Source organism: Dryas octopetala, chromosome 6 (assembly GCF_963921425.1).
Source record: "Dryas octopetala chromosome 6, drDryOcto1.1, whole genome shotgun sequence".
NCBI classification, from domain to species: domain Eukaryota; kingdom Viridiplantae; phylum Streptophyta; class Magnoliopsida; order Rosales; family Rosaceae; genus Dryas; species Dryas octopetala.
The window spans coordinates 14,779,494-14,851,068 of NC_141371.1; the positions used below are offsets into that span (position 1 = coordinate 14,779,494).

The window sequence follows — 71,575 nt, forward strand, 5'->3', positions numbered from 1 at the left end:
ATTTAATCTGGAGGGCGATGCTCAACTATGGTTTCAATTGATGAAGGAGGAAACTCCCATTATCACGTGGGAGGCATTCAAGCAAGGGCTTCATGACAGATATGGCCCAACTCAATTTCAAGACTTTTTTGGCGACCTGACAAAGCTACAACAAACTGGTACGGTGAGAGATTACCAAACCCAGTTTGAGAAATTATTAATTAGAGCAGGAAGACTGACTCCAGATCAACAAGTTGGTTGCTTTGTGAGCGGTCTGAAGGAGAATATTAAAACAGATGTGCAAGCTTGCAAGCCACAAACACTTTCTGCCGCCATCGGTTTGGCTCGACTATATGAGTCCCGCAATCAATCCAATCGTCGAGCAGTTATTTCGGAGGTGAAGAGGCCCCTACCCAATGGGCTTATGAAGTTTGAACGGCGCCGTAATTTCATGCTAGTCAAGCAGATGTCCCCAGCTGAACTGAAGGAAAGAAGAGAGAAATGACTTTGCTTTAGTTGTGATGAGAAATTTAGTCCGGGGCACAGGTGCAAGAAATTATTTCTTATTGAAGGTTGCTGGTCAGATGAAGAAAATGAAGAAGTTGGAGAAGCTACATCAGAAGATAACATAGATGAAGAAGGATTGCCTGAAGTCTCTCTCCATGCCATCTATGGGGCTCGGACTCCTCAAACAATGCGGGTGAACGGTAAAGTGGGTAAGCACCATATGATAATTTTGGTGGACTCTGGAAGTACACATAATTTTTTAAGTAATAGAGCTGCTAAAAAGATTGGCATTAACCCCACTGGTTTTGGAAAGTTTGAAGTGTCAGTTGCAAATGGCGAAAAGCTTACAAGTGCAGGGCTTTGTAAAGGTATGTGCATGCTGATCCAAGGTGTTCCAATTACAGTTGATATGTACCTACTGCCATTGGACGGATGTGATGCTGTTTTAGGAACCCAATGGTTGAGCACGTTGGGACCTATTATTTGGGACTTCTCCAAATTGCAAATGAAATTTCAAGTTGAGGGGAAAGAAGTGGTTTTAAAAGTAGGAACACAATCCCACGACTCTTAGCGTAACACCCCACTCTGCAACAGCAAGTGGACCAACATAACTCCTACTAACTCTCAACTAACCATATGCTGACTCCTACAATTACTCAACAACTAAAACATGAATTAAACTAGCTATTTGACTCATTCAACTACTCATCTACAGCAACTCCTTTGTTGGAAATCACATGCCCCAAATACTTCACTTCTTTCTGCCCAAATGCACATTTTTCTTTTTTTACAAACAACTGGTTAGCTCTCAAAATTGACAGTACAATTTTTAGATGCTCCAAATGTTGGTCCCATGTTGTACTGTAAATTAAAATATCATCAAAAAATACCAATATAAACTTACGGAGGTATTCTTTGAAGACTTCATTCATGAGTGACTGGAAAGTGGAGGGTGCATTGGTGAGGCCGAATGGCATTACCAAAAACTCATAATGCCCTTGGTGTGTTCGAAAGGCTGTCTTGGATATATCACCAGGATGCATCCGGATTTGATGATAGCCGGAACGAAGATCCAATTTGGTAAAATATTTTGCACCATGAAGCTCATCTAGCAATTCGTCAATGACACAGATTTTCAATTCATAGCAGAGGTTGGGACGTTTAGAGAATGACGTGAGTTCCCTGGCTACTGGCCAAGAGAAAATTCTTAAGGAGATGCAAGAAATGTTCTCAGCTATGAATGCCCGCTTCGATCAAATTTCTCGTACTGGTGACAGCTCTCATAGTACAAATCAAAACGGAAATGGTCGACCAAACGGAAATGGAGGGACTTCAAACACCACTGGCTCTTACCTCCCTAAGTTGGTGAAGCTGGACTTTCCTCACTTTAATGGGACAGAAGATCCCACAAGCTGGATCTGCCGAGCTGAACAATTTTTTGAAATTCACCAAACTCAAGATGGAGAGAGAGTGCCACTAGCTTCATTTAATCTGGAGGGCGATGCTCAACTATGGTTTCAATTGATGAAGGAGGAAACTCCCATTATCACGTGGGAGGCATTCAAGCAAGGGCTTCATGACAGATATGGCCCAACTCAATTTCAAGACTTTTTTGGCGACCTGACAAAGCTACAACAAACTGGTACGGTGAGAGATTACCAAACCCAGTTTGAGAAATTATTAATTAGAGCAGGAAGACTGACTCCAGATCAACAAGTTGGTTGCTTTGTGAGCGGTCTGAAGGAGAATATTAAAACAGATGTGCAAGCTTGCAAGCTACAAACACTTTCTGCCGCCATCGGTTTGGCTCGACTATATGAGTCCCGCAATCAATCCAATCGTCGAGCAGTTATTTCGGAGGTGAAGAGGCCCCTACCCAATGGGCTTATGAAGTTTGAACGGCGCCGTAATTTCATGCCAGTCAAGCAGATGTCCCCAGCTGAACTGAAGGAAAGAAGAGAGAAAGGACTTTGCTTTAATTGTGATGAGAAATTTAGTCCGGGGCACAGGTGCAAGAAATTATTTCTTATTGAAGGTTGCTGGTCAGATGAAGAAAATGAAGAAGTTGGAGAAGCTACATCAGAAGATAACATAGATGAAGAAGGATTGCCTGAAGTCTCTCTCCATGCCATCTATGGGGCTCGGACTCCTCAAACAATGCGGGTGAACGGTAAAGTGGGTAAGCACCATATGATAATTTTGGTGGACTCTGGAAGTACACATAATTTTTTAAGTAATAGAGCTGCTAAAAAGATTGGCATTAACCCCACTGGTTTTGGAAAGTTTGAAGTGTCAGTTGCAAATGGCGAAAAGCTTACAAGTGCAGGGCTTTGTAAAGGTATGTGCATGCTGATCCAAGGTGTTCCAATTACAGTTGATATGTACCTACTGCCATTGGACGGATGTGATGCTGTTTTAGGAACCCAATGGTTGAGCACGTTGGGACCTATTATTTGGGACTTCTCCAAATTGCAAATGAAATTTCAAGTTGAGGGGAAAGAAGTGGTTTTAAAAGGAGGGACACCACCAGAGGATAAAATTGTGGGTGAGCAAGAATTTTGCAAAGAGTTAAAGAAAAAGAAAGATGGAGCTCTCTTACAAATATGCTCTCTTACTATGCATGACCCTCAAGGTACAACTTGTTCCACACTTCATTTGGTTACCATTAATTCACAGCTTGAGCATGTATTGCAGCTTTTTGAAGGTGTCTTTGAAGATCCACAAAGATTACCACCTCCCAGGTCACATGACCATAAGATACCATTGAAGGAAGGAAGTGGTCCTGTTAGTGTGAGGCCTTATAGGTACCCACACTTCCAAAAGAATGAAATTGAGAAGTTAGTGGCAGAGATGTTGAAGTCGGGCACAATTCGACCTAGCCAAAGTCCATATTCCTCTCCAGTCTTACTAGTAAAGAAGCACGATGGATCTTGGAGGCTTTGCATAGACTACAGGGCCTTGAATAGGAATACTATCAAAGATAAGTTTCCAATCCCTGTCATTGACGAATTGCTAGATGAGCTTCATGGTGCAAAATATTTTACCAAATTGGATCTTCGTTCCGGCTATCATCAAATCCGGATGCATCCTGGTGATATATCCAAGACAGCCTTTCGAACACACCAAGGGCATTATGAGTTTTTGGTAATGCCATTCGGCCTCACCAATGCACCCTCCACTTTCCAGTCACTCATGAATGAAGTCTTCAAAGAATACCTCCGTAAGTTTATATTGGTATTTTTTGATGATATTTTAATTTACAGTACAACATGGGACCAACATTTGGAGCATCTAAAAATTGTACTGTCAATTTTGAGAGCTAACCAGTTGTTTGTAAAAAAAGAAAAATGTGCATTTGGGCAGAAAGAAGTGAAGTATTTGGGGCATGTGATTTCCAACAAAGGAGTTGCTGTAGACCCAGAAAAAATTGCTGCTATGTTGGAATGGCCTAAACCAACCACTGTCAAAGCACTGCGTGGATTCTTGGGATTAACAGGGTACTACAGAAAATTCATTCAAGACTATGGCAAGATTGCTAGACCCTTGACAGAATTGCTTAAAAAGGGAAGCTTCAAATGGAGTCCCCAGGCTGAAGAATCATTTGAGAGGCTCAAGAAAGTGATGACGCAAGCTCCTGTTCTTGCCTTGCCAGACTTTAACAAGCCATTTATTGTTGAATGTGATGCATCTGGATCCGGAGTTGGTGGAGTTCTCATGCAAGAAAAGCGCCCAATAGCATTTTTCAGTCATGGATTGCAAGGTAAAAACTTGTTTTTATCTACTTATGAAAAAGAGATGCTGGCTTTGGTGCTTGCAGTGAAAAAATGGAGACCATACTTACTTGGGCGAAAGTTTGTTGTGCGAACTGATCAAAGAAGCTTGAAGCATTTGTGGGACCAGAAAATAATAACAACAGCTCAAGAAAAATGGCTTGTCAAATTGATGGGATATGACTTTGTCATCGAGTATAAAAGGGGTGCAGAAAATTTGGTAGCTGATGCTCTTTCAAGAAGAAGTGAAAATGGTGAAGTTGTAGCCATCTCAATCCCTGTACCAAATTGGTTGGAACCAATTAAAGATGAGGTACGCAGCCAACCAATCTTGCAACAGATTGTAGAGAATATCCAACAAGGTGAAGAAGTGGGCCCCTGGGCATTAAAAGATGGTATACTCTACTTTAAAAATAAAATTTATTTGTTGCCAGATTCATCTTTAGTACCTACTATTGTAAAGGAGATGCATTCCAGCACACATGAAGGCTACCACAAGACCATGCAGAGAGTTGGGTCAGTTTTTTATTGGAAGGGCATGAAAAAAACCATTAGGGAGTTCATCAAGCAGTGTGATACATGTCAAAGGAATAAAGGAGAAAATACTAAGCCAGCAGGACTCCTTCAACCTCTCCCTGTTCCTTTGCAGGTATGGACTGATATCTCAATGGACTTCATTGATGGGCTTCCTAGATCCAATGGGAAGACAAGTATTTTTGTGGTAGTTGACAGACTCTCCAAATATGCCCATTTTATTCCCATCTCCCATCCATATACTGCTGCAACTATCGCTCAAATATTTTTTGAGAACATTTTCAAATTATATGGCATGCCAAAAAGTGTTGTTTGTGATAGAGATCCTACTTTTACAAGTATTTTTTGGAAGGAGTTATTCAGATTGCAGGGAACAAGCTTCAATTTTAGTTCCTCTTATCACCCCCAAACTGATGGCCAAACAGAGGTGGTAAACAAGACTGTTGAAATGTATCTCAGATGTTTTACAAGCCATAGACAAAAAGAATGGGTGCGGTGGATTCCTTGGGCTGAATATTGCTACAACACCAGTGTACACTCTTCCACCAAGACAACTCCATATGAGGTAGTATACGGGAAGCCACCTCCTACATTACTGTCCTATGTTCCAGGAACAACTCAAGTGGAAGCTGTTGATTTGGAGTTACGGAGCCGTGACCAAGTCCTTAAAGAGTTGAGAGAGCAATTAATGGCAGCGCAGGAACGTATGAAAAAATTTTATGATGCCAAGCGAACAGACAAGAGTTTTGAGGTTGGAGATTTTGTTTATCTGAAGTTGCAACCTTATCGGCAGGTATCTGTATCATTAAGGAAAAATCTGAAACTATCACCACGTTTCTATGGTCCTTATGAAATCATTCAAAAGGTTGGACAGGTGGCATACAAGTTAAGACTTCCTGAGAGCTCCAAAATTCATCCAGTATTTCATGTCTCTCGGCTTAAGAAGACGATAGGCACGAACGTGGCAGTCCAAGACTTTTTACCAGGAATTTCAAATGAGGAGGGAACCATTATTCCCATTCCACAAGCCATCCTAGATCATCGCAAACGGAAGCATCAGGAAGAAGTTTTAGTCCATTGGCAAGGCTTATCTCCAGAAGATGCAACTTGGGAAACCTTAAGCGACTTGAAACTGAGGTTTTCAATTGACACCCTTGAGGACAAGGGTCTTCTGTAGGGGGAAGGAATGTTACGTGCTGGGTCGTGATGAGTAGTTGAATGAGTCAAATAGCTAGTTTAATTCATGTTTTAGTTGTTGAGTAATTGTAGGAGTCAGCATATGGTTAGTTGAGAGTTAGTAGGAGTTATGTTGGTCCACTTGCTGTTGCAGAGTGGGGTGTTACGCTAAGAGTCGTGGGATTGTGTTCCTACTTTTATGCTTTCCATTATCAAGTCTTGCTTGTATAAATTTCATTGTTGAATAGAATGAAGCACGACCTTTTTATCTCAATTTGTTAGCTTTGTCTAACTTGGAGGTCTTGGGTTCCCTCGAAGCAATCCAATCCATTCTATTTATCCTTGTCGTTATATTTTCAACTACAACAATAGGAAGACGTAAGAAGAAAACACCAGTGAAAGACCCACCTCCATTGCAAGATCGCCCAGTTACTCGGGCTGTGACTTTGGCACGTAACACCATCTGGATTTTCAATTCTTCCCCTAATGGCCAAAACACCAGACACATGACTACCTGCTTGAGCTTTCCTTCGTCTTTGGAAATAAGTGTCATCTTCACATCGTCCAAAACTAACTTCTGCATGCTTACTGTACAACATATAGTTGTCAACTTGTCACCAAGTGATCAGCTCGTAAGAATAGATCTAATAAGAACTAAAATCTTGTGTTCATCGGCATGTTTTGGAAGTGCTTTTGTAGGAAGTTCTTTTACTCACTAGGCCTTTTGCATGTAATACTTTTGTTAGAAACACATGCTTGAGTTTTACTTAATTTGTGGTTTAAAAATAAACTCGTGGCTAAAAAAAAATAGAAAAAAAAAAAGGTATGATTTTATTGCTCAAATGCTCAAAGGGTTTGATGTTTGGGCCTATTACTAAAAGCCCCTTTAATATTAAGAATTACTGAATTAGGTTATTGTAGTTAGCTTTTCATTAGAAATCAAGTCTCTTGCTAAAGAATTGGTCAATTAGTTAGATTGGGAGCTCACACATGACACAACCCTTTGCCTGACATTAATTCAAGGGTAAAATGGTGCTTGTAGTTTTTATTTTTCTTCAATCGGATCCCTATTAGCAATCAAATATTTGAATTGGCATTGTGTGCGATGGTCACGTGACATCTCCATCTAAATAATTGATAAATTCTTTGGCTAGGGATTTAATTCTATATAGACTTAGGGTCAGTTTAATATTAATGTGAAAAAATAACTGTGAAGTAAAACAGCTGTAAAGTAAAGTAATTGAATATTTGGTAAACTATGTTTTCAAAAGTATTGTGAGTGCAAAAAATAGTATCAAAGTGTTTGGTAAATATTAATGTGAAGTAAAACAGCTGTAAAGTAAAGTAGTTGAATATTTGGTAAACTATGTTTTCAAAAGTATTGTGAATGCAAAAAATAGTATCAAAGTGTTTGGTAAATATTAATGTAAAAATGTTTTGGCTATGTATAATTACTAAAAATGGTTGGCTGTGATTCACTGCAGTTTTAAAAAACATGTAGAAATCTGAGTTCTGTTTTTGCTATGAGAAATTGAGAATTGTGGAGAAAAACAGTTTTTTATTTTTTTTACCAAACACCAAAACTGCTATAGGTGATAAAATTGTCATCCATAGTCATTTTTAAGTCCTCTACCGCAATTCTAAACGAGACCTTAATTATATATATATATATATATATATATAGACTTGATTGAAAAAAATTAAAACTATAATAACCAATTGAAAAAAGCACGTCAAACTATAGGCACCAATTGTTTCAATTTTCATTTCCCTTTTTTCTGTGAATTATGTTTCATGGTTTACTTTCAACAAGTGGACATTGGGTTGGCAAAGGAGAATAAAATCAAAACTACATGGGGCCTGCCTCATTAATCATTCTAGACAAAGAAATTAAGATGATGGAATGGCCTCAGATAAATTCAATCCTAGTCTACTTCAGATATGATTAAAATTCAGCACAGTACATAAAATACAAAAAGAAAAAATCGTATCCCTTTTTCAGGGGATGTTCCCTCGCAAGTTTTTAATATTCTCCTAATTAGAACAGAAAAACAATTAAAAATTCTAAAAGGATAAAAACGTGCGGATTGTTCAGCGTTTTATGCAAATTGGTCTCAACATTATGTAGATCAATTCGCCCGATCCGCAAAGTAACTATCACTACGCTTTTATAATGCACTTGCACTTGTACTGATATATTTCTAATAAAAAAATTTAAATTTTACAGTTTTTTTTATCTAGGACAAAATAAAAAAGATTCTTAAGCCCAAAATTAGCTGACACAAAAGTTAATCTTCAAACTAAAATTTAAAAAGTTAGTTATTGTTCATAGTGCGTTCTGTTCACCGTGTAATTTTTTTTTTTTTTTGTTTTAGAAGAAAGCTTCAAACAACATCAAGAAACATCATATGCATATATGCATGTAGTAATAATTTTTTTTTAAAAAAATTCAAACAATATTAAGAAGCATCATTCCAAATGCATATGATGCTTGTTAATTTATTTTGAATCATCTTGTAGATGCATCTGCAAGATGATGATGCATATGCAAGCATAGCAGATGATGTATCTGCAAGAAGAGCAAAAGAGTACCACATCCATGAACAGAAATTGAAAATCACCGAAAGCAAGAAACCGATCAGTATAGAAATGGTTCAAAGAGAAATTGCTTCCACTTATAGATCTAATCACCGTACTAAAAATCGAATGTGATATGAAACTTTAAATCAAACACGATTTTCAGGACAAATTGAATTGAAAAAACGAAAAAATCAAATCAAATATGGAATTCTAAATGAACTCGATCTGCATCAGAATCGCTGCATCGGTGGCGCATATCGACGGAGGAGAATTGAAAAGTGTCGAGAGAGTGAGAGAGAGACAGACAGAGAGTTACAGAGAAAAGAAGGAGAGAGCGAGGAGAAAGTGATGAGAGAGAGAAAAGAAGGAGATAGCGATGAGAGAGAGAGAGAGCGTGTGAGAGAATAGAGAAAAGGAGTCACATTCGTAGGGGTGGTATCGATTCGGTAACCAAAATGGCACAACCAACCACCGGCGGTATGGCTAGCTTAGCTTCCGACATAGATGCTGACAAGGTCGGTTGCGGTCGGTATGGGTTCAGTGAGGTCGGCATCGGTGACTGGGATTTCACCCTCTTCTCTCTGCAAATCCAACTCCAGCCAGCACCTCCAGTCAGTTTACATAAGCTGCAAGTACTCCTCCAACTCTGTATGGCACCGGTCCGACCACCACCTGCGACTCACCACCGCGCGCAACTAACCTCCAATCACCGTCGCACCCACTCTCCGGAGCTTCGCCACTGCCAAGCCCGAGCTCATCGTCCAGTCATCCACCTTCGGGGAAGAAGAAGAAGAAGAAGACGAAGCATGCCAGTCGGTATCGGTGTGCCCAAGGTTTGGAATTTCCAACTGCCACCGACATGGGTCGGTTCGGTTCGGTCGGCATCGGTGGCTGAGTTGCCATATAGTATCCAAGTCTGACAAGTCTGTTGACTCGTGTGCCCATTTGAGAAATGAGTGTGTCTGATCCTAACACCACGTGGTATTATCTATCTACTTAAATTATAATAAGTGTATAATAATTAATTTTTAAAACTATAAATTTTTAAAAATATTTTTAAAATTATACACGTGTTATAATATAAGTAAATTAGTAATACCACGTCATTATATCACGTGATATTTATAATCATATCAAATAATTTTTCCACATAAGAAAGCCCCTAAATACTATAGCTAAACTTTTCCCTTTCGGAGAATTTGTCCTTAAAATTACAAATGCACTCCACTAATTCTTTTTCTCGTACGGTCTTGGCAAAAAAGGATATACTCTTTTTGATTGGATAAAGGCATGCTATGGCATGCTACATGCCACACCGGCCTATCCAACGTATGGTGCACTCATATTGAAGTCTTTCCAAACGAGCACACAGACTTTAGTATAAATAATAAATTTAAATAAAAAAGAAAAGAAAAAGAAACAAGCACACAGACTATTAGTAATTTTTAATTTTTGAAAAGATCACACTACAAGAGTGAGAGAGATATATACATTCATGAATATTTATATGTCCTCTTATATGTATATATTCACAAATATACTAATAGTGTGTCAATATTAATTTATTTGTTAGAAATATACGAAGTGCAAATGAATTTAAAGTTGAATAAATAAAACACTGTCACATTATATAATTGCACAAAATTTGATAAATATAAAATATTGAGAAACAAAATGATTTCAAAGGAGAATAATATGTATTAAAGCTCATCGGAAAACAACTCCCATCTTTAATTTACAACAAGAATAACTACTGCATAGAATAACTCTACCAACCAAGAGGTAAAGGCTTAAAAGCAGACCAATATTTCATAACACCAACAACCCCATTAATGGCATTAATGTTCATATAATAATTATCTGAAAAATATTTCTTCCAATATATTTTTAAACAAAAATAAGTATAATTTCTCAACAAAATCTCATAGGTAAACCTCCATATACATCTGTAAGATTACTTGAAACATTCCTGTGGACAGTTTAGCATAGCCTCATGCATAAAAAATGCCCAAAAAAGGAAGAAAATAAAATCAAAAGATTAAGGAAATGAAATAAGTAGGGAGGGAGATATAGAAAGAAAAATTTCAAGGATTGAAGGATACAGACAAAGCTAGATGGGTCTTTATCTATCTACTAACTTATCTATTGTGCAGAGGATTTGGGCCAGTGTAGACCTTCCTCTTATCAGCACCAAAAATATCATCACCATCTTTACCTGCATTTCTTTTAAAGCCAGCTTGAGGCTTAAAGGGATTAATTTCAGAACCAGCAGGCACACCTTTGGATCTACTGAACTTTTCATATCCAGCTGCAAAGCTTGGGGTCTCCAACTGTAGTAGCATCAAGAGAAGTAGAGACAAGCAAGCCAACTCTATTTTCAGACCCATCTGCTTCCTGCTGATCTTAACCCAATTCATGGGATGAAATACTCTCACTACTTGTGTTTCTTTTTTGCTTTTTCTCTCTGCTTGAAAAACTGAAGATATATTAATTGGTGGTGTTTTTGAGGCAGAGATGTAGAGAGATGACTGAGGGCTATTAAGGAACTTTTTGGTTTTGTTTTTCTTAGGAGGAGACCTTGGAGTTTGGTTTTGTGGGGGGTGAGAGTCAAAATGCATAGGATTTGCTGCTGCCTGGTTTCTATAAATATATGGTGCAAGAGGGTGTCTTTGGAAACTTCTCTTGCAAGTTGCAACTGATTTAGAGCCTAATTTTTTCTGGGGAAACCTCTACACTGGAGAGAGAGAGAGAGAGGAGGGCTTCAAATTCCAATTTCCTAAACTGAAAGCTGCATAAGGTCCTTGCTCATCTTTTTATTGATCTTGGGTAATGTGAGGTTAATCATTTGTTTGGGTGTTTTACTTTCTTTTGCTAAAGAAAGGTTTGACTTCTCAGATAGTGGTCTAGGGTGGTCCTAGTGTATTGGGAATTTCTACCCTGATGTGTGTGAGCATATATAACATCTATTGTGTTTGTGACTGTGAAAGTGAGAGTGGTTAAATTGGCCTGTAGCATAATATGAAGATATGCCCTGCAGCAAATGATATATTTTTCCTAGACCACTATACATGCATTTAATTAGTAAATTTATTCATTTTCTCAAGGTTACAACTTATTAAGGTGCAGTACACACCACACTCATTTATGAATTTAGGCACACATCAAATATGTTGATATTTCAATTAATTTAAATACAATAGATTGTCAAATGGGTATGAAGTTTTACTAAAAGGTCTCAGTATTGTATGTGTGTTCTAATTCTTTATATATTAATTGATGACTCTTTTTTATTAAGAACGAGAGATCTTTCCTTCTTTGATTTTTTGGACAAAGTTCATTATTTTGCTGAAAAGTTGGCTCTTGTAGACAGTCCTTGTGGTTATAATTAAAATGACGATTATTTATTTATGCTTAGCTTATGTGACCCTCTCATCACTTATGATGTTAATTTGTAGAGATTTCTTGAATGGAAAATCTAAAAGGGATAATCAAATGGTTAAATGTGTCACACTTTAATTATTTTTTAATATAGATAATTCTTGAATGGAGAACCTAAACAATGGACAATCTGTATCATTTGGGCACATTGGGGTTGACCCCAACCATGAAGTTCCTTTGTCTTCTTTAAAAGAGTATCTCTATTTATAAAAAAAAAAATAATAATAAAAAAAGGAATTCTTTAGAGCGGTTTAAAGGTTTAAGATTTATATATATAGATATAACATTTGAATATTTTTTTCTTAAGTTAATTTTGATCCGGAGCTGACATGAATTATTAATTTAGGGCATAAAAATATTCTTTTAGGAATGAGGGATTAGAAGCAAAATTTTAAATTCTAAACCTTAAATCAAGCTGTTTTGTAATCTGTAAGGCATTTTACATATATAAATATGTTTATTTATATAAAAATGGCATCATTTAGTTGATGCAACAATTAAACCAACAGCAGCAAAATTTGACGAAGTTGGGAGCCAAATGGGCGTGTACATAGAAGTATCTCAACATGATTATCCAATGCAATGGTCCAAATTGATTATTAGCTCATCAGTATGGTTTTGATGAAGGATGATGATGAACAATAGTCAATAGTTAATAGTCTTCAGTATATAACCATATTGTTGTAATTAAAATAATGATGAGAAGGTGGCAATAATCTTCTTGTGTGGATCTTTGATAGATTTCATTCAAAGTTAATGTCTGTTTGTTTGTTTGTTTGTTTTTTTTTTTTTTTTTTTTTTTTTTTTTTTTTTTTTGGAGTTGGGGGAGAAGGGGAACGAACTTAAATGTAAAGTGGGCAATTTCATGGCCCTTCCAACTGGGCTATCTGACAACTGCTCATTCAAAGTTATCATTCAGAGTTATGTTTAAAACCTGTAACACCTACTTGATTCTATTTAATCTTCTTAGCATAAAAATGGGATTTGTAATTTACTTAGGTGATAATTAAAACACTTTAGGAGAATTTGTTCAAAGTTTATTGAGACATAGGAGCTGGAGTGGGCCATAGAGAGGTAGGACGTGAATATCAGAATTAATGTATATAGCGGTGTCACTTTCTTAGAGGAAATGATGATGTTTTTGGTCACTTTATATTTTTTGAAGAAAAGATCGGTGTGTGAAAGTCATGGATACTTGATGATTTTAGCACCCACAAAAAGGTAACCCAAATTTTCATACCATACTCTCAACTATATAATTCCTTTTTTTTTTTTTTTTATTAAAGAATTATATAATTTTTTGTTTTTCTAAAATATTATTTTTCAAGGCTTATTAAATTGTTATCATAGAAGTACTCTTAAGTTAACTGATAAGTAACCTTGCTACTTAATTCTCTTGTTCTTGTGGAGTACTCGGCAATTGAGGGGAACTAATAGAAGATGAAAGAGCTGTTATTTCAGTTGCATATTTGTCGAGTAGCGTATTGTCCTCAGGAAGGGAATCAGGTAGCACATGAGCTTGCTTGGTTTGCTCTCCGTAGGAGTGGTGTCATGATGTGGTTAGAGGAAGGTCTAACTTGGTTAATGGACTTAGTGTATGATGATCTTTCGAGCCAACATCATAATAGGGAAAAATTTTCAAACAGGACACTTAGTTTGGGGTCAATCTTAGTTTAGGACACCAGTTTGAGTTTGTGCTAGTTTAGGACACATATTTAGGATTTATATTAATGTGGGACAATCCGTCAACTCCGTTAAAATCTCCGTTAAAATGAGGGATAATTTGGACATTTTATATTTTAAAACAAAAAACAAATAAAAAAACAAATTTTACCACTAAAAAGATCAAGACTTTTTTTTTTAGGAAAAAAAATCATTAAAAAGTTTAAAACTAAAAACCCACAAAAACATAAAATTACATAACAACAAAAAAACAGAAAATGAAAAAAAAAATTACCCAAAGCCAAATCTGGCTGGGCTTGCTACTGGAAGGGGATCGGGGTGGGGAGGAAGGGGGGAAGAGAGGAGAGTGGGTTTTGGGTTCTGGGTTTTGGGTGGGATTTGTGGGTTCTGAGTGTTTGAGCGTAGATGATTTGAAGCTAAATCCAACATCAAAACCATGAGCAGGTGGTGGGCTGGAGCTATCGACACTGCCAAGGAAATAATCACAATAACTCCATAATTTTACTCAAAAAATTTATGCATACTCATTTATTAGTGATCTGTACGTGCCTTTTGTGTTTCTTTCCCAGCTAACATTTTAATTAAGGATGAATATATAATTTGGCAGAAAAAATCAGAAGAAGAAGAAGCAACTCGAAGTCCCTAGAGCATAGGACTGGGCTGGGCCTGTTGCTGGGAGGGGATTCGGTGGGGAGGAAGGGGGGAAGAGAGGAGAATGAGTTTTGGGTTCTGGGTTTCGGGTGGGTATGTTGATTCTGGGTTTCGGGGGTTTTGGGTTATGAGTTTCAGTGGTGCTGGTGGCAGAGGGTGAGTGGAGAGGGGATCGAGGTGGGGAGGAAATGGAGAAGAGAGGAGAGTGGGTTTTGGGTTCTGGGTTTCGGGTGGGTTTGTGGGTTCTGGGTTATGGGTTTCAATGGTGCTGGTGGCAGAGGTTGAATGGAGAGGGGAGGGGAGAGAGAGTGAGGCAGAGAAAGAAAGTGAGGGGGTGGGTTTCGGTGGGAAGCAGGGGGAGGGTCGGCGACGGGGAGGAGATGGGAAGGGGGCACCTGCTGGAGAGAAAGGGAGGGAGAAGAGAAGGAAAGAGAAATGGGCTCAGGGTGGGGGGGAAGAAGAAGAAGAAGAAAAAGAAGGGAAAAGGTGAGGGTGCGGGAAGAATCAGAAGAAAAAGAAGAGCGGAGGGGGTGTGTGTACAGGGATGGTGATGGAGCTGGGAGAGAGATCGAGAGAGAGACGGTGAGTTCTGGGTTGGGTGGAGATGAGATTGAGAGATCGAGAGAGGTGAGAGATGAGAATTTTCACAAATCATAAAATTAGTTTTAAATATTTTAATTTATTTTTAGTATTAATGGTTTTAGTTTTTTAGTGGTAACCGTTTTGTTTTTTTTTTTCTGTTTTTAAAATATAAAATGTCCAAATTATCCCTCATTTTAACGGAGATTTTAACGGAGTTGACGGATTGTCCCACATTAATACAAATCCTAAATATGTGTCCTAAACTACCACAAACCCAAACTGGTGTTCTAAACTAAGATTGACCCCAAACTAGGTGTCCTGTTTGAAAATTTTTCCCCATCATAATATATAAACTGACATTTCTTTTCTTTAAAAAAAAAAAAATAACCGGTAAACAAGTTAATACGAAGTTAATTATTCTTTTAGACCAATTACATAATTAATTTCATAATTTGAACGTCTATTTTAGACGCCATTTTAAAAATCATCTGCAAAAAATCAACCACATCAAAAATTATTTAATTATTTAACTGTGATCAGATAAATACACGAACAATTTTTTCAATAAAAACATATAAATAGTTGTTATTATAACCAAATGGCTAAATGAATTCTGATTTTAGAGATTTTTTTACAAATTTTTTTTTTTGAAGTGTGGCATAACAAATGAACGGTTCGGATTATGCGATTAGATTATGTAGTGAGCTCAAAAGAGTTGTTACTTTCGTATTAACTTACTAATCAGTTAACTTTAAAACATTTTTTATTGTTATCATTGAATATATAAGATCTAATCTTCATAAAATTTGAGTATTGAATTGAATTTTAACCAAGTATATTTGTAATGAATATATACGTAGACAGAAATACTCTAAAGTTAACTTGTTAGAAAGTTGATATGAAGCTAACCACTTTTTTGGGCCTACTACATGATGTAATCTCATAATCCAAATCATTCATATTTTATACCTCACTTCAAATCATCTTTGTAAAAAATCTCCAACATCAGAAGCCATTTAGCCATTTGATTATAATAACAACTACTTACATGTTTTTATCGAAAATAATACTCGTCTATTTATTTGGTCATAGTTAGATGACTAAATTATTTTTGGATTTGGTTGATTTTTGCAATGATGATCTTTGAAGTGTAGTCTAAACAATGCTGATATTTGCAATAATATTAGTTATGTGGTGGGCTCAAAAAAGTTGTTAACTTCGTATTAACTTGTTAACCGACCAGTTAGCTAGTTTTAGAATGCTCCTCTATACGTAGATACATAATTATTTGTAGGCTAATATTGGCAACTTTCTTTGAAGTGCGTCTCATCCGAACCATCGGCTCTTATACAACTTGTTGAGAAACGAACTAGTGTGAGCTCACTACTAATATAGCTCCTAAAGCGATATTGTCCCCAACTTAATTAATCACATAGGTCTATCGTCTGGGTTAAATTAGGTCTAATGGACCTATCCATGTGTGGGGTTTTATCTCAAAAGGTCTCAGTGCTATTTCCCAACTTATATATTGTTGATTATTTATTCACTTTTTGATGTGGGATTGTTCGTATGACTAATCATCTCGGCATAACGACAAGTCACACAAGGCCCAACACCATGCTGTTTGGGCCTAGACCCAAAAGACTAAGCCCTTCCTGGGCTCCTAGCCCATGATCCACTAGGCTCCGGCCTCATGGGCTCCGGCCCCCTGGGCCCCGGCCTCTTAGGCTCCGGGCTCCCAAGCTCAAGCCTCCCGGGCCCCCGGCCCGTGTCAACTAACTCGGATCCTCGAGACCGGTGCCACGTGGCGCTCCTACAGTGCAAGTCACCACAAAGGACACGTGTCGTCACCGGATTGGTTGACACTCTTCCAAAGGTACTATAAAAGAGGTACCTTCTTGTCACAAAAGGAGAACTGAAATCATTATTATACTATTCACTCACTCTGCTCTCAGATCTCTCTGAACACTGACTTGAGCGTCGGAGGACCTTTGGCCGGCACCACACCGGTGCCCTTCCCGCTCACTTTTGTGTACCTGTGCAGGGTGCTCTGGATATCATTCTCTCTCATTCCTCACCAGTCGGACCCCAGCTATCCGTTCCTGCCCCACTTCGACGTGTCATCCGCTCAGTGGTGGGTCAACGGGCCTACGTGGTTCGACTCGACGTTGACTGCTCTACCATTTTTGGGCATCAACAGTTTGGCGCCGTCTGTGGGAAAGTTACAACTTTTCCCCATTGAATTCTCTACCCTCAGTTGAGGTGCAAAAACCTTCCGAGCTTCCGAGCTTCCGAGCTCCCTAGCTTCCGACCCTCACCATGTCTGACGGAGGTCCTATCCTCGACCAAGTCGACAACACCCCGCTGGTTGACAAGCGAGGCAAGAAGACTGCCGAGTCTGATCAGGAAGAGTACATCCAGCGTTTGGAGGCTCAGCTCCAACGAACCCAGGAACAGCTCGACCTCCAGAAAGGTGCAACACAGCTTTATGAGCGACTCCTCCGTGACAGGGAAGGACATACCACTCCCCGGAGTGGTGAGAGGAGGAACCCCCATGACAGGGACGAACACACCACTCTCCGGAGTGGTGAGATGAGGGATCCCCCACGAAGGGACCAAAATGTTCCCCGCCAATTGGATGTAGGGCAAGGTAGCCATCCGCCCCCAGGTTTCCAAAAGAGACTTGTCCACCCGGTCAGCCGGGCTCGATCTGGCGAGCATCCTACCCGCTCTAAGGAGTTCCACATTTACCGGGACTGTCGTCATCTGCTCGACGACAACCGCTCTCGGCGAGAAGAGCAGCGGACGAACCGGGGCGAATCCAACCCGCGTCCCCGAGACTTGGAGGAGGAGCAGGGGCGATCCAACCCGCGCCCCCGAGACTTGGAGGAAGAGCAGGCCCCCCGTCCCAAGCGACGACGGGGAGAAGAGCAGGTCCTCTCGGCTGGGCGCCGCGCAGAAAGTAACACTTATATAAGTGAACAAGTCGCTGACTCCGGTAACAGCGGCTCTCTTCCACCAGACCAGCTCCAGCAACTTCTCATGGACATCAGTGAGCGCCTGAAAAGAGTGGAAGGAGGAAGTCGGGGTGGGCACCCATCTTTAGAAACAAGGGAGCTGCCTGGACCTTTCACAACTCGCATCCTATCCGCTCCTCCGGTTGGCGACGTCCGACCTCCCAAAATCACTCCATACACAGGGAAGGAAGACCCATATGATCACCTCATGAGTTTCAGATCCGCTCTGGAATCTAAAGGTGCTGATGACATTACGAAGTGTCGAATCTTCCCTTCCACCCTCTCTGGCAGTGCAAGGGACTGGTTCTACCAACTTCCTCCGGGCTCGGTTGATTGCTTCAACGAGCTCCGAGAGCTCTTCCTAGGTCAGTATATCATCCAGACCGATAGAATCTACACCACGGATGACCTGACTCGAGTCCGACAGGGCAGCAGGGAATCCCTCCGGGAATACATTACTCGATTTCAGCTAGAGCGATCTCGGTGTCGCGACTGTGATGAGAAGGTAGCCTTCGCCGCCTTCAAGGGTGGTCTCCTGGAGGGGGACTTCTTGTTCGAACTCAACCGCCGCAATCCACGCACCTACAAAGAACTTATGCAAGAGGCCATTGCCTATGCTACTGCGGAATTCAAAACATATGGGAAGAAGCCGCCCACCATGGATCGCCCAAGTACCGACCAGGCCATCATAGCGCCACCCCAGCCCAAGCCCTACTCAGGTAGCCAGCATGGGGGGTCCGGGAAAAAGTTCAGTAAATTCACCAAGAAGCAATTTGGTGATGGTAGAGGTGGAGGACAACGAAGGGAGGAAACCTATCAGACATCCTACGCCTCCAGGTTCAAAGTCTATACAATTCTCAATGTTACTTATACAGAATTGTATCCTCAGATCAAGGACATCCTTCCCAAGCTCCCACCCCGCCCACCACAAACACGGTACCGGGCCAACAAGAACTTCTTTTGCCTTTATCATAATGACCATGGCCATGACACCGAGGCATGCAGAGCCTTTAAAGAGGCAATAGAAACTTTGGTACAGGAAGGAAAATTGGATGGCTTCATAGACAAGGAGGCCACCGAGAAGGCCAAGGCCGAAGGACAACGACGGGGGCGGGTCAATACCATCTGTGGGGGCCCGACCCTCGCTGGCAACTCCAACAGGGCTAGGAAGGAATACGCCCGAAGTGCTCAGCAATGCTCCGGCGTTATGGCTGTAGACCTCCACCGTGGAAAAAAGACTCCTAAGCTCGGGTGGTCGCCCATTTCCTTTGCTGAGGAAGAAGAACGTGACTTGATCTTCCCACACGATGACCCCCTGGTCATTGAAGCCACCATAGCTAATTTTGATGTGGCTCGGATCCTTGTCGATTGTGGGAGCTCCGTCAACATCCTCTTCGCCTCCGCCTTCACAGCTCTTGGGATTGACCAAGAGAGGCTTGACCGGTCGGTCGCTCCTTTACTTAGCTTTTCGGGCGATATGGTCACCCCTCTTGGCGGGATCTACCTTCCACTCACCCTTGGGAGGTATCCTTCGTCCGCTACCACAACCACTCAGTTTTTGGTGGTCGACTGCCCCACAGCGTACAACGTCATCCTGGGACGACCAGCCCTTAACCAACTGAAGGTTATGATTTCCACTCACTTGCTTTTGATCAAGTTCCCGACCCCATGTGGCACGGGGGTAGTCAAAGGCAACCAAGTGTCAGCCAGGTCCTGCTATACGACTTCCGTCAAGAAGAAGAAAGAGGCCATGCCCTCTATGGCTGTTTCTGTCTCCCCCACTTGCCCTACCCCGGATCTTCCCGAAGATCCTCGTGATTCATCTTTCAGAGCCATCGCCCAACCAGATGACAGTCATGTGGAGGAGGTGCTCATCTCACCTGCCTACCCGGACCGCAAGGTACGGGTCGGAACTCAACTCAGTATTGCCCTCCGAGACGACCTCATCAACTTCCTTCGTGCCAATGCTGAAGTCTTTGCCTGGTCCTATGATGACATGCCTGGGATCTCTCCGGAGGTGATCTCCCATCGCCTAAGTCTTAATCCGCGGCACCGCCCCGTCCGCCAAAAACGCAGGCAGTACAAGCCCGAAATCTATGCTGCTATGAAAGAAGAAGTCGACAAGTTACAGAAAATTGGTTTCATCCGCGAGGTTTCCTACCCGGATTGGCTGGCCAATGTTGTGATGGTCAAAAAATCAAATGGCAAGTGGCGGATGTGCGTCGACTTCACTGACCTCAACAAGGCCTGCCCCAAGGATAGCTTTCCTCTTCCACGAATTGACCAACTGGTTGATGCCACAGCAGGCCATGCACTCCTTAGTTTCATGGACGCCTACTCCGGCTATAACCAAATCCTTATGCACAACTCCGACCAGACTCTTGTTCACACTTGTTCCTGCTTAAGCTACTGTTTAGAAGTCCCCCAAGCTTTCCTGCAGTACAGCTTTTCTTGCTAAGGAACTTGGGGGACTTCTAAACAGTAGCTTAAGCAGGAACAAGTGTGAACAAGTGCGTGGTTACTTGTCGTTCTGCTCGGACTCTTTTGTGTACAAAGTTCCCAACCAAGAAGTATCTTTTGCTCGGAAACTTGGGGGACTTCTGTTCGTATGACTAATCATCTCGGCATAACGACAAGTCACACAAGGCCCAACACCATGCTGTTTGGGCCTAGACCCAAAAGACTAAGCCCTTCCTGGGCTCCTAGCCCATGATCCACTAGGCTCCGGCCTCATGGGCTCCGGCCCCCTGGGCCCCGGCCTCTTAGGCTCCGGCCTCCCAAGCTCAAGCCTCCCGGGCCCCCGGCCCGTGTCAACTAACTCGGATCCTCGAGACCGGTGCCACGTGGCGCTCCTACAGTGCAAGTCACCACAAAGGACACGTGTCGTCACCGGATTGGTTGACACTCTTCCAAAGGTACTATAAAAGAGGTACCTTCTTGTCACAAAAGGAGAACTGAAATCATTATTATACTATTCACTCACTCTGCTCTCAGATCTCTCTGAACACTGACTTGAGCGTCGGAGGACCTTTGGCCGGCACCACACCGGTGCCCTTCCCGCTCACTTTTGTGTACCTGTGCAGGGTGCTCTGGATATCATTCTCTCTCATTCCTCACCAGTCGGACCCCAGCTATCCGTTCCTGCCCCACTTCGACGTGTCATCCGCTCAGTGGTGGGTCAACGGGCCTACGTGGTTCGACTCGACGTTGACTGCTCTACCATTTTTGGGCATCAACAGGGATTAATCCACACTCATGACATGTATCGAGCTACACAACTCCAACAAGAATAGAATAAGAAGTTTGGTAAACAAAAAATAGAGTATTGAGAGATTTCATATTTGTGTCTCAAATTTAGATCTCATATAATGTGACAATGTACGTGTTCGTATTTTGTTGATTGCAAATAAATAAGCTCTAAAATAGACTTATATATGAATTTATGAAATAATGTCACATCAGAATTTTAAGTCGACCTTGTATAATAGGTTTGTAAGTACTTGGACCTCTTCACGTTCAAATTCCCTACGTTATTAACTTTTAACATAAATGGTACATCAGAAATATTTTGAGCTATGGGATGGGGTTGTATGTATAATGTTATTCGGCTTGAGGTTTGGATTGCTATAAGCAAGGGGATGAAATCCTTTGATGGGCAATGTTGGTATGAGCAGTGAGCACAGGAGGCCGGCAAAGTGGCATGATTAAGACAAAGAATTCTTTGCTCTGCAAGCAATTAATAGTGTTTCTCCTTTTATCATTCTGCCTTTTCTTTTTCTCCCTTAGCCTTTTTCCAAGCCCTCAGTCAAAGGCTCGGTCGTATCATCATTGGGACATAACTGCTACATGAAATTTCTAATCATGGGTTTCAAATGGCCATCCTTGTTAATGACTAATCATGTTTACAGAGCCCATCTGACTCCCTTTCAAAATAAAATAAAAACAAAATCTGATGAATTAGCTGGTATATATTTCTCATCTGCTCTAGACTACATATGCCTAGGTGAAAATTGAAACATTGAAAATAAAATGAAATGAAGAGTGGCATAACTTGTAAATTAATTGCAGGATCAATGCTAATTTGTATTACATATGTAATAATGGCATTGTGAAGTTACAACTTAAAAACTTGGCTCGTGAGGAGCAAGATTTGGTGTGAACTTGAATGTTGTCTATGCCGATATGATGTCAAATGTTAATTAATTTACACTGTTACTATATACAGGCATGCCTCCACTTTACTAGTAAAAAGAATGTCTCCTTTCAGATTGTCCATGTTTATGTTCTCAAAGGATATGAGTCAAATGCATACATTTATTGGCCACAATTCAATGTATATATACTAGCTTAAATTTGCATTACTTTTTTTTTTTTGGCACACATGACACACCATATATATAATTGCTTACATAAATCAAGAGTGATCTCTTGGATGATACCATGATCTAGAATTAATGGTCGAATGTTTTCCTTTTTCTTTCTTTCTTCCTTTCTTGTTTTTTTTTTTTTTGGTAAGAAATTGTCATAATGCTATTGCGATATAAAACTAACGTAGTTAGGTTTAAGCTGGTCTTGACCAAAAAAAAAAAGGTTTAAGCTGGTCAAATAGTCATAATTGGCAAGCTGTCTGATCATTATTGCACTTGCTTTCCTTTTAGATCCATCAAACTTCTCTTTAGTCTTCTAGATAATTAAACTTCTAGATATGTAGAACTCTAAATATTACTGATCACATATATTTAAAAAGAAACTCAGGGTGTCTACTACTTTTTCTTTTTCTTTTTTGTGCTTGCATCACTATGACAAAACACTCAAATCACACCAATAAAAATATGTAAAAGAAAAAAAAAGTTGTTGATCTGCTATATCAAATAAATCTATGCAACTGTTTGCTATTTTGCAGCCTAATAGGTCATGCTCAAAATTTAAGTCCTTTTCTTTGAATTACTAAAGTATGCCACCACGTGATTGTAATTCAGCATATGAAGAAATGTAGGTACTTGAGTTATTGCGCCTTAGATCTGATTGCACTCAAAGAAACCTCTTATTGTCCTGAGTTCTTTCTTATTTTTGGAAACAAATATTGTGATTTTTAATATGAGCTTGAGTCAGAATCAAGCGCAGTGTGGCTTGCAAAACGTTAGTTTGTGATTTATGAAGTTGGTCTCCTTCCAAGGTCTTAGGTGTTTATAGAGGGAACACTGCCCAATTAGGTCGGAAACGATTTGGCATGACATTACATCTATTAGCAGGTTTACATCCTTTGCCTATATAAACTCACTTATATGCACAAAGAAGAACACACAGAATTTGCTCACAAAAGTCCACCCAAATACACACAACTAGCTGAGAATATCCCAGAAGATCTTGCATTGTTCTTCCATATTCTCCCAAGTTCATCATTTGTTCTTCCTTGTTTTTACTCAAACACCTTCAAGTATACTTCACTGATTTCATCATCGGAGCGTATTTGGCTAGTATCATACCAGTTATTCTCCTTTGATCTTGTGTTCGTGCAAGAAGATCTCATCAGCTTCAACCAGCAATTCAACAAATCTTGATAATCTCAAATCAACATCCATCCAACTCATCATCTAACAAGGCTTCCAATCAGCCAGATCATCCACCTTAAGTTGCTGCATCTCTCTTACAAATTTTTGCATCAACACCATATATCTGTATTACTATATATATTGATAACTAGTAATGAAAAAGAAACAAATTAAAGTTGGATATATTAATCATGAACGAAATGTTCCCTTGCTTTAATTACTATAAAAATTAAAGTTGGATATATTAATTTATTCTCTACTTTGTTGTATTTCACGATTCATTAATTCTTTTTCTGTTACATTTTCTTCTTTTCTACTGATTAAAGTAGTCTCAAGTTCCTCAAAAAAATAAAGTTGGAATTTCCCTCCTCCTTTGTGCTTACTCTTTCCTCTCCTTCCCGTCCTCAAAGGCAACATATTAGAGTGAATGAAATCAATTTCTTATTGTGATGGTGATGGTGTAGATGTTGGGAATATAGAATTGTTGGGTATAGTTCAAGTTAATTATATTTTAAAATTTAAAATTAAATGTTTGTCCTCAACAGTTAATTTACATTATGATAAAATTAGAAATTAACATATTATTAAATTGTTGAGGCTACTGATAAAAATATTGAGTCTGAATAGCGACACTCAATCTTCTTTGGTGTTTAGAGTGAACTTCTAGGATGCTATTGGTTGACTTCATAAGGCCTTCTTCAACAATAAAAGCCAAACTCAAATCCAAAAACCCATTTTGGCCATCAAATAGTGTCCAAAATTTGGATTTGGGTGTCAACAAAATGGTGCTGATGCCCAAAGTGGGTTTCATTATTTCTCTTCTGCTTGTCTCTCATTTCTCTTATTTCTTTGACCTTTTGACCTCTTTGCGAAAAAGTTTTTTTTTATATATTTGATCAATTATTAAATCTAAATATCTAATTACCCCTCATTTGATGGTGGTCGAATACTTATTGTAATCGAGGAGAAGAACTTGCCTGCCCCCGTGTTAGGGGGACAGGTGGTGTCACAAGAGAGAAAAAAAACAGAAAGAGAGAGAAAGAGAGAGAGAGGAGAGAGATAGAGAGAGAGGGATGCCAGTGGTGAAACAGGGTGCAGGCAAGTTTTATTCGTAATCGAGACTATAATTGAGATGACAGTCGAGACTATAATTGAGATGACAGTCGAGACATGGCAGAGATGGTTTTGATTACATCTCAACCTCCTTGACTACCTTCTCGACTTCCATCATAGGAGGGGTAATTTGGTCTACAAGTATCCAAAAGTCAAAATTTAAAACTTTTGGTAGAAAGGTAAGACATGTCACATTACTATGGTCTATGGGTGATTGTGATTTGACAAGAATTCCCTTATCAATTCACAATATTATAATAGTTGTATAGACCCATTACACGTTTACGACCCGAAGACCCATTTACTTAGGACGGGCAAATGGGTATGCTAGTTATTGCCATCCCTCTCCAGCATTCGACAGCCTGAAGAGAAGCAGAAGAGAAAAGAGGTTAGAATTCTTTCTGGGTTTTCATTTTCATATTAAATTCTTCAACTTTTTTCTTTCAGTTTTCCGTAGAATATGAAAAGTAAGTTAATTCTCTGCAATCTGAATCTCTCATAAACCTCATATAAGTATAATTTAATTTTGGTTCTTGAAATTTCAGCTTTCTCATATCCATGTTGCTCAAAAGTTGGAGTCTTTTTGTTACTTACTCTGTGTTTTTTTGTTTTATCAAGGAAAAATGGTATCTGAGTTAATAAATGCGAATCCGGTCGTCTACGAAAAGAAAGAGCGTCGGGTTCGGAGCACTCCAAGTGCTGGAGATGAATGTGCTGTTGAACCCATTGACCAACTAGAAGTTTTTGATATCCTTTTCTGTATATGTATGCATATAACTGTATATTTACATGAAACATATATGTATATTCTAATGCTTTATGAATGAATATTAAGCTCTTAAGCTCTTTATCAACTTAATCAGTAAGTTAGGTTTCAAAGCAGTTTTATATTTTGCTGTATGCCGTGAGGAACTTTGTCTTTCTTAACGGTTCTTAAATCATATTAGAGATATAAAAGACCCGGAACACCCCTACTCGTTGGAAGAGCTCAAAGTAATTACAGAAGATGCAATTGAAGTAGACGATGGTCGTGGTTATGTTAGGTAGACAAAATATTATTATTATTATTTTTTTCTGCTCATTGTAAACATTTTATCCCGTAATTAATGTTGGATTTTAAACTCTGTTGAATAAAAAATGGATTGTTATTTGTTTTCTTCAGGGTCACGTTTACTCCTACCGTTGAACATTGTAGTATGGCAACAGTTATTGGTCTTTGCTTGCGTGTTAAACTCTTAAGGAGCCTGCCTTCTCGTTACAAGGTATTAGCTTTATTCACTTGTGATTGAATTTGTTTTACAACCTTCCTTATGTATGATTGGTATTTAGGGGAAACTGAGAGTGAATATTAGGATTGGGTCAAATATTTTCATTCGGAACTCTGACCGTAGTGTGTTACTGTTCTTACGCTGTTGATTGAAAAGCACATTAGTTTAATATATGGGATTTGGATTAAAATGAGGGGTTGTTTGAAAATTGAGAGCCATATTGTTATGCCTTATGTGGTGCACATGGAGGGAGCAGAATTCCAGAACATTTTAAGACATAGACAATTAAGTACCTATTTTGGGATTGATTTTTGCTAGTACTTTGTTTTCCTTGATGTTTTCTTTGAATTTCTTTCCGTTATTGTCTTTTGTAAATTTCCAAGATTTTATCTCCAGAATATGTTTCTCTTTATACTTCTTGTGTACAGTGTACTACTGTTGTGCTTCCCAACAAGTTTAATTGTCCCATCAAAGTAAATGGCATTTGGAGCAGTCATAATCTCATAGGGAACAACTAAATGTGATGGTGGAAAGACTTGTTACAAAATTTTTGCATTACTTGATAAGAATTAATTGCTTGAACATGTCTGCAACAGAGTCATGCACTGTTTTTTAAGTCGTGTGAGTTATTTAATGTGGAAGGAATTGCTTTCATTTGATTCTATTTTTCTGAGTTTGGCTGGCAGGGAAGCAGGCTAGACATTGCTTATTTGCTTAAGATATGCTGCTCTACAATAGTTTAATGTTTTGATGAATCTTTCTTGTATTGTTTTGTTTATCAGCTTCTTTAATGCTTCAGCGGTTAACTTACCTCATAGGTAGGATTGACATGTATCCCGTAGAAATAAAAATGTTAGCAAAATTTATTGGAGATAGAGACTCTGGATATGTAGGATTGACCTCATTAGCAGTATACAACAGGGCAAAGTGTGTTTTAATGGTTATGGTGGATTGACCTCAATGACTGTGTAACAGGGCAAAGTGTGCTTTAATTAGTGCATAGAAGTTGGCAAAACTTTGTTGGCCCTCAATTTTTGCGGAAAGTCATCAACATACAATTATGTCTTGCCTTTTGAGTGTGCTTTTCTGTTCAATTATCTTATTTACTATTTTGATAAAATAATTAAAGACATTCTGAAGTTTGTGAAGACCTTGTAAAAGCATAAGTCATATAGGTGTTTACTAAGTGAGCCTATAAGTGCATCTTGGGGTTAGCTCTATTGTCTTCCACCTGTGATTCCTGATCACTTAATGATTTCATGTTACCCGATGCTGTGATGGCAATCAGGTGCACATCAAAGTTTATAAGAAGACTAAGAAGAAGATTAATACACAGCCCAATACTCTGAATCTGGTGGGACTATGGTAAAGGCAGGCCCAAGTTAGGAGATAGTATAATACACATCCCCAAAAAGAATAAATAAATGCTGCAGGAGATTTTCAAAAGAATAGATAACAAATGGAAATTTCTTGCACTTCCTAACCCACTGATAGAGATTAGTTGTCATGCTTATCTTCCTTCCCTTGTGTGTTTATCACTTTCATGATTTGGACATCTTTCATTTATGTTTATCTAGACAATTTTGGTATTTATCTTAGGGTGCATTTTTGTAATTATCACATAGCTTTGGCCTCTATAGATTGGGCCATTGTGTCAAGACTTGATGATTGAATTAAATCTTCACATTTCTCCCTTTCTTCTTAAATTATTCTTGTCCATTCTTCCTATTTTTTTCATCTGTCTTCTTCCTCCCCCTTTTTTCTCTCCTCTTTTTTTAGTCTATTTCTCTGTTGAATCCTACTCATACTACATGTAGAGACTAGTGATTAGGCTGAGTGTTTTATAATCCTTTACCCTCAAAAGCTGAAACTTTATGTGTTTGGAATCAAACAGATGTAGGTAGAATTGGTACATGCATTCACTGTGCCCTTATCAAAGAACTCCTGAAACACACGCATCAATTCTCCCTTCACCTTCCAGCAATCTTGAAACAAAGTCTTGGAGAAGCCTTCCAGACTCGTTGACTTGTCTTTACCACAATAAAAAACAGCCAACCTTACCTCTTCTCCCTCAAATGTCTCTCAATCCACCTAGCAAAATCTTCACTGATTTGGCACCAATTGAGACCCTCCAACCTAAATCCCAACCCCGCGTCTTTTGTGTAAAGTTTCTTAAAAAGTTCTACAATCTCATTCACCATTGTCTCCTCGCTTTCAACTAAAATACCCTCTGCATCCACCACTTTTTTTATTCATCTTTCTTCCACTTGCAATTCTATGAAACAGCTATTAATTACTGTCCCAATCTCTTAACCATTTCACCTTTGGTTTAATGCAAAAGTTTACATTTACAAATATTCATGCAGATCTGCAGGACCATGCTTTGAGATGCTTAAGCTATTATGGGGATATACCACCTACCTTCTTTTAACCTTTCACATATTCTCACTACAGACAATGGCACTTTATAGGATTTATCCTTTTGTATATAATAATAAACCTTGTCAGCACCCAACTTTTAGCTTCCCTAATTCCTTTGTGTTTTATGAACCTGATGTTTTAGACTGTGTAGTCCTGCTGTCATTGGCATATCTATATTTTTTTTCTGTAATTTTTATCAGGATATTTTTTACATTTTCAGCTGTAGTTTACACTGTTGCACTTCTTTTTATTATTATTATTATTATTATTTTTAATTTATGGACCTCCCATATGAATGTGAAAACTGGACTCAATTTATTATAAAACTTTGTAATTAGTTAGTTACCTGGAACATTATCAGTTGAAAATTCTTATGTCTGTAGTATGCTACCTTGTGGATCCACACTAATTTTTTGTTGGATTTTTGAACAAATACAGTTTGCACATGCCATATTGGATGTGTTCACGTCTATTGAGAAACATGAATAATAAAACCAGACTTATTTTAATATTCACCAAATGAACACTAGAAATTGTATCAACTATGTAACTTCATACTTCCTGCAAATCATATTTCTGTTGGCTGATTGGTGAACCATCATTCCCCTTTTAAATCGATCTCACATGTTTTGGAAGGCTAAGGTTCCTAGCAAGGTTCAAGTAATTGTTTGGACAAGGTTCAAGTACTTGTTTGGAACTTTGGATAATTGGTCATGGAAGGAGGGTTAATACTTGAGTGATAGAATTCAACGTAGGAGGTCAACCATGTGTGTTTCACCCTCTTGGTGTATTATGTGTAAGAGTAGAATGGAAAACATTGGTCAATTATTTCTCCATTGACCTATTGCTCTTACGTTGTGGCATAAGCTTTTCTGAGAAGCAAGTAGCTGGGTGTTTTCAGCTTCTTGTGTATCATTGTTGATTTATTTCATCACAGCTTCTGTATGGCTTAGTTGCATTTAGTTGCACATACACTCTGATGTCAAGTTAATGATTGATAACAACAAAGTTAATCCTTTGATGTTTGATAATCGCATTTCATAATGAGGCAGTCACCATTTTGCAATTACTTGCTTTTGTTTGTCTAATATGGGAGTCCCACCTGCTTCTTTTCTAATTTTTATTTTCCTGTATGGTTAGGTGGATATTAGGGTGGCGCCTGGATCTCATGCAACTGAAGCTGCTGGTACTCTCTCTCTCTCTCTCTCTCTCTCTCTCTCTCTCTCTCTCTCTCTCTCTCTCTCTCTCTCTCTCTCTCTCTCTCTCTCTCTCTCTCTCTCTGTGTTGGGGGTTCCTGACATGTGGGGCTTTGAAAATTTTCATGGCTGATGATTTGATAATATGATTCTCAAAGAAATCCACAATGTGGATATCTAAACTTAGTCATTTGGCGATGAATTAATTTCCTGTACACAAACTCTGTGGACGTTCCAAACCATTTTTTGGATTATGGCGCCTTCACGTGTTGCAAAAACGTGACCTGGGCTTGTTGTTAGTATATGCTCAGTAAAATGCTCATAAATTCTGGTCTAACATTCTTGCTTTTCTTTGTTTTTTCCTACTGTGTGCAGTTAATAAGCAACTGAATGATAAAGAACGGGTGGCAGCAGCGTTGGAAAACCCAAACCTCCTGGAAATGGTTGATGAATGCCTTTCTCCTTCGTATGATTGAATGAGTCGCATGTATATGCATGGAGTTAGTTTAGTAAATTCCATGAGCAATTTCTGGACGCTGCTCCAGTCATCATTATACAATTTTCCCCCCATGTTATTTGTGCATTTTTTTGCCACTTATGTTTGTATAATTTGAGTGGCCGGTTAGATAGGAATATAAGGATTAGAAGAAATGCTTCCATTTGTTTAAAAAGTAATATTAGAAGGGGCAGATTTTCTGACTACATTAATTGAACACATGTATGGGAGTTGATATATTAATTCATAGTTGACCATACTAATTGATGTGATTACTATATATCAACTGTTATATTATTTGGGTTGAGCGGCTCTTCATTTTTGTTTCATTTTAATATCCCTTTTTTCTGTTTTTTTCTTATGTTCAAGAATTTTGTTTGGAGTTCAGGGTTTTATGTTTTAGGTTATAAGGTAGGTAATGTTAGTGCCTTAAACCCAAACTCTGTACCACATTCTACACTAGCTGTGACAATTTTCACATAATATGATGACATGATAGCATAACTCATATCACGCAAAATTAGTGAGCTTGAGTTGATCATTACTTGGTCTAAGGTTTCTTGGTATTTCGATCTCGTCATCTTAGCTAGGGTTTAGGGTTTGAATATGCCAAGGAACCCGATGAATTGTAAAAGTCAGCTTTGATCAAGATGAACTCTCAGCTAGCCATATCCTAAGCTACTTCTTGGCTAAACCCATATCGGGTTCCTTGGCATATTCAAACACTAAGTCGAAGAAGTACTGCTTGTTTTTGGAGAAGGAAATGACGTTCAAAGTCTCATATTTAGACTTACATACTGCCCAAATGTATGCTTAGCTCTCCTTGCTTTGCTGCTGCTATATGCTTCCTCTTTTGAATTAATGTTAGTCCTAAACCTTTTCCCTTGTACAGAACCCCAAGGTTGACCATCGAGTATTGGTAAATTAATTTTTAGTAAAAGGAAATAGAAATAAATTAAAACATAAGAAACTTGAAGTCATCAGTCATTGAAAAGAACAGCAATTTTAAGGAAAAAGCTCCATTATATATACAGCATATATGTATGCACATGTACATTCAGTTCAAGTCCCACACAAGACTTCAGTATCAGTAATCACAAAGGATGGAGTAAGTACCGTTGGGCTGCATGTGTGGTTGATGGAAAGTAGAATGAATGGAGCTGCAGCTGCTACTGCTAATGTAGTTGAGTAAAGCTTTCATGATGATGTATGAAATGACTTTGAGCAAGAAGATCAACAAAGTTGAATGATTTTCTAGAATTAAAATTTCTGATTTACTATTGGTATTGGTATTGCTATTATTGTGTTGATAGATGGAGATGAATGGGAGTGGGCTTCCTATTTATATTTATTGGGTAGGCTCGTAAGAGACAATCCATTTTTGGGATTTTCCTTGTGTAGTGATTTTCGATGCACAACAATATGGTTAGTTATATTGGAATAGATGTTTATAATATAGTTGCTTTGTGGTAGTTGTAAAAATTCCGTTATTTGCTTAGTGGAGAAAATTCCAATGAAAATTTGGCAACCGACACATCTTGAATACTTGAAATTAATTATGTCTTATTGTATAACAACGATCTAATCCGTTGGCTACAAGGTCACAAGAGATCCTTTCAGTTAGTTACTAGGAAGTACAAAAGAGATCTCATTAGTTGGTTACTAGAAATCTTAAGTTCCAATGTTTACTATGGCACATTCTCATTGTGTTGATCTTCTTGGGTTTTTTTTTTTTGGCCAAGGATCTTCTTGGTTATATATGGTATATATATATCTGTGTTTCCCACAAAATACCACTGGATAAAAGAAAATTATAAAATAATACATAATTAATTACTCTTTGACCCCCTCTCCAAGATACAATAGTCCAATTAAAATGTTGCATATATGGCTCATACCAACCTACACTATTGGATGAATCCAAAGCTCCCATATGAGAACATGCACCGATCGATGCACGTACCTATTTGTAAGAGATTCAATTTGCCAATGATTTTATAGATATAATTGGCATTCTTTATACAAGTACAAATAAAAAGTTTGAATATCTTACAAATAACAATACAACTAAGTAGTCCAATATAATTGAGAATTAAAAATCATTTAGCATTAGGTTTTCACTTTCTTTGAGAGAAGCTTGAGAGTGAAAATATTGAAAAAGAAATGACAAGTATATATATAAGAAACCCCACCCCCTCCGAAGAGGAATCATCATTATGCATGAAGGTGAGACTCTACATTGAAATTTCGTTAGTGTAACTGTTGAGAAAAAGTGATTCGATTAGAGCATTGATACAATTCTACATTGAAAAAAATGAATAGTCATCAATTGGTGTATAAGCAACTAGACCACAAATACTAAAGTCAAGACCTTTTGGTAAAACATCATACCCGTTTGGTGCCACAGGTGGCTAAATTAGGAGAAATATTGGCACGTGTACGTGTGTGTCTGGTTCGCGGAGGTGGGACTCATCAACTGGCTTTGGGATTTGGAGTCTCTTGTGGTCAATTAAGAGGATTTAAAGAGCTACAAGGTGGAAATTTTTGGAGAAAAGATCAATTAGAGTTTTGGCACAATCCCTCTTCCAAAAGTAAAAGTCTTCGATTAATATATAATTAAGGAATTAGACCACACACACTAACTCCAAGACCACGTACCTCTTGGTAAAACTCTATACTGTTTGGTATTGTGGGAGGATAAATTGTGATGAATATTGACATGTGTAACAATTTCTTTTCTAAAGTTATTATAAGTGATCTCAAAGTTCTTGAACTACAACCTCATAAGAGAAATTAAGAATTGTTCACATCAAATTTAGTAGGAATTAAGAATTACTACTCACACATATTTCATAGGAGCTACACATTTTATAAAGAGTTTAAACCTCCAAAGCGTTACAAGATATATATGTACTTATGCCAATTGCCTTGCTTAAGCCAACAAGCAAACCTTTATTAAGAGTTTAAACCTCCAGCACTAGCAAACCCGGGGCATCTAACATGATTTTTACTCCTTGTTTCAGTCATCTTACGCTGTGAGACCGGTCTGGATTGGTTTATCTTCACTAGACGGATTGTGTCATTCCATCAATTTTCCCAAACACTTATTTTATACGGTGAATTAAATGTGAAAATAACCAGAGCTCGATCATGCTGTAATTTTTTCTTAAGTTTCCGGCCAAATCTGGCAACTTCCCACGCCGTCTGTTGCTACGGGACGCGGTGCCTCTGAACCCACAAGATTAGACTGGCAGCGACTAGCTGGTGGGTGTAGTGGGCACGACACGTACAAGAGGTTTCAATATTGAGTAGGCACGACTAGTTTTCATTCTCCAAATAAATAAAAAATGAGTTAATTATAATAATATATTTCAATTATACATTATTTTTCAATATGGTACTTTATGTTAAAAAAATTTCATTCGGGTACATCTACTTTAATATTTCATCAACTGAGTACCTCTATTCCTTTGACCGTTAACTTCTTATGTGGCTCTGATGTTGCATGCATGGATCCCACCACTAAATGTTGATTAAGTATTTAAAAATAGCCACATGGATAAAAAAATAAAAAACTAATAAACCAGAGTAACGGAGATAGTCTGTTGACGAAATATTGAAGTTGATGTACCCAAATAAAAGTTTTGGCATAAATTCAATTTAGACACATAACTATATAAGCTATTTCAACGGGGTCCATGAATTTTAAAATATTTCAAATATACACCCGATCTATTATCTAAATTGAAAAATGAATTTCTGTTCATTGATTCGTTGAGAGATCAGTTAAATGACAGCTTGGCTTTTGCTGACCGGGATTACTTGACGACGTGGCGCTATCTCAGCAAATATTTCCCACCAAATGAGCGACACAGGTCCACAATTTAATAATAATAGAGAGAGTGAGAGTTAGGTGGACCCGTGTCGCTCATTTTTCGCCAAATGAGCGACACAGGTCCACCTAACCCGTCCACAAACTCATCATTTCTTTCTTGCTCGTTGAACACAAGTGAGAGATTTATATTCGAATTTGAGGAAAAATGTGATGTTTTTTGGAGACTAAATGGTTAGGAGAGCGTTCGACGAGCAGGAAGGAGGTAATGAGTGTGTGGGCCCGTGTCAAGTGGACATGTGTTGCTCATTTGGCGGGAAATGTATGCTGAGTTGGTGCCACGTCGCCAATTAATCCCCGTTAGCAAAAGTTAAACTGACATTTAACTGATCTCTCAATAAATTGATGGACGAAATTTAATTTTTCAATTTACATAATAAATCAGGTGTATATTTGAAATATTTGAAAGTTTATGAACCCCATTGAAATAGCATATATAGTTATGTATCTAAATTGAATTTAGGCTTATTATCAATTTTGCCCCCTGAACTATGATTTCATTCCTAATGTGCCCCTTTACTTTTTAATTCTATCAATTTACCACCTAACAGTTACAATGTTATTCTAATGTACCCCTTCGGCTCAATTCCGTCATAACTTCCGTTAACTTTACTGACGTGGCAAGGCATATTGATCATTTTGACCTCTCTAGACCACTCAGCACCACTCATTTTGCCACATGGAACCAAAAGTGGAACCCACCCCTCAAGTTCTTCTTCTCCCTTATTTCTTCTTTTTCTTCTGCAATTCCCACCCCACCCCAACCTAGCCCCTTCGGCCCCGTCGCACCTCCCCCCCAACCCAATCTCCCAGCCTCGTCACACCCCCCCTCCTACCCAACCCCGTCGCACCCACCTACCCAGCCCCACTGTCGCACCCACCCACCAACTCTCTCGTCCACCACCACAACTTCACCGTCACCCCAACCTAGCCCCTCTCGGCCCAGTCGCACCTCCCCCCCCAACCCAATCTCCCAGCCTCGTCACACCCCCCTCCCACCCAACCCCGTCGCACCCACCCACCCAGCCCCACTGTCGCACCCACCCACCAACTCTCTCGTCCACCACCACAACTTCACCGTCACCTTCATCATCCCCTCCGACGGCCACCCACCAATTTGCAGATCTAGAGAGGGGAAAATAGAGAGAGAGAGAGAGAGAGAGAGAGAGAGAGAGAGAGAGAGAGAGAGAGAGAGAGAGAGGGTCATTGGCCAGGAATGGTGGTGGGGCCGGTGCAGGTGGGTGATCGGGAGGAGAGGGTGGTGGGGTGAGTTTCTGATCGGGAGGGTTTAGGGAGGTGGGGATGGCCTGGGCACGGGTTGGGGAGGGGAGGGGATGGTGGGTTTGGTTTTTTATTTTTTTTTCTTTCTAAATATTAGAGTTTAAAATATTTTTTTTTGTTTTAAATTTTAAGTTTTGAATTAAATTAAAGGGGTGGGTCCCACTTTTTATGTTTATGTAGCCAAGTAGGCGCCACGTCAACAAAATTAACGGAAATTATGACGGAAGGGGTACATTAGAATAACGTTGTAATTGTGAGGTGGTAAGTTGATAAAATTAAAAAGTAAGGGGGCATATTAGGAATGAAATCATAGTTCATGGAGCAAAATTGATAATAAGCCTTGAATTTATGCCAAAAGTTTTTGAACCTAAAGTACTAAGTTAAAAACTGGTGTATAATTGAAATATATAATTATAATTAACTTATAAAAATTAATTTATATATTCAATGAAAAGATAATAAAAAAAAAAAAAAAAAGCTTTTTTGAAAGGGGTTGGAGCAAGGAGGAGATGAAGCCAAGTATTATTCTCATTCATGGGTATTAATTTTCTCTTTGATTTTTTGTTTTGACTTTTCAACACGTACTTGATCTATTCTTAAAATTCAAAATATATTTTTGACCGGTTTGGAATTTTGGAACTATATTATGAATTTCTAACCAATAAAAAATCACCCTCTTCCTTATTTGATATTCCTATTCTCGTTACATTAATTTCACATGCGTGATTTATCCAACTGATCCTTTTGAAAGACCGAAGTCACCGAACCCATCTATCTTGCTAAATTAATTAATTAATTAAGTAAAAGAAATAGAAATTAATTAGAGTATAAGAACTAAAGGGGAATATCTTAATGCTTAAATGAATAATCGGAAAGACAAGGCTGTAAGGAAAAGGCCTTTTCTCCATCAATTAATTTATATGTAGTACTATACAAAAACAAGGGTATGTGAGAGAGTTCATTTACATAAATATAAGCAAGTATATATGATATATTGCTGATCGATCATCAGTTACCACAAAGGATGGAGTAACTGTTGGGCTGCATAAGTGGTTCATGGAAAGTAGAATGAATGGAGCTGCAGCTACGACTGCTAATAATGTAGTCGAGTAAAACTTTCTCCAAATCTATGGTCGACATTCCTCGTTGGACAAAAGAGAGTATGTAAGTCATGCAGAGTGAATCACATGGCAATATAATTGGTCCACTGCTTGATAGTCCAAACTCTTCTTCAGACATCTTGAAAAGCTCTTGAAAAATGAAGTTGGACAGATAAGAAATGGGCAGCACAAAACGCCTCTTGTCTATGGTGTACATAACAAAACTGCCTTTATCTCCATTTGCACCCTTCAACTTGTTACCAACAACTCTTGATGGATATGAAATTCTTTTCCTTCCCAGAGCAGCTCTCTTCTCCCACTTCTTTGCCATTTTAATGAGCTTCTTGGGGCTGATCATAAATGTGTCCATGAAGATAAAATTAATGAACTTGGTCGAGAAAGAAGATCAGCAAAGTTGAATGATTTTTCTAGAATTAATATTGCTGAATTGGTAATGGTATTGCTATTGCTCTGTGTTGATAGATGGAGTGCAATGGGGGTGGGTTTCCTTTTTATGCGTATTGGCTAGGCTAGTTAGAGACAATACATAAGTGGAATATTCCTTATGTAGTGATTTTCGATGCACAACCATGAGATTAGTTATATTGGAATGGATGTTTATGAGTTTATAATAGGTGCTTAGTACTGTTAGTGGGTAAAATTCATCACTTTCTTAGTGGAGAAAATTCCTATGTTTGAACTTATACATGTCAAATTTATGTCTTATTAACACCAAAAATTTTTTATGTCTTATTGTTAAAAGACAAAAGACTAGTCCCTTCGGGGACATCCGATAAAGACAAAGTTCAGTTGGTACAAGGTCACTAAGAGATCCTTTCAGTTGGTTACTAGGAAATACAAATTAAAGAGATCCTATCAGTTGGTTAATTATTAGGACTAATTAGGTACACAAGAAATCTGAAGTTCCAATGTTTGGCAGAGTATATTGATCTTCTTGTGTATTAGTTTAATTCCTACCCAATTACCTATGTAGGTTTCCTACAAAAATATATTAGTACTCTAGATCAAGAGAATCTAATTAAATACTTGAAGATCTATGTCAAGAAGAAATAAAATAAGTACGTAGTAAATTCGCCAAATACAGCAATTCAATATAAACAAAATCAACTAAATCAACATACAGTATTTAGTATTTACCTTCAGCTAGCTACATATACAAGTAGCAGGGCCCAACCCGGCCAAAGTTACATACAGTTTTAAAAAATCATGCACATTTAACAAAGATTTTTCAGATTAGTAGATTTGCTTTTTGTAGCATTTGACAAAAATAAATAAAAGTACTTTTGAATTATAAAAAATACTTCCAAGTGCTTTTGCATGAACCACTTTTAAGGCTCATTTAACACTGCTTTTAAAATTGTCAAAAGTACTTTTAGATTAATAAAATCGCTTTTAGTTGCGTTTGACAGAAATGAATAAAAGCGTTTTTAAGGAGTTTTTTGAGAAGTCAGGTGCTTTCTCAGGAAGTACTAATTCCAAGTGCTTTTGTATGAACTACTTATAATTTTTTATAAAAATTTGTTTGTGCTTCTTAGCAGAAGCGTTTACAGTAAAAGCACTACTAAGTAAAAACACTACTAAGTAAAAGCACTTCTAAAAAGCAGTGTCAAACAGACCCTTAGAATTTTTATAAATATATGTTTGTGCTTATTAACAAAAGTGCTTCCAATAAAAGTGCTACTAAGTAAAAGTGCTTCTAAGAAAAAATGACAAACATGCCCTAAGTTACTAAACATATAGGGTGAACCAAACAAGACTAACAATCAATCGGCTAGGCGAATGATCAATGGGGAAAGTATACAATTGAACGGTGTTGTATATCAAGGAAAACACCCCAAAATCATACCCATTCGACGGTGATGCAATACAAGAGCTCTCGAAAGCAAAATAGATGCAGTTTGTTTGAAGTGTATCGTGGGTACCATTTAAGCCTCTGGAAGAGATGACTTTGCAGCCACTATTTCTCATAAATAATATCCGACCACCAAGGTCAACAACCTCTATCCATCGAGCTAGGACCATTAATATGCTCTAACTTGAACACTCGAAATCCTACATTCTTAACTGGAGTCAAGAAATTAGAACCAATAAGATACCAAGGAATTATTGGATCTACCTCATGAGCAAAAACAGTCCTACGAAAATAGATATCAAGGTAATAGTCCGTAATTAACTAGGGTAGAATTATGGGGTTTATAATTATTTACTATTTATATTATCTTAATATTATAATATTATTATATTATACTAAAATTAATTGTGAGATTTAAATTATATAAATCTAATAAAAATGCATCAGCCTACAAAATAGAAAATAGGCTTATTATTTAGTTTACCCCTGAAAGGAAAAAAATTCTTTATGGGTACATTTCAATTGTAATAATCGATCGATAATTTGTCGGCATTTATGTTAGAATTTACTTTGCGATGAGGTAAAAAGATGAAGATTTTTCCTCAAAACTCAGGGAATAAAGCAACAGGGCCAAGCAATTGGCAATGAGAACCGAGCGTTTGGATCAGGTGCGCATGTTCGTTGGTGTGCACCTGATCGAATATGTATGTATGTGTGTGTGTATATATATATATATATATATAAACCTAGGTATTGGTACAATTGAAATGTACCTATATATACTTTTTTTCTTATTTGTTTGATTATTTTCTATTTTGTGGGTTAATGTATTTTTTTATATTTGTATAATTTAAACGAATATTATCTTTTATTATTTTAAATTATAAAACATAAAAACTAGATAATTTTGAATTTTTTAATTAAAAAATGTAAAAATAATATCCTAACGGATATTATCTTTCATAATTTTTAAAATTAATTCATATTAATTATTTTAATTTTAATTTTGAGAGATAATATGAGTCAAAAGAATAAAATTTGCATGTCCTTGTGATAGGGGACGTAACATCCCTCCCAAGAGAGAGATATAGATAGAAATGAGAGAAAGATAAACAAGTCCTTCACGAGTCAAAACAAAAAAAAAGTTCATATTTTGGACCTTAGCTTAAAAAATTGGATTTAAATATAAATCTAAATTCCTATATAATTTTAGTCTGAATGACTCTTTAAAATTGAATCTACTTCTAATTAACTGTATTTTTTTTTTTTTTTTGGTCAGATCTATAAGAGTTGGTTAGAGTTTGAATCCCCCAAAGAAAGGCCCAGTATTAAAGACTAAAGAGAGGTTGGGCTGGGCCTGATTATTATAGAAGGAAGCAACTACTCCCACATCGGAAAGAAACACTGTTTAGGAACTCTTTATATAGCTCTTTTCTGCAATACAGCTTGTCCCTTCGGGGACATCCGATAAAATTGGAACGATACAGAGAAGATTAGCATGGCCCCTGCGCAAGGATGACACGCATAAATCGAGAAATGGTCCAAATTTTTTTTGAACTTTTTGCGTGATGTTCTTCTTGCTGTGTTCAAGGTGTGAGCAAAACATTGCATTCAATGATTTTCTGAGCATATATTTGATGGTTATGTACCTGATTCTTGGTGTTTCATGTTTTTATATTTGTGATGAAAATGCATATGAGATGTTCGCCTACTACCTGTTTGATGAAATGGCTCTGTCGCTATGACCCAAATAAAGTTGTTAAGTATGTACTTTTCATGATCTTTGAATAATCACTTTCACTTCTGGGGAGTTTCAGTTGCTGTTGCCTCGTCTTGCTGACTTGCTGAACCGAGTCAATGTTGATTGAAAAACAATTCTATATATCTGTTTGTCTTGGTTGAAAGTTTTGTAAGATTACATTCACCCCCCGTTTATTTGGATGGCTTGTATTTCTTTGGTTTAGAATTTCAATCTTGGTTGTTTATGGACTGAAAGGATCCATCAAAACAACCGTAATGATATAACCTTGCCTTACTCCTTTCTCCTCCGATGGCTGCAAATTGAGGAGTGCAGAAAGCAAGATGTGTATTGTATGAATCCCATTAAGCTTTAGTTCCATACTTGACAATTACATAAAAATAGCTCTTTCATCCGTCTTATTTCTTGTAGTGCACTATGCACATCATTCTGAGGTATATTCATGTTATATAAACATATTAGATGTTACGGTATTAAATTTTGATCATGTCAATCTCTATTATAATTCAAGCTGGAATTGTTGTTGGGAAGTGGGAACACACACGAATTCATAATGGTGAGAGAGATAGACACATAAGGTGTATACACCCGTGATTGGTAAGTTTTTTCTCACATATTAGATATTACATTATTACGCTCTTAAATTTTCAGCATGTCCCTTGCTATTATAATTCAATCTAGAATTTTTGTTGGGAATAAACATGAATCTTTCTCCAATTTGTTGTCACTTAAGTTAGTAAATTTTGTCTAGAGTATGATTTTGAAATAGTATTCAAAGTTTATAATGGCTACCCTAAAATTTTTTGGTGTTTTAGCTAAGACCCCATATTTTGATTGCTGCCTCAATTGTGGATTTATCTGACTACTTGTCCCTGCGAACTTGCCCTGTGGAATTTTACCCTAACTTTGTTTGCTCTATTCATTAGGGTTCATCTTCGTCATATATTGAGTATCTTGTTTGTAAGATGTTTTAGAACAAGAAATGGATTAAGTTATAGATAATCACCACATTTAAAAGATAAATGAATTGTAACAAAATAATAACTTTACAATACTTTTATTTCTGTGCATGTAAACAGGAAGAAAATGAAATCTGAACGTATCTAAGAACCAAAAAGAAAAAATGGAATTTGTTTCAAGTATGACAATGTAACAATTTATAATATGAAAGACTGCAATAACTGATCAACTACCCGGCCAGGGTATATATACAATTAGCAGTTGAAAAGTAAATTGCAATAATAGTAAGACTATACCAAATAGGAAAATGATGGTAAATATTAATTGTAGAGGAAGATGCAATTGTGTGTAATAATAAGAGACAAGGATGCCCATAAGATTAGGGCCATATAGCATACGTTAAGGATTGCCCTCTCACATTGTTTCCTGTTTTCTTTTGAAACTTGCAGCTTAACTAGCCTAATCCATGAGAGAAATTAATCATTGACAGAAAATGTTCAGGATTCTTGTTTAACAATTAAAATTCATTTGGAAATAACTTTTGAACTAGTTGATACTGAAGTAGTCTGACAAAAACTAGCTTTTAGAAGCTTACGAATTATTAATTTTAATGTCAAGTGGGGCATGATACTTTTATTTTAATTTAACTACTTTGTGGATTGTACTGTTGTTCTAATTTTCCCAATCGGAAAGGCCTTTTTTGGCTCACTTGAAGTCATGAATAATTGGAAAGAGAAGTTGTAAGGAAAAGGCCGTTTCTCAATTATATGTAGAGTACTATACAAGAAAAAGGGGTGGTACAGCTCATTTACAAAATATTTGGAAGTATATATGATATGATATGATATATCTGCTGATCATCATTTACCACAAAGGATGGAGTAACTGTTGGGCTGCATGTGTGGTTGATGGAAAGTAGAATTAATGGAGCTGCAGCTGCTACTACTAATAATGTAGTTGAGTAAAGCTTTCTTCATATCTATGGTCGACATTCCTCGATGGACAAATGAGATTATGTAAGTCATGCAGAGTGAATCACATGGCAATATGATAGGCCCATTGCTTGATAGTCCAAACTCTTCTTCAGACATCTTGAAAAGCTCTTGGAAAATGTGGTTAGAGAGATAGGATAAGGGCAGCGCAAAACGCCTCTTGTCAATGGTGTAGATGACAAAACTACCTTTATGATGATCTGCACCCTGCATGAAGTAATTGTCACCAGTATTCAACTTGTTACCAACAACTCTTGATGGGTATGAAATTTTTTTCCTCCCCAGAGCAGCTATCTTCTGCCACTTCCTAGCCATTTTAATGAGCTTCTTGTGGCTGATCATTGTGTCTATGAAGTTCAGTATGAAGGTATATAAAACAGTAGTGCTACATATACCACATTTTTATACCATAATTTCATACCACCTTATGTGGCAACTTACATGGCATTCATACATTGGATACTAAAAAATAAAAAGAAAAACCCAAAAAGAAAAAGAAAAACATTGTCCAATAAAGTAATGACACGTCAGATGGTATAAATATGTGGTATAAAAATGTGGTAAGTATAGCATTATTCTATATAAAATGATCTTGAGCAAGAAGATCAACAAAGTTGAATGATTTTCAAGAATTAATATTTGCTGAATTGCTATTACTGTGCTGATAGATGGAGAGCAATGGGGGTAGGTTTCCTATTTATATGTATTTGCTTGGTGCTTTAGAGACAATCCTTGTCTAGTGATTTTCGAAGCACAACCATGTGATTAGTTATATTGGAATAGATGTGTATTAGTTTATAATTGTTGGTTAGTACTGTTAATGGAGAAACTTCCTTTACTTGCTTAGTAAAGAAAATTCCAATGATAATTTGGCAACCGACACATCTTGGATGTTTGAAACTATGTGAAATCTTGTTGTTCTTTGACAAAAGAGATCGATCTTAATTATTTAGTTGGCTACGAGGTCACAAAAGATGCTATCAGTTGGTTATTAGCAAGTACAAGAGATCTTTATCAGTTGGATACTTGCTAGGACGTACACAAGAGAAGTTTCAATGTTTGCCACATTCTCATTGTCTTGATCTTCTTCTTGTGTATTAAATTACATATATATGTTCCGACGAAATATTGTTGGACAAAATAAAATTGTGAAATAATAAAATAATTTCCCATTGAGTTACATGTTGACAATTAGGTGCTTTAGACAATTAGGTGATTTTGGTGATGATGGTAGAGTATTATTATTTGGAATTTTCCTTCATCTTTGGTTCTTGCAATTTTATGGTGATATGGTTTGGTTGTTGGCTTTGGGGCTTTAGTGTGTGCTGCCTTCTTAGGTCCTGTTGTCGGAATTTGGCGAGTGATGTATGGGTTTTTCATGTTTGGATATTGTTTTTTCTTTTCTTTCTTTATAATCTATAACCTTACGTCTTTTTGGATTCTTAGTTGGATTATAACTCCAATAGGCAAGACGTCTACAGTTCTATGACCAAGTCCTTCAACTAAGTACCAAATCAGAAAATGGAGACATCTAACTACGTAAGCATTTCTAGTTTTTTTTTTTAATAAATCATTTCTGTACAATACCGAATATGTCCTTTGTGTCATATTGTGAGGATTCTGAGCTGATTTTATCTTTCTTAATTTTTAGCTAAATTGTCATACTTTTGAGGTGAAATATAAAGATGATTGGTCTAATATATGGGTGTCCTCCACGTTTCAATCTCTCATATTCAAGGTGTTAAATTTTGAAATTTCGCCGAAAATTTCTATTTTTTGGAGTCTCGAAATCGAAACTCATATTTGTTAAATTTTTGGGATAATTTCGTCGAAATTGTCGAAATTATCGAAATTTCGCCGAAATCCTCGAAATTTCGGAGGTGAGATCTGCTTTTGGGTTTTGGAAGGCTGGGTTTTTGGAGAAAAATGGAGCAGTGGCAGGGGCGGCAGGGGGGAGATCGAGGGAGAAAGAGGGGGTGGCGGCAGGGCGGCGACATGGGGGAGATCGAGGGAGAGAGAGGCGACAGCAGGCGGGGCGACGACAAGGGGGCCACGGCAGGGGGAGATGAGGGAGAAAGAGAGGAGGGAGAAAGAGGTGAGGGTGAGGGTGGGTTGGTGTCTGGTGATGGATTGGAGATGCAGAGAGAGAGAGAGGATGAAGAAGAGCTGAAGAAGAAAAAACAGTGGAGCGCTGGAGCCTCGGGGGAAAAGAAAGGAAAGGAAAGGAAGGAAAGATAAAGAAGAAAAAAAAAAAGAAAAAAAAAAAGAAAAGGAAGGAAAGAAAAAGAAGAAAAAAAAAAGGAAAAAAATTAAAAAAGAGAAAAAAATTAAAAAAGAGAAAAAAATTAAAAGTTTAGGGATGATTGGGGTTTGGGCCCTTTGAGCAATTGTAAAGAAAAAAAATGGTTTGGGGTTTCGTTTGACCATTTTGAAGTTTCGTTTAGTTGTTTTTAAACCCTAAATAAATAAACTCTAATATATTTCTATATAAAAAATAATTTAAAATACCCTAAAGGCCTAAACCCTAATATCATATATCATATCCTAAACAATATAGAATATAGATTATAAAATATAGAGGGTTTAGTGTACAGATTATAGAGTATAAATAATATACTAATTTCATTTATTCATTATACTAATTTTATTTAATAGTATTTGTCTCCAGCATGCATTATATTTATTTTATATCACATGAAACCTACTATATAATTTGGTTTTTTCAATATTTTTTATCAATTTAGTAGATAATATGTTAAATAAATATATGCTAAAGTTTCATTCAAAATTTTCGTATTTTAATAGCAATTTTTCGTCATTTCCGTCTAATTTTTGTTAAAATTTAAAAATTTTCGAAATTTCTGTCGAAATTTCCATCAAAATTTCCTCGAAACCCGAAATTTTATTCCTTGCTCATATTGCATCATTTTGGTTTTATTCATCATTTTGTGCTGAAATTTATGGGTCTTAATTACAGGATCTAGTATATACCTGAAGCCAAGTGATGAATACTATACAAAAACAGGTGGGACAGTTCATTTAAAAAATTTATACAATTTTAAATGATATATCTGCTGATCATCAGTAACCACAAAGGATGGAGTAATTGTTGGGCTGCATGTGTCCTTGATGGAAAGTAGAATTAACGAAGCTGCAGCTGCTACTCCTAACAATGTAGTTGAGTAAGGCTTTCTCCAAATCTATGGTCGCCAATCCTCGTTGGACAAATAAGAGTATGTAATTCATGCAGAGTGAATCACATGGCAATGTAATGGGCCCACTACTTGATATTCCAAACTCTTCTTCAGACAGTTTGAAAAGCTCTTCGAAAATGTAGTAAGAGAGATAGGATAAGGGCAGCACATAACGCCTCTTGTCAATGGTGTAGATAACAAAACTGCCTTTATCTCCATTTGCACCCTTCAACATGTTACCAACAACTCTTGATGGATATGAAATTCTTTTCCTCCCCAGAGCAGCTATCTTCTGCCACTTCCTTGCCATTTTAATGAGCTTCTTGAGGCTGATCATAAATGTGGCCATGAAGATAAAATTAATGACTTAGGTCGAGCAAGAAGATCAGAAAAGTTGAATGATTTTCTAGAATTGATATTGCTGAATTGCTATTGGTATTGGTTCTGGTATTCCTATGCTGATAGGTGGAGAACAAAGGGGTTTAGGGTTTCCTATTTATATGGACTGGGTGGGCTCGTTAGAGACAATCCATTGGTGGAATTTTCCTTTGTGTAGTGATTTTCGATGCACAACCATGTGACTAGTTACATTGGTAAAGATGTTTATTAATTAGTTTGGAATAGTTGGTTAATACAGTTACGGGAGAATTTCCTTAATTTACTTTCTTAGTGGAGAAAATTCCAATGATAATTTAGCCAGCAACACATCTTAAATGTTTGAAATTATGTGAAATTTACGTCTTCTTGCTTAAGGACAAAAGAGATCGATCTTAATTATTAGTTGGTTAATTACAAGGTTACAAGAGATGCTATCAGTTGGTTACTAGGAAGTACAAAAGAGATCTTAAGTTCCAATATATGTTTGCCAAATTCTCGTTGTTTTGATCTTATCTTGTGTATTAATTAATTTCCTACCCCAATCATCTACATATGTCCCCACAAAATGTTGTTGGAGAAAATAAAACTGTGAAATGATAAACAATAATTTGCTCATTGAGTAACCCATTGACAATTAATTAGGCTTAAATGTAGAAATTCGCTCTATTTAATTGAGGAGATTCTAGATTCAAGTTCTCTACTTTGTGAGAAATTATTGTTTGTGACAATAACACCACGTCATTACCAATTCACTGAATTATTGTAACACATCTACAATAATAAATTTCTAAAACCCTAAACTCTAAAAAATATCCTTAATTAAAATCGTACACGTGTTATAATTTAAATAAATTAGTAATACAACGTCATCATGTCACGTGGTGTTACGTACGATCACATACAATAATTTTACTTAGTTTGGACCCTAAATAGCACCTCAGGGCTGTAGATGAGGATAGACAAGTGAAGCAACCATCTCGGGCCTTCAACTATCTAGGGCCCAAAAAATTTTAATACCAGTTATATATTGTATTAAATACAATTAATTTAAAAAATATATATTTAAAGTTTCAATTCAAAATATAAAATAGACCAATTCAAAAAGGCCCATTTATTCAAATAAAAAAATAATTTCTATGAGTATTCCCTAACTTTGAGAAAAATAAGTAAATAAATGTGCGTTGAGGACCAAGGGCTCCACTTCTATATTCTCCTCGAACCCCAAAATCTCAGCTATGAAATGACTTGACCTTATACCCATTAACTCACTGCAAGCGATTCTCTAAAATGGAGTATTGTTTTTTTGAATGTCATTCTTTTTTGGTTATATTGAAGGGAATCAAACCCTGGACGTACCTAATCTAATCCTAACACTTATCTCATCATTCTCACAACTTGGGCTAAACCTAAGAGCTTGAATGTCGTTCTTTTAAATAATAGAGCAATTTTGCAAATTAGTATGTTCTATTTTAAAACAGGACGAGTTACTTAGTATTTAATTCCCTTGTATATATTGAATCATTATATACCTTGGAACAAAAAAAAAAAAAACAATAACAACAACCATTCTGTATTATAGCTCTCTTGGGAGGCATTCCTTGATAATTAAAATAATCAATCTAATGTGTTAAAATGTTCACTTACTTTTTTACATGTACGTTAAACCGAGTCACGTTATAAAATTAGTGGCCGTGTTGTACAAGACCGAGTGATCATCCCCTTTTCAAGCGCTCGATGTGTTTATTTATTTGTTTTTGAACAAGGCCAACTGAACTATGAAATAGTTTCTCATTGTAACTAACTATCTAGTAGTAACTTACAAAATTATGATGAATGTGATTCCAAATTTGTACCTTTGTGTTTTTGTGTTGGCATATTCATTTGTTCACATAAATATAGCGTAACACGCAAGTAAAGCAAAATTAGGAAAAATCAGCGTTAGTCCTAGAAAATAGATCTGGAGTCCACTAGAGAATTGAGAGAAATCTCAATTTTATTGAGTATAACTGATAAAAAATTATTCACAAATAGTCCATAAGGTTGTTTAAATATTTCCACAACTCTAGGTGCTCTAAGTCAAACATAAAGAAAAAAGTACAAATTAGGAAACTTTATTTAAAACAGTAAATTGATTATTTGAATCGTCTTGTCATTCTCTTCAAATCGGTATACCATAAGGCCAATTCTGACATGTGTCGGGATGATGCTAAAAACTAGTTTCGCTTCTTGGCCTTGTGGTGGTTAAGCAGTTGTTACATGAACTTATCTGTCATTTGTTTTACATCAAATATATATATATATATGTGTGTGTGTAACAAAAAAGCGAAAAACATTTATATAAGTGCACTTTTTATGTGATTTTGGATTGAAACTAACCAACAGTTCTATCACCAAATTTAAGTTGTCAAACAGTTTCAAACGCTAAGGACTCAGGCCCATGCCGATCGCTCAGCTCATTAATTATTGGACCAGGTTATCATCGATTTGAGTGCTTGGATTGATTTATCATATATGCTACCTTCTTATTTGGACTTCAAACAAAAAAACCCTCAAAATCTATCAATTTTTCTTTGTAATTTGAAAGTGAAAGTGTCAAATAGTAATTTTAAACATAATTTGTCCTAAATGGCCATTTAATCGTGGGATATAATACTCCAATCATGCTCAAAAATTTTGCTAAGTAAGAAAAGAAGATTGGTGAGTATGCATAGAATTTCTCTTTAAAATTTTTGGTGCTAACATTGGGTAATGAGATTGTTTACGGGCTTCACTTTTTTGTAGTTTATTCTATTCAATTTGGTCAGCAGTAAAGAGAGATTGGGCTGGGCCTGACTATTATAGAAGGAAGCAACGTGACTAAAGAGAGCAAGAAGCAAGAAGCAAGAAGCAACTACTCCCACATCGAAAAGAAACACTGTTTAGGAACTCATTATATACCTCTTCTCTGCAACACAGATTGTCCCTTCGGGGACATCCGATAAAATTGGAACGATACAGAGAAGATTAGCATGGCCCCTGCGCAAGGATGACACGCATAAATCGAGAAATGGTCCAAATTTTTTTTGAACTTTTTGCGTGATGTTCTTGATGTCTTTCGATTTTCTCTTTTTCATGTTTTGCGTGATGTTCTTCTTGCTGTGTTCAAGGGCAAATTTGAATGCAGTTAGAGAGAGGGGTTTTCTATTATGACCTTCCGATTCTCAGTTCACAAAGGATTTTCAAGTGTCAGCAAAACTCTGAATTCTCAACGTATTTTTCGATATTTGATGGTTCGGTGACTGAGTCTTGGTCTTCCATGATTTTTTGACTTTGATGAAATGTGTCTGATGTTCGCCTACTTTCTGTTTGATGAAATTGCTCTGTGACTGTGATGAATTGCACTTCCAGGGAGTTTCAGTAGCTATTGCCTCATCTTCTCTGACTTGCTGAACTGAGTCAACTTGATTGCTAAACAATTGTACACACACGAGTCAGTCACTCCCATTTGTTTGGATGGCTTGTATTTCTTTAACTTAGAATTTCAACAATCTTGGTTGTTTATGGACTGCAAGGATCCATCGAAACAACCGTAATGCTTTAACCTTGCATTACTCCTTCCTCCTCGAAGGCAGCAAGCAAGGTGTGTGTTTGTATGAATCCCATTAAGCTTTAGTTCCATACTTGACAATTACATAAAAATTGCTCTTTTATCCGTCTTATTTCTTGTAGTGCACTATGCACATCATTCTGAGGTATATTCATGTTATGGCATTAAATTTTCATCATGTCAATGGCTATTATAATTCAAGCTGGAATTGTTGTTGGGAACACACACGAATTCATACTGGTAGCTTCAGGTTTTTGGAGTGCAGGGGTCGAAGCAACTTTGGTGCTATAATTTTTCCGTGCTCCTTTCAACCCTTGATGGCTGAAAATAAAGGAATGCAGCAGACAAGGTATGTATTTATGAATTCCATTAAGTTTTGATTCCATACTTAACAAGTACATAATGCTTTCATGTAACTGCTGTTTCATCTGTTTTCTTGTCATGCACATCATTCTGGAGAAAATTCAAGTTATATAAACATATTAGGTGTAAAACTTCCTTTCAATGGGTGTATACACCTATTTTTTCTATCTCTCTCATCACATGACCTAGCATGTGATGAGAGAGTGTATACACCTGTGATAAGTCAGTTTTTTTTTCACATATTAGATATTACCCTCTTAAGTTTTGAGCCTGTCCATTGCTATTATAATTCAATCTAAAATTTTTTTTGGGAATAAACATGTATATTTCTCCAATCTGTTGTCACTTAAGTTAGTAAATTTTGTTTAAAGTATGTTTGTGAAATAGTATTCAAAGTTTATAATGGCTACCCTGTTTTGGTGTTTTAGCTAAGACCCCATGTTTTTGATTGCTGCCTCAATTTTGGATTTATCTGACTACTTGTCCCTGCCAACTTGCACTGTGGAATTTTACCCAGACTTTATTTGCTGTATTCCTTAGGTTTCATCTTCATCAAATATCGAGTATCTTCTTTGTAAGATGTTTGAGAAAAAGAAACGGATTAAGTTATAGATAATCATCACATTTCAAAGATAAATGAATTGTAACAAAATAATAATTTTTCAGTACTTTTATTTCTGTGCATGTAATAAGGAAGAGAATGAAATCTGAACATATCTAAGAACCAAAAAAAATGAGAAATTTGTTTCAAGTATGACAATGTAATAATTTATAATATTAAAGACTGCAGCAACTGATCAACTACCAAGGGTGTACAATTAACAGTTGAAAAGTAAATTGCAAGTATAGTAAGACTCTATAGCATAGGAAAATGATGGTTAATATTAATTGTAGAGGGAAGAAGCAATTCTGTGTAATAATAAAAGACAAGGATGCCCATAAGATTAGGGCTATATAGCATACGTTAAGGATTGCTCTCTCACATTGTTTCATGTTTTCTTTTGACAACTTGCAACTTAACTAGCCTAATCCATGAGCGAAATTAATCATTGACAGAAGATGTTTAGGATTCTTGTTTAACAATTAAAATTCATTTGGAAATAACTTTTGAACTAGTTGATACTTAACTAGTCTGACAAAAATTAATTTTAGAAGCTTATGAAATATTACTTTTAATGTCAAGTGGGGCATGATACTCTAATTTTTTTTTTTTGGCCATATGATACTCTAATTTTAATTTAACTACTTTGTGGATGGTACTGTTGTTCTATTTTCCCAATCTGAAGGGCTGTTTTTGGCTCACTTGAAGTCATAAATAATTGGAAAGATATAAGGTTGTAAAGAAAAGATCTTTTCTCAATTATATGTACAGTACTATACTAAAAGGGTGATAGAACTCATTTACATATGCTGATCATCATTTACCACAAAGGATGGAGTAACTATTGGGCTGCATGTGTCTTTGATGGAAAGTAGAATTAATGGAGCTGCAGCTGCTACTGCTAGTAATGTAGTTGAGTAAAGCTTTCTCCATATCTGTGGTCTTCATTCCTTGCTGGACAAAAGAGAGTATGTAAGTCATGCAGAGTGAATCACATGGCAATATAATGGGCCCACTACTTGATACTCCAAACTCTTCTTCAGACAGCTTGAAAAGCTCTTGGAAAATGTAATTAGAGAGATAGGATAAGGGCAGCACAAAACGCCTCTTGTCAATGGTGTAGATAACAAAACTGCCTTTACCTTTATGATGATGATCTGCACTACCCATGAAGTAATAGTCATCAGTATTCAACTTATTGTTAACAACAACTCTTGATGGGTGTGAAAGTCTTTTCCTCCCCAGAGCAGCTATTCTTTGCCACTTTCTAGCAATTTTGATGAGCTTCCTGGGACTGATCATTGTGCCCACGAAGATATACAAAATGACCTTGATAAAGAAGATCAACAAAGTTATATTGCTGAATGATTTTCAAGAACTAATATTTCTGAATTGCTATTACTGTGCTGATAGATGGAGAGCAATGGAGGTGGGTTTCCTATTTATATGTATTGGCTAGGCTCATTAGAGACAATCCATTAGTGGAATTCTCCTTTGTGTAGTGATTTTCGATGCACAACCATTAGATTAGTTATATCTTGGAGTAGCTGTTTATTATCTATTATTTCACAATTTTATTTTCTCCAACAGTACTTAAGTTCTCGAAATTAACTAACTGATAAGATCTGTGTTGTACTTCTTAGTAATCAACTGAAATGATCTCGTGACCCTATAACCAACTGATAAGATCGATCTACTTTGTAGTTAAATAATAAGAAAAAAATTTGGCTCAAGTTCATTGGAATTTTCTCCACTAAGAGAGTAAGGAATTTTCTCCACTAAGAAAGTAAGGAATTTTCTCCACTAACAGTACTAAGCAACTATTATAAACTAATAAACATTTATTCCAAAGATAATTCCTTCCCCACCATTCCGGCCTAGGGATTTTACCGATGTTGAAGGTAGCTTGCTTACCAAGCCACCCACTTGAGAAGCTAGTCGCTAGAAAGAAGCGACGAGGAAGCGAAGTTGTCTACGAAGCTTTGCTTCCCCCCCCCCTCCCCTGTAGTCGTAGTACTCGGCTCGTCGTTATTTTGATTCAAAAGGTAACCGACTTTCTCCGGTTTCCGCAATCGTAACCATTTGTCACTCTGATTACTTCATCCATAAACCTTGATTTATTATTTAAATAGCGGTACGCTCTAAAAAAAAATTCAAGGATAAGCTTGCATTCCAGAAGCGGTAGCTTCCCGCCGCCTTCAATCCTACTGCCTTCTTCGGTGAGAAGTCCCCTTCCCTTTTATAAAATGCTGGATTGGTCTACCTCAGCAAATGTACAAAGTGGAGTTGCCCGCTACACTATACTCGACGGTGGCTCCATACCCTTAATGGTTGGGCAGTTCAAGAAATCGGGTCTTTCGAGGCTTCTTTTTCTTGGGTTGCCTATACCAAGGGGAGGTGAACCAGAAGAGGCAGGCAACCCTCGTTATCAATGCACAGCTGGATGACTCAGCCGGAGGGGGAGGGGGTAGCTCCTGCTTTTCCTTATGAGGTTAAGAGAGCGTTAGCGTATCCTTAATAAAGTCCTACGGGGATAATAAAATGGCTAAAAACGTTAGTTTAAGGAGCCTAAGGTATCTCCCTATTTTAGTGCTATTAAGAAGGGGCCTTCAGCCTATAGTCTTTAGCAGCCCTTTAGGGTTATTCCTTAGGTTCACTACTTAGAGTAATATCTATGAACTACATTTATTATAGTAAGGTCGGCTCTTATTCCATTCCTTATCGGAATGGCGAGCCGGGTAAACAACCAATTGGCAACTGAAACATCTTAAATGTTTGAACTTATGTCAAATTTATGTCTTGTGGTTTAACGATAAAAGATATTAATCTTATTAGTTCGCTACAAGGTCACAAGATATCCTTTATTCCTTTTAGTTGGTTACTAGGAAATACAACATACATTTTTATCAATTTGTTATTTAGGACTTGCGTACACAAATAAATCTTGAGTTTCCAATGTTTGTCATAGTATATTGATCTTCTTGTGTATTAGGTTCCTATGCCCACAAAATATATTGTTTGAGTTGTCAAATAATAAAATGCTCCTTCACTAACACTAACACGTCGACAACAAACTAACAAAGTGCGGAAATCTCCTTCTTTATTGAGAATATTCATGGCTTCTACAATTAGGTATGACCACGAACTAATGCATCAAGTCTTTCACTTGACTTGTCCCTCTCCAAAATATAATAGTCCAACCAAAATGTTGTATGGCTCTTACCAACCTATACAAAGCGGCCAAGGACGAACAATTTTAGAGGTGAGATATTGAAACCTATTTATGAAGACCTTAAGTGATCGAGATAACAATTTGATCCACAAAAGAACAAATTGCACATAATGAGTTCCCAAAACAGCCCACTCTTGGACAAAGTGATAATCAAGTTCAATATGTTTTGTGTGAGTATGAAATAACAAATTTGATGCAATATGAGTGGCGCTAAGGGTTATCACACTAAAATGTGACAGGTGACCAAATTGATATAAAAGCCCTATTTTTTACAAGTACAAATAAAGAGTTTGAATTTCTTTCCATTAAGAATACAACTAGGATGCACGATATAGTGTAAGAAAATATAATCTTCAAGACGATGTTATGTTGTTATAATAATTATATTTTTTTGCTAAATATGACGGCCTAAATGTTGAACTATATATTGACCCTACTTGTTCGAATGGTTGATTGAAGAGCTGCTAGCAAAAGCGCGAAGGTAGAATTCACAATAAAATAAGTGTGGACGGATTGAGCCTATATTTTCAGAAATTCCAATACCATAATAAGCAAATTCCACTTGTATATATTTGGAGTGTCTTCTTGAATAGTTATAGCGACTCATAGCTAAGTGAACTTACTCTACCAATGGGCAACAAGGCGATTGTCAAAATCAACTAATGAGCAGTTCACTGCTTCCACAAAAGGTTGGAAAGAAGGTTGTAGGGTTAAAAAATCCCTAATTACAAAGGAGAGGAAACTAGAAAGGGAGAGGAGGAAACTAGAAAAAGGGAGGAAAACAGACTTCTGTTGAAGAAGAAAATTAATGCCAGTCAAACTACAATTAATCATTGAGAAGCTTGAAGAACTTCTCCTGCCCCCATCAAGGTATTCAAAATATGCTATACTAATTTGCTATTTAGATTTATTTATTTTATATTATTTTAATGAGGCATTTTATACAATTCGGTGTCAGCTCATGATTCTTCAACTAGCATATATATCAAATGGTGATTTTGATTCCATATATTATTCTGATATTCTTTCCTACCGTCCATCTTTCTATTTTCTTCCTTTGAAAATCTATAGAGTAAATGTGCAAATATTGAATATTCCAAAACTATATCGTTGTAACACAAGTATATAAATAGTGCACAACATCTTAAATGCATATACGTACTTGATTGGAAAGTGGAATATCCTTTACTATTATTTGTACTAGCTTTTGAAACAGTTTCCAGTTACGAAATAAGAGATCACGCTTGCTAATCACAACTTATGTTTATCCAAAAATGACTATTTTTTGAACAATTTCAAGTTGAAGTAGCGGAAATCTCATTTCCTAATGGTCTTATCTACATCTAAGTGTTTCAATATTATTTGAAGAACTAGCATTATCGTAAGATACCTTTACATTTGATTTACCAAAAAATTAATATTAAATTCCTCATCTTTTTTGACATTCCAAGAAATTGTACCCTGTAAAAGGCAACAATTTATCCTTCACTAACACTATGATTTTGAGTTTTTGTGACGAATAAATTTCAAACGTATACTTGGGTATCACTACAATATTGTTTTGCACTACAAACCAACAAGCAATAATAATGCAAGGTTTCATAGCCTAATAAATTATCTCTACTATTATAAAACCAAAAGATATATTTGAGTTTCAAAGTTTGGGAAAGAAGAATTAGAGTAACGTCGTTTTCTTCCATCAGCCAACATTTTTCTTTTTATTTGTTTTATTTTTACTAATATAGGTGATATGACAAATTCTTTAACCATTAAATTATATTATGCTCAGGCTCATTAATAATAATTGTTTCGAAAATGTGGGATCAACAGTCACCATGTCTTTGTAGCCAGAATAGTGTATTTGAAACACAAATGGACGTTTGTTGGTTAAGTTTTTTAAAAATACTATTATTCCTCCTCCAAATACTACAATTGTTAGGTACACTCCACAATCACATTCTACAACCACATTCACTTCATCTTACAAGGCACATTTAACTTTTTCTTTCAAAACAAATTTCACACCTTTCTAGATACTACAATTACTGATCACTCTCCATAGCTACTCTTCACATACACATTTCACTTACTTTTCGATATCATATATTATCGGCAATCTTTTGGCCATTAGTGAAATCAACATAAGTTTTATGAGTCCCATCAAAGAACAATTATATATTATGGTTTATGTTACAAATAAGTTCAATTTCGTGCATAAAGCATATGACATTTCAATGGATGATACAAAAGACTGGCCAAGTCTTGTTGCATATTTGGCAATATTTCTTATTTTATGAAAGCGTCTCATCCAACCTCTGATGTGATCAACATTTAATTTGCTTTGAATGCAAACATCTAGAGCGAATTGTTTGGCAACTGACTTTGTGAAAAAGCTAGAAACTCAAAATTCTTCCGTCCATAACTATTTAATTCATCTCTCAGGACAAAACAAATCTGTGTAGATTCTTGTTCTTGTCCTGATGTTAAAATATAAAGCTAGTGTGGATACAAATGCTAATTTTTCAATTTGAAGGTAATATATTTCTCTACATTATCAATTTACTTTTTAATTTTTTTTTATACAAACTATATTTAATTAAGTAATTTTGTATTGTAGTGTATTTTTCAAGAAGCTCTTGTAGACGTGTCTCATTTTTGTCCTCGGATACTTTGAGAAATATAAGAATGAGATTCATTTAGCTTGGTTGGGGCTAAGCCTGTGGGAACTTTATTGCCTTAGTATTTCTCGTTTGTAGGAAAAAATTAAATACCCATTCAAATTTTCTAATTTTCTTAATATTTTTCAAAATAACACAAATACTTTGTGGACACTCTCGACCCATTTTGGAAGGAAAAACAACCGAACCAATTAAATATAGAGTATGTTCGTACATATGGCCTAAATGCAACAATATCAGATGCCACAATATGTCACGCCCCAAATCCGTGATTAAGAACTAATCACAGATTAATGTGTGAATCAGACTCTAATTATAGAATTAATTAGAGTGTGATTCACACCTTAATCCGAGATTAAATCTTAATCCCGGATTGGGGCGTGACACAATATCATTAGGTAAATGCATAAATTCTTAAGCCATTCTAAACTAATTATCCCTTTCCCTAAACTATCAGGTTTGCGGTTTAAATACATATCACAAATTGCTGCAGCATCATCACTACTAGGAGATGATAGCCTGTCGAGTCTCACCCGTAATTGGTAGGCCTGTTATATAAATTATATCATTTAACTTAATTATGAGCTAATTTAACATTATTAAAATCAAAACATCTTTCTTCTTTATCGTAATGGTCTACTAAAACTGACAACAAGGGTAAATAATGGCTAACAAGTTTGCCCCGCTGAATATTCGGCACATCTATAGGGTCAGTTTGAGTATATTTATTAAACCCACTATTTTGTAGTGCCTCAACCACATGATCGTTCGGTGTCCACTTTGTTATGTTGTTGATGAGGTCAAATGCCTTAATCAACAAAACGAAAATAAAATATTGATGAGGTCATGATGTCAAATGTCTTGTTCTACAAAAAACTACAAGAAAAAATTGCATTTGCGACGGATGATTGCCATAGCAATTTTTGACTTTGTCGTCGCAAAAATGGCTTTTGCAACGGCATGGGAGGCTTTATGAATAGTGGTAAAAGAAAGGTATTTGCGATGACAACTTGGAAGAAGAAGAAGAGCGAGATTTGATTTTTCCACATGACGATCCCTTAGTTATTGAGGCCATAATCGCCAATTTTGATGTGGCCAAGATACTCATCAATTGTGGTCGCTCGGTCAACATTCTTTTTGCCCTAGCCTTCGAAGCTCTTAAGATCGACCAGGAGAGGCTAGACCGATCGGTTGCTCCCATACTTAGATTTTCTGGCGACATGGTCACTTCTCTTGGTGGGGTCTACCTCCCAGTCACTCTTGGGAAGTATCATTCATAACTACGACCACACAATTTTTTGTAGTGGACTGGCCCACATCATACAATGTAATTTTGGGACGACAAGCGCTTAACCAACTTAAGGTCCTGATCTCTACCCACTTACTTATGATCAAGTTTCCGACCCCATACGGAACATGGGTGGTAAAAGGCAATCAAGTTTTCACTTGGTCATGTTACACAACTTCTGTCAAGAAGAAGAAAGAGGTCAAGTCCTCTTTGATTGTTTTTATTTCACCCACTAGCCTTACCCCTGAACCTCCCGAAGATCCACGAGACAAGTCCTTCAAAACAGTTGCCCAACTTGATGATGACTGTGTGGAAGAGGTCCCCATATCGCCTGCCCACCCGGACCGCAAGGTACGAGTCGGAACCCAGCTGGTCGTCGGTCTCCGTGAAGAACTCAACTGTTTCCTCCGTGCCAATGCTGAGGTCTTTGCTTGGTCTTACGACGATATGTCTGGGATCTCTCCTGAGGTGATCTCCCACCGCCTAAGCATTAACCCACAACATCATCCAGTCTGACAGAAATGTAGGCAATACAAAACAGAGATATATGTGGCTATGAAGGAGGAGGTGGATAAGTTACACAAGATCAGTTTTATCCGCGAGGTTGCTTACCCGGATTGGCTTGCCAATGTTGTCAGGTTTTTCAAAAAAAAAAAAAAAAAAACAAAGTAATTGAATCAAACAGTTCAATTACCTCATGTACATGTGGATGATATTTCTTATATCTCCATGAAGAAAGTAATATCCTCTCTTAAGATATATAATTTTCAAACAGCTTTAAATGCATCTTCCTCTATATCAGTTGTGATAGTTTTTCACTTGTGACCATCGCTTCCCTCACAAAACGATACACCAACTTGCATTTCTTTGTCACTTTCTTTCAGGTTCATCATTCTTGAATGGTTTATTATTTGGTTTGCTCTCTGAAAATATTTTGAATTCTCACATCGAGTACCCCCTAATTAATGTTTGTTTTGTTTTAAGTTACCCCCTGAAGTTATACTTTGTGTCTCACTTAACCGATTCTGTCAAGTCAGTCAATTCCATTCATTAGAAGTGCTAATGTGGCATCTACATGTGCATAAAAATTAATTAAATATTATTTTAAAATATTAATATTTTTAAGACTTATTCGCGCCAATGTCTCCTGAAAGTAACTTCGATTTTCAATTTGCCCCCTGAAACTTCATTTCTCCCACTTTGCCCCCCGAACTTTACAATTTCAATATTCTGTCAACTTCGTTAGTCCAACCATTAGAAATGTTGATATAACACCTACGTGTCCCATATCCGGGACTAACAACTCGCTATGTGGACAAAAAATTATTATAAAACTATAATATATAAAAAAAAAATTAAAAAAATTAAAATTTGAATTAAGTAAAGAAAACAATAAAAAAAAAACAGCCCTAGCATTCCCTCTCCTACCTTAACCTCGACCCAACCCACCCCACCACCCTCCCCACCTTTCCTCACTGTCGGCAGCTCCTCCCCACCTTCCTCACCTTTCCTTCTCTCTATCTTGCTCTCATTCTCTCTCCCTCTCCCCTTTCTCTCTTTCTCTTAGATCTGGGTTTTGAGGCAAACCGAGCCGCCAGCCATCCACCAACGACTTCCGTAATCGACAACTTACCCGAAGGTCAGCAACTTTGGGTTTTGATGTGATCTGGATCTGGGCAGAGATGACAGAGAAAGAGAGGGAGAGAGGGGAAGATAGAGAAAGAGAAAGAGAGGGGAATAGAGCGAGAGAGAGAGGGAAATGAGAGGGAAAGAGAGATAGAGATAGAGAGGCAGAGAGAGGGAGGGTGGCTGGGTGATGTGGGGTGGGGTGGGGTGCTGCACAGGAAAAAGGAGCTGTCGGCCCACCACCGGCGACTGAGTGGGTGGGGTGAGGTTTTTCTATTTTTTTATTTCCTTTTTTTTTTAGAAAGTATTTATTTATTTTTTAATTGTAAAAGACCTAATTGCCCCTTCCACGTAAGCACTACGTAGGCGTTTTTTGACGGACTCATAGACGAAGTTGACGGAATATTGAAATTGTAAAGTTTGGAGGGCAAAGTGGGAGGCATGAAGTTTCAGGGGGCAAATTGAAAATCGAAGTTACTTTCAGAGGGCATTGGCGCGAATAAGCCTATTTTTAAAAACTAAAAATAAAATTCAAAATTCAATAAAAAATTCCTGAAAAAGACACTCAAACCTCTCTCCACTCTCCACCATCAGCAACACACCCACCCACCTGTTTGAATATGCCCAAATGCAAATCGTAATCGTATTGTGTATATTTCTGACATTACGAAAAAAACTTGTCTTTTATGTGTCATCTTTCATATACATAATATATCTTTATATATGTGTGTATTCATAAAAGAGGTCCATAATTTGAAGTTGAGAGAATAATAATATCATAAAAAAATTAGAACGGTGAGATTTATCTCCTTCAATACTTAAAGTCTAAATTGTTCCTGGTCGCAAGATTGATATCTGGACAATGTCAAATCCAATAAGATGATTAACAGAACGACAAAGCTAATTTGAAAACCGTCATTCATAATCATTGTATAAAGTAAAAAATGGTCATTCGAAGCCATTTTTCTTACTATCGACATCTATTTATTTAGGTCCATTAACTTTAAGTACCAAATTGTAATGTTTTTTCATTTCAACCACCAAAACATTTATGTCATTTTACTTTAGGTACTAAATTTCAATTTAGTTACCAACTTTAAAAAACATGGTTATATCGAGTTGTGACTGTCTAACAGTCATAACTTTTTATTGATTTGTTGTTTTTTCAATATTTGCATGGCTTAAACTTTAATGTTTAATTTTTGGGTTATAGGACTTCATCCCCTAAACCTAAATCAAAAGTATGAAACTCTTAAAAATTTTGATTTTTTATAAATTTTAAACAGTCACAACTGTATAACAAACTGATTTGTGACCTAATCCAAAATGTTTTATTCTAGGTTAGTACCTAAACTAAAAAAAATTAGAGTCTTGCTGCTTTACTGAAAAACTATTGATATTTGGTATTTAATCCTAATTTTCTATATTTATTTGTATCAACTTTTCCTTAATAACTAATTTTTTTTTATAAATTAATACATGTCAAATTGTTATTGCCCGGTGACTGAAAATGACTCTTAAAGACTTACTAGCATAGTTCAATAGCGGGGCTTTCTTGTAAATTCAAAGAGAAACGGTAAAACCCTTGAAAACCCTTTGAAAAACCTAAACCCTGCACAAACAAGCAAAGCCGTAAGTTCTCGATTGAAAGGTTTAGCGATTAAGGCTTACTCCTTTTGTGTATTTCTTCTCCAATTTTCTGATGGCAAAGCGTTTGGTGCCATTGTTGAATCGTGTTCTTGTTGAGAAAATTGTCCCGCCATCCAAAACCAATTCCGGAATCCTACTCCCTGAGAAGTCTTCAAAGGTATACTTTCCATTTTGCCCACTCCTTACTTTCTCATTTTTGTGTTTATTTCCCGATAAACTGGAGGGTATTGAGATATAATGAAAATTTGAGTGGTCTGTGGTTTCTGGGTTGTGAATTCTCTTTGGAAATGATTTGGGTCGCTGGCGTTTTACTGATTCGTTGGCTATGGCTGTGGTTTTTTAGTTTTCTTGGATTTTTATGTAGTCGAATGTTCTTAGTAATTTATATTTATTTTTTATTGCTTTCTTCATAGTTTTCTTGCAGTCTCATTGTTGAACCAGTAAATCCAAAAAAAAAAAAAAGTTAAGCATGACTAGGTTATATGAAAATTTTCATTCAGTATCAGATGTAATGGCCCAATTTGACTACTTTTATGGTGGCAAAACAAAGGTCTTGTTTAAAATCAAAATTAAAACATCTCTTTCTGATCTGGGTTTTCTGAATTGAATTTTTTCCCCCTGTTATTTAGAAGTTTTGAACGATAAAGAATAGATGCAAATTTACATGAATGCAGGTTTTTTTTTTTTTTTTTTTTGTCTTTAATACAACATGAATCTGGCGTTGGTCTTTTGTGAACTCAAGTGTGCCTATATTAGAAAATCCCAAAAATGATATTTTGGGAGTATTATAAGTCTAAAACATGTTTGGAATATATCTTTTTTGCATAATTAAATCTTTTTGTGCTTTATGTTTTAGCTGAACTCTGGAAAAGTTGTTGCTGTGGGTCCTGGTCTTCACAATAAGGAGGGAAATTTTATTCCTGCAGTAGTAAAGGAAGGAGACACTGTTCTGTTACCAGAGTATGGAGGAACTGAAGTGAAGCTCGGTGATAAAGAGTACGTATATACTTCTCACAGGGCCTCATTGCTTGTATTACTAGAATGTGCCATATATTTATTTCTTGAAATCAATAAATAATGCATTGTCTACTTCTTTTTTTTTTTTTTTTTCTAAATGTTACGCATAGTCCATTGGTTAAGTTATTAATATAGGAAACATCTTTTCTGAAATCCATGACCTTCCCCAAGATGGACATCTTGGATCTTGCTCCATATGATTTGATTATAAAATTCTTGTGCTGTTTCATATCATGAATAATGGGGTAGACCATGGAAAGGCTTCATTGAGAATTCATTGAATAAGACATTTTCCTGCCATACAGTTTTGGGCTTTCTTTTGTGTGTTTGTTTGGCAGCAATGCATTAATGTGTAAGTATAGTTGTCTTGTCTTTTATTGTCTTGAATTTTGAGATAGATGCACATGCAATGTGTATGTTGTTGACTCTTAAATGTTGTTGACTTCCTCTAGTATGACATTGCCCGTTTTGTTTAAAATAAGCCACTAATCTTCTTGTTAAGTACTTAAAGGTTCAAGAACGACTCTGCCATTGATTTTATTTGTCACTCTCTTATTCTTTTTACTACTCCACAACCTAACATTCTTATGTTTACCTTCTTAATATTTTTTTCTTGTCAATCATTTGTATTCTGAGCACCCGTGGTAAGAGGTCATAAGTACAATTGTATATTTTTTTCCTCACTAGCTTGCACTAGGGACAATAAAGATGATGATTGGTAAAATTGTATTAATATCTAGAGGATATGTAGAATTTAGTGACAATAATAGGGTAAGAAATGACTAAATAGAAAGCATGTGAAATTATGCTTGTATCTATCTATGAATAGACAGATGTGTGTATCGATACACACACATATAGATAAAGCTCTAGGTTCAAGCATGTTAGTTGAGTTTTTGACTAGTATTACAATTCACTCAATAAGGCATCTTTGTTATTTTATGGTGAATGCCCATTCTCATCTTACTGAATGTCTTCAGGGCAGTAGAGCAGAACTGAGTTTGATAATCATCATATGAGCTCAATTCTAGGCCATAGAGTGATGTCAACTTGAATTGAGAAATTTTAGGTAATTTGAGTTGAGGTCGAGCTTATGACACTCAAGCTTGTTTGGTAAGTTTCAGGCAAGTTGGAGCTTACATTAGCTAGGTTTGAGTAATCTACAAAAGTCAAGCTTGATCTTGTTTTAAAAGTTGGTTAATTAGCTTACATAAAAATGGAAATTGTTTTGAAAGTTGTTTTTGAAGGTGTTGACTTTAACAACCTAAATGGAAGATGCACATTAAAATGGCATGTATTTCAATATATATAACCACTTTACTGTCTTTTATAACATGTTTTTTTTCCTTTCGGTTAGCCAACCAGATTTATGGTAAGACCCCCAAAATTTATTTGTTGGGTTACATTAGCAAATGTCAAGTCTCAAGTGCTGAGTTAGATCAAGGCACCAGCTGATACGTGGTATTTATTGGGACATGCCTTAAGGAATATTTGGTGTGCCTCAACTCAAAGTTATTGTGGCAGGTTTGAAATTCTTTCAAAGTGGGCCTGAAAATGGCCAGTTATGGTTTCTGAATTTTACAATGAACAACATCTGAGAATACATGCTCTGTTATATACGTTATAGGAACTTGTGAGTTGTGACAGTAGTCACAGTACTGAAACAATACGTGTGCTTCTGAGACCCTTATCTATTATTTCTTGGGACTTTCTTATGGTTTGTCTGATTAGATGCTCATGAATTTCCTTTTTCCATTTTAGGTACCACCTATACCGGGATGAGGATATATTGGGAACACTGCATGACTGATGTACCATCTGACCTGTGACCGTGTCAAATTTGTTCATGAGTTATTCTTGTGGATTTGAGGAGTTCTGTAGCATGTATTGGATACAGCCTTTTTGCTATTATCCTTAGTTTTATATCTGTTATGTGCCTATAAATTATCTGAAAGAAACATGTAATGCTTTCATGTTATGGGAGAATAATTTCAATGCAACTACAACCACTTTGATTTGTGTTGGAGTATCACATAAACTGATTAAACATATTGAAGAAGTTTAATTTTAAAACTGTCATCTGTAGTGGAACTTGAGTTTTCTGATAACAGTACGCTTTAGATAGAAATATGTAAAAAATATGGCTATTTAGCATTCAAAAATGTTAATCGATAACTTGTTGATAAAAAGAAAAAAGTGACATCTGAACTTATTGTTTGTAATGTAGTGATTTTCTTACAACTTGTTCAGTTGGGGGTTGAATGTTTGAAGATGAATACTGATCTGCATGAAATTTGTTTGGAATGACAAGCAGATGATCAAATTGATAACCAGAAGTGTTAGTTTCTGATTCAGTTATTGAATGTCATGGTATGAGACCTTTTTGCTTCCCTTCCCTTATTTATGAATTTTCTCAGATCTGTGTCAGTTCTGGCAGTGGCTTTCCTCCCAGAAATGAACTGAACAGAACAAGTGATCTCTCTGGCTGTGTATATGGAGCTTCATGAGCTGCTCCTCTGATGGTGGCAAAAGACAATATATCACCGTATACTTGTGTCCATCCAGCAACCTGAGAAGTTTAAATAAAACAAAAAATTAAAGAAAGGGTAGAGGGAGGAAGACAAGAAATAGCTTCCAATTGTCCGATCATAGAGAAGTTAAAAAGGACCTGTTTTTCTTCAAACCAGACTCTGTAAGGCACAGTTGTATTCAGTCCCAATCCCTTTGCCAATGCATTCACCAGTGTCCGGGTCCCAGTTAGTGGGATAACAGAATCCTGATCTCCACTGTATAAATGTGAAGGCATATTAGTGTTTGTAAAGATTTGTTTTTGTATAATGATGAGTAGGTTTTGGTTACCTGAAAACCAAAACTCGGAGTCCAGACTTGACCAGTGAATCCAAAACATGAAGCATCGGTATTTCTAGGTTCTGCCGCTGATATCTGAGGATACTGTTGTAAAGAAGATAATCAGAGTTAAAAGGAAAAGAAAAGCCAGTGTAATGAAAAGTTAACAACAAGAAACTGATTGAACCAAAAAAAACAATTAACTGCTACAAAGAGTAAAACAATCCAAGAATTCGAAGATGTTGTAACCACTCAAGACTCAACATGTGTGGGATCTGGGGTTTTATCCCATGAGGGTTCGGTGCAATTTAGGAGATCTATCCTCATTATCTAATGACAGACACTCACTTATCCGATAATAATTGTATTAGTCTACACAGTTTCTAGCAGAAGAAACTGTTACTCTCAGCCTAGCTGAGTTACATAGCTAACTTAGTAATAACAGTCCTTAGATCAGATATGGAAGACTGAGATGCTCTTAAAGTAACCGATTTAACTCAACTATTAGATTGGAGCTGATATATTTATAAGACTGTGAATTCATGGAATTTATCATACATAATTTTTTTCATATTTTGATTAGTATGTGCAATCTACTTAGGTTTTCAGCACTAGAATTTCAGGTGAGATGATTACTCGCTGCAAATTGTCCAATTTGCGACTCCAACAAGCCGAGCATGAAGAGCCTCCTGCACATCTTTCCGGTTCAAGTATTTCGTTGTTTCATCTTCAACACACACATCTATCTTTTCTGTTTCTTGCTGTACAAGTGAGTCCAAATTAAATATAACAAAGTTGAAGAAACTGGGTAAATAAACAGCATTTCAAAGAAATGAAAAGAGCAAATAGCAAGTCTCACCAGTTGGTTCAGTTTCACAGATTGAGCAGCAACTGATGATAAACAGACATCAAGAGTAACATCATATGGGTCGATATATTTGCTGATTTCTCTTTCGACTTGGCTATATACAGCAGCACAAGCAGGGGTAAGTGCACCGCTATGAATTATCTGTCTAAAAATTTGTGAATAGTTGCAGACTGAAGTGAAGATTTCAAAGGTGGCATCTGAGATTACTCCATGAGACCAGAAGTACTCCGCCCGTGAGTTGAAATCTGTGTTGAATTCCAGAAGGGGATTGCCTATCTGCAAATTAAGCATAAAAAGCTCAAGCATGTGACATGTTAATCAAAATCATCAATCATTTCACTTTTGAAGTTTTCATTTGCTTACTGCTATTCCCTTCAGGTTGATTTTCAGTTTTGATTGGACAATGAGTTGTGCAAGCTGTGGAACATAGTGGCCTGGTGACAAACAGAGTTGTTTAGCTCCATATATGTCTTCAAAATTTTCAAGTTGGTCAGTGATATAAAATGGTGTTTGTTAAGCGAATGATTATACCTCCATAGCTTTCTCCTGTGATGAAAAAATCCCTGCTTTGGTACTCCGGGAATTTGTCAAACCAGCGCTGAAGGAACACAAGATTTTCTTTTGCTGAAGAGAGAGACTTGGAGTCAGTTTTGTCCAAAATAGCATTTTGATGGGTGTAATTTTTTGCTTGTAAACTATACTATGTAATAAATATACTATGCCTTTTGGTTCTATGTAATGTTGAATGAAGTTTCAGACTTTGAAGTACAATGCCTATTTGTAGTTTGGTACTTCAACTAATATCTGCAAGATCACTTTCACCCCGCACAGAGCACAAGCATTTTCGTGGTTCACCCAATTTGGATTACGTCCACAGATGTATTTGAGGTGTTCACATATAATGAAGGAAGATTACATTTTACAAGACATTTAATAGGAGAATGGAGAGCCCTTGTACGTTAGCAAATGTGGGATTCTTTCCCTTATACAAGTTTATGTGAGAGTTTTCTATTGTAAACATCTTAATTATGCTGGATTTCGGCTAGGCCAACTATGGTATAAGCAAATAAGCAATTAATTTGTAACATATTTATGTTCTTGGATTGATGAAAATTAAAGTCATGATGGAAGTGAAAACCTGTTATTGCATCGTTCGCAGAAGTATAGAAGGATTGGTTTGCTGAGTAGGAGAAACCAACTCCTGCAGGTGATTCCAAGTACAGCATATTTGCTTCTACAAAGAGGATGAAATCCAGAAGAAGAATTAGTACTAACAATAATTAATTCACTTGATTTGGCACAATTAATGTGATATAGCATTTATAGACTTAATGGGAATTATGAATTTATTATTACCTTTGTTCCAGGCAAAAGCATTGTTGAGCAGAATGTCTCCACTTGGTTTAAAAGGTCCATGCTCACAGAAAGCTCCAGCTCCAACAGATGAACAACCAGGCCCTTCAAATTAAATTCAGAAAAGCTCAATCTAATTAAGTACACATTTGATTACATATTTGTAAACTTGTAATTGGGTCACTGCATATAGATAAATAAATGTAAGCTGACCTCCATTTAACCAAAGAACAAGAGGCTTTGAAGTAGAATTGGTGTGTGCTTCAGCAAAGTAGTAGAAAAGTCGTCTGTTTTGCTTTTCATTCACAGTTATATATCCTGCATATTGCTGGAAATTGACCTGTGGTTGGCCTGGCAATCTGGTGATTTTGTCAGCTTCTGAGAGGGAGTTTGCTGTCAAAAATGTTTGAATAAGAGCTGCACAGATTGCTGTGATGATAGCCCATTGCCTAGGTTGCAGCATATTGAGAGAGAGAGAGAGAGAGAGAGAGAGAGAGAGAGGCAGCTTCAAATATTTGAGTGTGTCTTCTGTGAGGGATGGTATGGAAGTATCATAAGGGTCTTTATCTGGATTCTAACTCTATCCTTATCTTTCTCGTTTCCTTAGTTTTGGTACTAAATACTAATTATGAAAGTGCACTGAATCATCATTATATAATTTGTATTGGTACTACCATTATGACTAAAGAAATGAATGTTTCATTTTCTTTCTCATTTATTTCCCATCTTCCTTAACATGTTTATTATTAATTAATCTAGAATTTTGAAATCTGAAGCACCAAGAAGAAAACAAATTCCGTAATCTCAAATACAATATGAATTGTATTGGATTCTACAATGAAATGATAAATAAATAAATAAATAAATAAAATAGATGAATATTGTAACATTGTTGCGGAGAAGTCTATTCTTTAATTTGAAAATAAGAATGTGCCTTGTTCTATTTTTAACATTACGACTTTGTTTTATCTAAAATCTTCACAGGTCGCCATTGCTCATATCGAGGAATCAAAATCAAAGAAATTTCAAAAATTGAATTGACTTGGTTTTTTCCGCAACGTGTTTTACTCTACCTGTCTGTGATGACAGATTGTATTATTTGCTTTCCTAGCTTCTTCGTGTGGTCACATGCTTAATGTAGGAAAAGTCTTTTGAACAATTATTGTATACAACGTAGGCCCCATCACATTTTTTTTACCCTACTCTCATATTATGATTTTAGGGTCAACAAATAATACACTATTGTGAGCTTGTTAAATTTTCTAAATACTATGAAATTTGACAGTGTCAAATTTAACGAACAATTAAATCTACTTTCTATGTCTTTGAAGGTTTTGACTATGGTGCAAACATTACATCACATGCAGACATTCATTTGACATTTAAATCTTTTTAAAAATACATTCCTCTTTAATAAAGTATAGTTTTCCACATTGAATAATAGGGGCATGTGACACGATGTTTGTATGTCTCGCTTTGAAATGCTTCTATGTGATTAGGTGAGATTGGTTAAGCTGTTTGTGTGGTGTTCAAGACAAATGTGCCCAATTTGATCGGATGTCCCCGAAGGGATAAGAAAACTGTGTTGGGGTAGGTATTATAGAAAATCATTTGATAAATTTTATTGTGTTCACATGGTGGGAAAGACAATGAATGACTCGCAATATGAAACCTAGGGCATATATGTATCACACATCACATTCATGATGTGAAATTCTGGGGGACATGTAGCTAGTGGAAGGCCCAACTAAATTGAAGAGTCTTTTCTATAATCATATACTATATCTCCGGCCCCAATCTGGTAAAGAGGATTTTGGACACTTGCATATATGATTTTCCAGCACATGTTTCAATTTTGGACTGATGCTCTTATATATACACTTGTAATTTTTAGTGCAGCTAGCTATTCTATGATGCATCATAGATATGCAGAAAAATGAATGCTTGAAAAAGGCTTTGGTGCGTGAGTGGGAACAAACAGTTCATACCATATTGTGGTCAATGGTGTCACCATTAAAAATAGACAACGCTTTTTAGATATCATATAAGTAGATTATTGATTAATGCCAATATTATTACATATAGGTCCAACAATTAAACATAGTATTTTTAAGAAAAAATTAAACATAGTTACTATTATGATCAGTTTGATCGAGTCTCCTTTTTTTTTTTTCTTTCTTGTTTTCTATTGTGTTAGGTCATTTACTAGGAGTTGTCCACTTTAATTTTCTTCTTCATAATTAATTACATTTAAGTCCAAACATTAAACATGATTACTATTAGGCTTATTCACACCATTGCCCCCTATAAGATACATTTTTTTTCACTTTACCCCCTGAAACTTAAATCCTCTTAGTTTGCCACCTGAATTTCAAACAGTTGTTGCAAAAGATCATATGTCGTCAACTCTGTCAATTTTTTCGTTTAAAAAGTTGATGTGGCACCTATATGGCATGGGTGTGACCCTTTTCTAGTTATGTAACATCCATATAAACACTAAAAATTATAAAAAATTGACATGGATCTTATTATTTTTGTTGTCTACATGGATCTTACATAACTAAAAAAGGGTTACACTCATGCCCTATAGGTGTCACGTCATGCTATTTTAACGGAAAAATTGACAAAGTTGACGGCATAGGGTCTTTTGCAACAACTGTGTGAAGTTCAGGTGGCAATTTGAGAAGATTTAAGTTTCAAGGGGCAAAGTGAGAAAAAATGTATCTTATAGGGGCAATGGTGTGAATAAGCCTTACTATTATGATTAGTTTGGGACTTTGTTTTTGTTGGCTTAGGTCCATATATTGACTTGTTGTCTACCTCAATTTTCTTCTTCTTCACACCACTTTATTCATCTCTTTCTTCAATATCCCTTAATCTCTAGAATGAGAATGGGAGGAATGGAAATGATTCTCATTTCTGTGTTTAATTACTAAGGGCACGTTTACTTACCCATAATCGGAATGAGCATAAATTTTAATTTGAGTGAGGATGAATCGGAGTGAGCAGAAATCGGAGTCAGACATTCTTATTAACGTGTTTACTAACTATTAGGAATCAGAATAAGAAACAACATGATTTACATACACGTGTTTACTTATTTGCAAGAATCGAAATCAAAACCAATTTGATTACTAAAATGCCCTTATACAAAATTAAATATGTTTTATGATACTCACAATTTTTAAAATGCCTAAAAATAAAGTTTACCACAAATATTTTGCAAAAAAATAAAAAAAATAAATTTTCATACTTTTTTTTTGTCATAATTTAGAATATTTTGGAAATATTGATGTAGTGTTAAATAGACAATAGTCCTTTTCTTACCCAAGTTTTTTAAAATATTAAATAAAATATTTGATACACAATATATCTCATCAATTGGAAAAAAAAAAATGTGAGAGAGGATGCATTTTAGACAATTTGATACACAATATATCCCATCAAATAAAACATTTGGGGTTTTATTTCGTTGAGGGCAATTTCGGATTAAAAAAAAAAGGTGAGGGTAGTTTTGGCATGAAAAAATCTATTCTCATTCCCTCTTCTCTATTCCGGACCCCCCTATGGAATTCAATTCCTCCAAGATAAGGAATTCAATTCCTTATTTTAAGTGGGGTTCACACTCTTTCTCATTCCAATATGTGTAAGTAAATAAGGGAATCAGAATGAAAATGACTCTCAAATGTAAGTAAACACATGAATGAGAATCACACTCATTCTTCTCATTCCAATTATGGATAAGTAAACATACCCTAATATTTGAGAATCATTCTCATTCACATTCCTGTGTTTACTTAACATTTGAGAATCATTCTCATTCACATTCCTGTGTTTACTTAACATTTGAGAATCATTCTCATTCACATTCCTGTGTTTACTTAACATTTGAGAATCATTCTGATTCTCATTCATGTGTTTACTAACGTATGAGAGAATGAGAATGGATGTGGGGTCCACATGAAATCAGAAATCTGCTTAAAGGAATTTGATTCATTAGGGAGGTCTAGAATGGGAGAGGGGGAATCAGAATGGATATTTTATGTCAAAAATACCGTCACATATATTTTGATAATCCAAAAATACCCTATACTAAAAAATCCAAAAACCATAAGATGAGACCATGCTAAATGTAGATGAGGTTAATATTTATTTTTTGTATAATGAGGGTCTTTTTTTTTTTTTTTTAACAAATTACTCTATACCCCAGTTTTTTAGAGATTTTTAACTACAAATCCCGCCAATTAAAAAAATTAAATTTCAACCCAATATGTTTCTATACGCGCAGCGGAGACAAAAAAATGCACTAGTGAAAGCTCGGCGGATGCGGATGTAGATGCAGATGCATTGCATCTACACATTTTTCGGTTGCAGATGCATTTTTTAGGTTGTAAATACATTTTGTTAGTTTATTGATGACATGTTTTAGGTTGTAGATATATGTTTTAGCTTGCAGATGCACGCAGATGCATCTGTTGAGCGCTCGACAAGTTCCACTGAGTGCTCGGTGGTGCTTTACCAAGCGTTCGGTGGGCTTGCCAAGCACTCGATGGACAGTTTAAGTTTCTACTTAATTTTTGGGTCAGCTGGGGTTTGACTTAGTTTTCTTTCTCATTTTGGACTTGTAATTATTTTTTTGTATAATGAAGACATCTACTATTAGCATTTTAATAGAGGTGTTACAAAGAAATATATCAAATTTGTATTTGTTATCTATAAAAAAACGTTTTGAGAATATAGGAAATCTATTTTTTTTCTTTTTAAACCACATCAATATTATTTCCCAAATATTATATCTTATAGTTAAAACTTAAAAGTATAAAAATTAATTTTTAGTAAAATGAACTTTGTTCAATTAAAAAATTGGTGATTATCAATTAATTTTGTATGAGGACATTTTAGTAATCAAACTGGTTTTGATTTCAATTCTTGCCAATTAGTAAGCACGTTTATGTGAATCAGTTTTATTTTCATAGTATTTCCTAAAAGTACATTCTTCAATTACTTTATTCACCTAACCCATAGATACATTTATCTAGCTTATTCTCCGGTATTTGCGTGGTGTTTCTCTTTT

General features: G+C 36.4%; 5 protein-coding genes, 1 long non-coding RNA gene, 2 other non-coding genes and 1 pseudogene across 9 annotated transcripts; 5 read left to right on the forward strand and 4 right to left on the reverse strand.

The window, feature by feature from the left end:
* Nucleotides 1–24,847: 24,847 nt before the first annotated feature.
* AE7 (MIP18 family protein (DUF59)) lies at nucleotides 24,848–30,243 on the forward strand. 2 transcript variants are annotated; one of them, XM_086246719.1, is made up of 6 exons: nucleotides 24,848–24,970; nucleotides 25,201–25,329; nucleotides 25,520–25,625; nucleotides 25,745–25,844; nucleotides 29,412–29,457; nucleotides 29,843–30,243. In XM_086246719.1, the coding sequence occupies exons 2-6, from the start codon at nucleotides 25,206–25,208 to the stop codon at nucleotides 29,941–29,943; spliced, it is 477 nt and encodes a 158-aa protein (XP_086102845.1). In that variant the 5' UTR covers nucleotides 24,848–24,970; nucleotides 25,201–25,205; the 3' UTR covers nucleotides 29,944–30,243. The 2 variants fall into 2 exon arrangements, with proteins under 2 accessions (XP_086102845.1, XP_086102842.1); XM_086246716.1 differs by having other exon boundaries at nucleotides 24,967–25,049.
* Nucleotides 30,244–36,144: 5,901 nt separating this feature from the next.
* On the reverse strand, nucleotides 36,145–36,594 carry LOC147282698 (auxin-responsive protein SAUR68-like). Its single transcript, XM_086248262.1, has one exon. The coding sequence runs from the start codon at nucleotides 36,592–36,594 to the stop codon at nucleotides 36,145–36,147; it is 450 nt and encodes a 149-aa protein (XP_086104388.1).
* A 2,963-nt stretch (nucleotides 36,595–39,557) lies between these two features.
* LOC147282699 (U6 spliceosomal RNA) lies at nucleotides 39,558–39,660 on the forward strand. Its single transcript, XR_015123184.1, has one exon. It is a non-coding gene; the product is annotated as a U6 spliceosomal RNA (small nuclear RNA).
* On the forward strand, nucleotides 39,583–44,961 carry LOC147282700 (uncharacterized). The gene is made up of 3 exons (XR_015123044.1): nucleotides 39,583–39,700; nucleotides 43,267–43,359; nucleotides 44,798–44,961. It is a non-coding gene; the product is annotated as an uncharacterized LOC147282700 (long non-coding RNA).
* LOC147282701 (auxin-responsive protein SAUR68-like) lies at nucleotides 41,653–42,162 on the reverse strand. Its single transcript, XM_086249065.1, has 2 exons — nucleotides 42,073–42,162; nucleotides 41,653–42,027 (listed from the first exon to the last, which is right to left on the reverse strand). Exons 1-2 carry the CDS (start codon nucleotides 42,160–42,162, stop codon nucleotides 41,689–41,691), a joined length of 429 nt encoding a protein of 142 aa, XP_086105191.1. The 3' UTR covers nucleotides 41,653–41,688.
* A 3,389-nt stretch (nucleotides 44,962–48,350) lies between the features above and the next one.
* Nucleotides 48,351–48,453, forward strand: LOC147282702 (U6 spliceosomal RNA). The gene has a single exon (XR_015123185.1). It is a non-coding gene; the product is annotated as a U6 spliceosomal RNA (small nuclear RNA).
* Nucleotides 48,454–50,758: 2,305 nt separating this feature from the next.
* On the reverse strand, nucleotides 50,759–51,244 carry LOC147282703 (auxin-responsive protein SAUR68 pseudogene; annotated as a pseudogene).
* A 9,103-nt stretch (nucleotides 51,245–60,347) lies between these two features.
* On the forward strand, nucleotides 60,348–63,450 carry LOC147282704 (10 kDa chaperonin, mitochondrial-like). The gene is made up of 3 exons (XM_086246570.1): nucleotides 60,348–60,573; nucleotides 61,273–61,412; nucleotides 63,195–63,450. The coding sequence occupies exons 1-3, from the start codon at nucleotides 60,469–60,471 to the stop codon at nucleotides 63,241–63,243; spliced, it is 294 nt and encodes a 97-aa protein (XP_086102696.1). The 5' UTR covers nucleotides 60,348–60,468; the 3' UTR covers nucleotides 63,244–63,450.
* A 374-nt stretch (nucleotides 63,451–63,824) lies between these two features.
* Nucleotides 63,825–67,025, reverse strand: LOC147282705 (serine carboxypeptidase-like 45). The gene is made up of 10 exons (XM_086246569.1): nucleotides 66,715–67,025; nucleotides 66,505–66,606; nucleotides 66,287–66,382; nucleotides 65,680–65,772; nucleotides 65,512–65,582; nucleotides 65,140–65,424; nucleotides 64,917–65,041; nucleotides 64,293–64,385; nucleotides 64,102–64,219; nucleotides 63,825–64,002 (listed from the first exon to the last, which is right to left on the reverse strand). The coding sequence occupies exons 1-10, from the start codon at nucleotides 66,962–66,964 to the stop codon at nucleotides 63,847–63,849; spliced, it is 1,389 nt and encodes a 462-aa protein (XP_086102695.1). The 5' UTR covers nucleotides 66,965–67,025; the 3' UTR covers nucleotides 63,825–63,846.
* Between the last annotated feature and the right edge of the window lie 4,550 nt (nucleotides 67,026–71,575).

Coding starts and splice junctions, on each gene's coding strand:
- LOC147282698 (XM_086248262.1), bottom strand. CDS start 36,594: ATGATCAGCCCCAAGAAGCTCATTAAAATGGCAAAGAAGTGGGAGAAG.
- LOC147282701 (XM_086249065.1), bottom strand. CDS start 42,162: ATGATCAGCCACAAGAAGCTCATTAAAATGGCTAGGAAGTGGCAGAAG. Junction 42,028..42,072: donor AAATTTCATACCCATCAAGA/GTTGTTGGTAAC, acceptor TACTTCATGCAG/GGTGCAGATCATCATAAAGG.
- AE7 (XM_086246716.1), top strand. Junction 25,845..29,411: donor GCCTGCCTTCTCGTTACAAG/GTATTAGCTTTA, acceptor CTGTATGGTTAG/GTGGATATTAGGGTGGCGCC. Junction 29,458..29,842: donor TCATGCAACTGAAGCTGCTG/GTACTCTCTCTC, acceptor TACTGTGTGCAG/TTAATAAGCAACTGAATGAT.
- LOC147282704 (XM_086246570.1), top strand. CDS start 60,469: ATGGCAAAGCGTTTGGTGCCATTGTTGAATCGTGTTCTTGTTGAGAAA. Junction 60,574..61,272: donor TCCCTGAGAAGTCTTCAAAG/GTATACTTTCCA, acceptor TTTATGTTTTAG/CTGAACTCTGGAAAAGTTGT. Junction 61,413..63,194: donor GTGAAGCTCGGTGATAAAGA/GTACGTATATAC, acceptor TTTCCATTTTAG/GTACCACCTATACCGGGATG.
- LOC147282705 (XM_086246569.1), bottom strand. CDS start 66,964: ATGCTGCAACCTAGGCAATGGGCTATCATCACAGCAATCTGTGCAGCT. Junction 66,383..66,504: donor TGCTTTTGCCTGGAACAAAG/GTAATAATAAAT, acceptor TCCTCTTTGTAG/AAGCAAATATGCTGTACTTG. Junction 64,220..64,292: donor CTCCGAGTTTTGGTTTTCAG/GTAACCAAAACC, acceptor ACATTTATACAG/TGGAGATCAGGATTCTGTTA.